The sequence below is a fragment of the Cinclus cinclus genome, chromosome 1, assembly GCF_963662255.1.
Source record: "Cinclus cinclus chromosome 1, bCinCin1.1, whole genome shotgun sequence".
Taxonomy (NCBI): Eukaryota; Metazoa; Chordata; class Aves; order Passeriformes; family Cinclidae; genus Cinclus; species Cinclus cinclus.
Window position 1 is genome coordinate 123,810,881 of NC_085046.1, and position 60,948 is coordinate 123,871,828.

At 40.3% G+C, this 60,948-nt stretch overlaps 2 protein-coding genes across 2 annotated transcripts; both read right to left on the reverse strand.

Annotated features, from left to right (window-relative positions):
• Positions 1-28,834: 28,834 nt before the first annotated feature.
• On the reverse strand, positions 28,835-32,761 carry LOC134049913 (myelin P2 protein-like). Its single transcript, XM_062502671.1, has 4 exons — positions 32,568-32,761; positions 30,855-31,027; positions 30,490-30,591; positions 28,835-28,885 (listed from the first exon to the last, which is right to left on the reverse strand). The coding sequence occupies exons 1-4, from the start codon at positions 32,638-32,640 to the stop codon at positions 28,835-28,837; spliced, it is 399 nt and encodes a 132-aa protein (XP_062358655.1). The 5' UTR covers positions 32,641-32,761.
• Positions 32,762-38,906: 6,145 nt separating this feature from the next.
• LOC134049922 (fatty acid-binding protein, adipocyte) lies at positions 38,907-42,041 on the reverse strand. Its single transcript, XM_062502684.1, has 4 exons — positions 41,969-42,041; positions 40,581-40,753; positions 40,268-40,369; positions 38,907-39,006 (listed from the first exon to the last, which is right to left on the reverse strand). Exons 1-4 carry the CDS (start codon positions 42,039-42,041, stop codon positions 38,956-38,958), a joined length of 399 nt encoding a protein of 132 aa, XP_062358668.1. The 3' UTR covers positions 38,907-38,955.
• Between the last annotated feature and the right edge of the window lie 18,907 nt (positions 42,042-60,948).

The following is a 60,948-nucleotide window of genomic DNA, read 5'->3' on the forward strand; positions in this document are numbered from 1 at the left end:
CGCCCATTGTTAAGTGAAAGCCGGGGAGAAAAATGAACAAATACATTGCATGTTTTTCTAAATATTGCTGAACTGCTCAGAATAAATGTTCTAAAAATGCTCCCATGAAAGAATAGTGAATATAATAGACACATTTTTCTTGGGACACATTCATTAGCTTGAGGAACTATCCATTTCCTGATGACTTCCTCTCTTATTAGTACATATTAGATCTTTCCAAGCATGTCTGCCTTGTTGCCATCTAATCTGTTCATTGAGGAGATGTGATTTAAATTTCGCATTTGTAGGGCATGTGAGAAGGCTTACACCAATGAATCTCTGAGAAGGAAATATCCCAGTTTGCTGGTAGAAGTATCTGCTAAATGGGATAATTTTGGGGCCTTTGACAACTTTGCTGAAGGCGTTGCTACTGTTGGACACAAGACAGGTGAAACTTTGTTCAGAGGGAAATGATATAATGCACCATGGTGTCCAGAATGTATATTCTTTGTCTTCACAATAAATTAAAACATAGTATCGGCAGACATTATTTTTTAGGTTTGCTCTTGATCTTGTACAATACCTCAAAAGAAATAATTTGTCTTCTATATTTAACATCCAGATTTTTCTTCTTGTACAGAAGTTCAAAGAAGATTTCAATAAGATCTGAAGACCTTGACATTTTCACCAGTAGACGATTTTTTTCAGGTGCTTTTGTTCTCTGCTAGAAGAATCTACCCCCTGCTTCCCACTGGGCAGAGCACATCAAGCTGGATCTTTCTTGCTGACCATCACCCTTACATTTCAAAGGTGACACCTGTGAATCAGTGCTTCAGGCGTGTCACAGTCAGCTTTCCCATCATTACCAAGATAAAAAAGTCCCACAGGCAACTCTCCTTTGAGCTCACCTCAGCTACTCAGTGGTTCTTCCACTCCCTGCCTCACATCATGGTTTGCTTCTTAACCTCCACCCATGAGTTTTCTCTTTCTTTTATGCCTTTTTGGAAAATGTGGCTATTGGTTCCACTATTCTCTTGAAACCCATGTAAATATATTTCCTAAACTGACCAATTGTTTTCTTTAGTGAACAAGCATTCAATAAAGTGCAGCATCCAGTCTGCAGAAATACTCTTACAATAATATTTTATCTACCTCCAGGAGTCATTCAGTGTCCAAGTGCAACTGTCTTATACTGCATCTGTGAGTTGTTCATCTGTAGATAATGAGCGTTGCCAATGAATAACTCAACAATTTTATTAACAAATGAGTTTGAAAGGCAGTATTGTGAAAAGAAAGTTTTATTTTTGAGGATTGCATTGGCTTTCAGGTAAAATTGCTTCATCTTTTTGCTTCATTGCTTTTCTTTTTAAAGTTTTTTTTCCCAAGGCCTATCATCCATCCAGTATAACTGAGCTGTTTCCAACAACTGCCAACAATCTCTTGTTCCACATTTCAGGATGAGGTTATAGCTCTAAAATGTTTGTGCCAAATAATTTCTCATGAAAAATATTTTCTCTTCTATCTATAAAATAATGTGATCCTCTTATTCTCACTGAGATGGGAACTTGGAAGTGTGGACACCTTCTTCTCAGAGATTTTAAAGAACATAACATGGAAGATTTCACAGGAAGATATGGGCTAAGTGCTCATTACTACTCCTACTTGTCTAAAATATTCCTACTTGTCTACAATATGACTGTTAGCCAAGAGTGAAAGTGGTTTCATTCTGCCTTGAAGAAACAGAGCAGGACATTACCATAATAACTGGTGACTGTCACTCTTGCTTGAGATTATCTAGTGCATTTAGTGTGCATCATCAGGCACTTGCCCAGTTCTTTCCTTTAGACTGCTGTGAAGCCACTCCAAAAACCTCCAGGAGTGTCTGTGGTGGAAATCCTTGTGCATAAATTGACCCCTCCCCACATTCCAGTGTTCCTGCTTTGATATCCTTTTCTCCTTACCTGCAGGTATTCTGCACCACTGCTGTCCAATTCAAGTATACTAATCTCACTGTGCATCACTGTTACTCAGAACTTCCTCCTGCCTGAGAAAACTTCCCAGCCACCTTCAGAGTGCTGTAACTTTGAAGTTACACTAGCCTAGATAAAGCTGCCAGTAGGGAAGTCTCACTCTTTATTTCCTTTTCCTCTGTATGAAGTGTTTGATTTGCACCTTTTGCAAATCAAAACCAGGCTGCTGAGGGCAGAGAAATGGTCTGTTCAAATCCAGGTAAGTTCTTGCTCCTGAGGGCAGCTGGTCACAGGAAAAGACATCTGAGCTTGTTTTTTATCTGTATACATCTGTATTTCCACAATCCTGCCTTAGTATAAAAAAAGAAAATTAGCTTATTAAAATAATACCTGGTCATCTTCTGTTTGCCAGCTTTCTGCCCTTCCAGACAGCTTTGAAAATTTAAAATCAAATCAGGCAGCTTCACTTACCATAATGAATAAGAAATATTTGTGCTGCCTACTGGCCCGCTGTCCAAAATCATTATTTCACAAGAACCAGTCCACTGAATGGTGAGAATGTTCCCATAGCTATGTGGAAATAAGTGTGTTTCCATAAGACAGCACAACTTGCAGGGAAAGCTTTGTTTTTTATTAAACTAGCTGATAAAGGTGAAAAAATTTGGTGACACTTCAGGCTCAGAATTCCTTCTTCAGTTCCACCAAAATCATTGTGTTCCACCTATAAATGTGATTTTCTGTTGTTTGTTTCAGCCCTCTTATCGATGGATGAGGCTGTATGAGCCGGAGCTCTGGAGGGAAACAGAACATCACTCCTGCTGATCAGTCAAGCTTGTCAGCTTTGATCACTAATTTGGGAAGGACTATGAGTGCATAAAAGGTGTCTACCTCTCCATTTGTGCCTCACTCAGGGATCTCAGTTTTACCTAAAAAAGTTGTTTGAGAGAAACGCATTTCCAAAGCTGAGCACTGGGATGCATGTGACACAGTCAAATCTCCCGAGACTGTTTTCTGAAGGAATCCATACGCTGGCTACTGTCAACACTTTGCTTAATAGCTACAAATTTGCATTGATTTTCTCAGTACTGTAATGTCCCAATGACATTAGGCAAGAATTCCTGTACTAGTCTATTACCACATACTCAGCAAGTATTACCAGACAAGAAAGAAGCACAACTCTTCAAGTACTGGGAGAAAGGTTGTCCTAGTTCTTTGGAAATCTTGTTTCTTCTTTGACCTAGCAAAGACTTGAAACTGCCCAGTGGTTTCTTCAAGGTTTTGCAATCGTGAGGCAGAGCCCGGCAGCTTTCTGAATTCACTTGACAGAAGTGTTTGGAAATGAGATATCAAAAGAAGTGAAGCAGGACTAGCTATATTCACTCCTGGTAAAAAAACCCCAAGGGTCAGAGCTGTGGCTCTCAGTGAGAAACTGAGCTCACTGTTCTGTGAGGCAGGGGCAAGGTTGTGATGGGGCAAACCAAGGCACATCTGGAGTGTCAAGCAGAGAAGAAAAAGTACAACAAAGAGTAGAGCATTATTGGGATATTACTGGCTCCATTTTGCAGCTCATGATGCAGAATGGCACAAGGAAGATGCATCAGCTCTGGTTTTCTGTGTGTTCTCTTGTATATGGAAACTGGCAAGGGATCTCTCAGTTATCCTTGCACAAAGACATCCCTGCCATCAATCTGCAGTGGGCCCAGTCCTGTCAAGTGAACAGACTGAAATCTCAGACTGAGGGATTTCTTACAATGGCTTGTGAGGGGGATATCCTGTAGTCAATTTTTTTTTTTACAGCTCCTCTGGCCCCCTCCTCCCACTTCCACACCCTGAGCTCAAGTTTGTAAGCCTTTTGAACTATTTTAAAAAATGTACAGCTTGTCCTCTAAGACATAGGAAATTACATTTGATGGTCTATTGTATAAGAATTTCCATATTTAGACAAAAATCAACAGATACAATCTCTGATTTCCTTTCCCCTATACTCCTCATATTTGCCTCTTCTTGCACTGCTTGGTTTGACTGCTGCCATGGTGTAGCACAGGCAGATGTCATCAATTAGAAGATGGATTCTTAACTAGTAAGAGATATATTCAAAGAGCCTGCTCATCCAGATATTGTGTACTCACCCTGGTCTGGGTCGTCTGCCCCACAGCTCATATCTGCTTTTTGATGCTTTTAAGGGTACTTCAAAGATAAGCTTCTACTCAGTCTGTGCAAAATACATGTCCCATATAAGAAAATTTTGGCTCCCTCGTCTACAAATTCTGAAGAAGTTTTTCTAAGGCCTTATAAAACAGAGATCAGTGACATTAGACTGGATTAATTATGTAGCTAAACTTCAAAAAGGATTTCTAAACATAAATTTTGGGTTTCTTGTAGATAAATATTTGGTATAATCATGGTGTAAATTTTCCCAGTGACAGTCAACTCAGCAAATAATACTGATTGAGGAAAGAACTCAGTAACAAGAGCTCAGTAACTCTGTAGTAGTCAAACCCATTTGTAGAAATGCTGGAGAGGAACACTATCAAGCATAAAAAAGTCAAAATAATATGTTAAAATATCAATGCCATAAAAAAATTAACTTTCTGTTTTGAAATTGAATTCCTCAAGACCTTTAAAAGTATGATTCTGACTAATTTTAAAGCCAAGAAGATGACTGATGAATTCAGCAAACGTGTTAAAAAAACTCCAACAACCCCCCCACCAAAAAAAAAAAACCAAACCCAACAACAACAAAAAAATAGCCCTATGAAATTAAGGGAAGAGCTACAATTTATCATTCACACTTAAGACAGGACTTTGGCCTTTGTCAATTTAGACAAGAAGAGTCATTATTATGCTCAGTTTCCAAACAGTGGGATGGACTTCCTTTGAAACAAAAGACGCTTGCTAAGATCCAGTTTCTACTCTGACAACAGCACAGACATTAACCTTTCCTTTCCCAAAGCAAGCACACATTTCTCTGCTGCATACATAAATTTGTTCCTTGGGTGGTGTTTATGAGAAAATGCATCACATACAGCAGAAGCTGGTCACCTCTTACAGTACAAATTAAAATCTGAGCTTGTGCACTTTGATTCCCAAAGTGATCCAGGTACGCATCCCTGACTGGCAAGGATTCCAGTGTAGTTAAAACTGGTCTTTCATGAAATGTTGTTTAAAAAATTTGAGGGCTCAAGTCCGAAGCAAAAAAAGTTATTTTGTTTTGATGCATAAGATTTTTATTGCAAAATGAGGCAGATCATTATAAATGAAAAGTTAATGCTTTTTACTTTTAACTCTCCCACATCTCCAAGTATTTAGGATAGCCTTCACTGTTCAGAAAGCTCATGTAAGGTTTGCAAACTGGCTAATTTTTGTGCAATAGATCAGTTTATAATATTTAGGTTAATCTAACTTACCCGTATTTTCCATTGTCAGCCTTCTGTCTTATTTATTAGTCTACAAAGAGTGGTTTGCACTGTGAAATACCCATGTAACTACAATGTTTGTATTCACATGGAGAAAATTATAAGCACATGAAAGTAAAGCACATTCCTCATGATCTTTATGCTGCTTGAAGATTAAGAATACAATAGATTAAAAGAATCCAGGAATAAGTTGGTCTCCGGGGAGTGGTCACAGTATTTGTGTAAGTCTATACTGCTTTAATATATGAATTATAAATAAAGACCAAATAGAAATGTTTGAGATTGTTTTTGAAACAGAGTAACTATATGGCCTCACCCCCACTTTGGGTTTTGTGTTTCAGAAGTGAAGTTGATCAAAAAGGATTGTGCCAGGCACAAAAAAAAATCAGAGTCCAGTCTGTATACAATAAGGCTGTTCAAGATATGTAGTTATACAACACCTAAGAAAGCATTACCAGAAAGACAGTGTTTCCAAATAAATGGATGCCCCAACAAATATTTAGTTCTTATTTGCATTTGTATTTATGAATTTTGACTTGTAGATGATCTCACGACCTATAAATACTTGGGGCTAGAGTAAGTTCAGTGCAGTTACATTGATTGGCAGGATATGAAAAATGACTTTGAACTGCTTCCGTAAAGAAATCAAAACCATCTTATGACATGGAACAAAAGTTGTTATTAAAAGATTAACAAAGTTAAAATAAAATATTAAATTAACATTTTGGATCTTGTTAAAATACAGTGGAGAATAATAGATATTAAAAACTCATCTAGTAGGTGCCATGTGGAAAGCAATAGAAATGGCACTAACACAAATCACGGGTGACACACTTCAGAAAGGGTTCTTAATTTTACTCTTTTCCTATTGTATCAGCTTGAAAACTGTCTTTATTCTTTTGTCATCAAATAATATTTCAGAAATAAATAAGTGAAAATAGGCATCAGTTTTTTTCTGATGGGTCATGAAACTTTATCTTGCTCTAACTTACTCTAAGTCTGTATTCTTACTCAATTTGAATAGCAACCACTTAAGTTCAAGTTGTATTTGGCAAATACTACCAGTATTCTTCCAGTTATCAGTAGGAAGCCAGAAGCCCCTCAGACTGAATGTCAGTCTATATACAGGAGGACCTGACTGTCAAGCATGCACTACCATATCTGCTGCTCTTTGCAGAGTTAAATTACTTGGAATGACACAAATAAGCCTTTAAGAATATTTTTCTTTGTGTGACTGAAACCTGTAAATTAATTTTCATGATATTGAGAAAATAAAACTTATCTGAGGTGGGCAACTGTGCAGGAAATATTTGCCCTGAAAGAAAATTCCCAGTTTGTACATGCCTACTTGGCCCTTGAGAGTGTTGTAAGATTAGGTGTTCTCCTGTCTCTCTTTTAAATCTTTTGAATGATCTTAAGTCATCTTCTCTCAGAACCCAGGCAATGCCAAGTGACCTAAGGTCCAAATGTTGTTATTCCCTATGAAAGTTCAGAAACTAAAAGGTTCATCTGACCATGAGTTTGGGAAGATTACTGTCCTTGGCCATAGTACTGGTGCCTTCAGCCTGACCCGAAAAGCTTCTTTGTTATTAGACGTCATGGCCTGTTAACATCAGGGGGCATAACTGAATCACAGCTCTCTGGTTTTTGAATGCTTCTGCATAAATTCAGTTTTTGGTCAGTGCTACTTTGATGATTTCTGCATCAGGCTCTATTTTGTGGTGCAGGCATCCCTGTGTTAGTTAACCCAGAGAGAGCTTGCAAAACCCAGAGAGAGCTTGCCATTGTGAAATGCAGACAGTGTTATAAGCAGATGTTGTTAGCAATAAAGGCTTAATTAGACTCTAGTCCCATGCACAGTGCCAAACCCAAATTGTGTCTCATGCATGCACTTTTATTGTGCGGCACATTTAACTGAATCCTTGGAAGCAATCTAGGATTCTCATCCCGATGACTATAACCCCAAACTCCGTAAGGATTAAATCCTCAAATGCTGTGTCCAGGAGGAAACTTCAAAGCAGAACTGCTGTCAGCTTTCCATCCAGAGCGTGCTCCAGCAGCAGCAGGCCTGCAGTGTCCCGTGGGATGTGGCTGGGGAGCAACCTCAGCGTGTCAGGGAGCATGGTATGTACACCTTGGCAATGCTTCCCTCCATCCAGCCACAGGCAGCCACAGTCCTGCAGGATCCTCCCATTCCTGGTAGATACTACCCCTGGGAGTGCAGTAATGCTGCTGTGAGCAAACAGAAAAAGTGTGAATGGCAGTGTTACACTTCTTGCAGCCTTCCACACACACCTTCTTTCTTCTTCTTGCATTCATGAATAAAGACCCAGGTCTTGGACTGCTGTTTTTCTTCAATTTTCTGAACGAGACTTCTACAAAACAATTGGTCACAAGAATTTTTATTTGCAGAGCAAGGACATGCAGACCCGTATTTCATACCTAAACAAAACATTTAGAATGGTATGCCTAGATATCAAACTGAGGAGTAAATAAATTAGGTAGAAACAATCCCAGATTTTTCAAGGGAATTTGAAATGAGGCAGAGGTCCTGAAATGGCTGCTTTCAGACATGAGGAAGTCCAAGGCTGCTGTGACCTGAACTGTTTTTTGGGCATCCTGACCTCAGCAGAGGGAAAAATAAGGTTTGATGATCCTGTCTTCTGGCACAGGTCAGGTACATTCCTCCTGATTTGGGCAGGGATTTCCTTTGTTGCTGGACATGCTTCAGCCTTGAATAGGTAATCATGTAATTTTCTAATAATTGCAGCCAGCTAAAATTTCACTGAAATACAGGGGCAGGGCCATTTGGTGTATTTTTATGAGTTTAAAGAAATGTAGCAAACAACTCATATTAGAAAGAAGTTCATTGAAAGGTGAAAGCAAGATACCTTTTAATTTTATTTTTTTTCAGGGACTTGTGCCTGTTATATTAAAAAACAAGTTATTTTGTTTCACATCTGGTTCTGGACAGGCAGAAGTTTTAGTCAGCCTGGCTAGGCAGTCAGGTAACATATTGGAGAAGGTTCTTGTCTGGAAATGGAATTTCAGAAATCAAAATAGCTTTGCTAAAGTCTACAGGGAATTTGAAAGATGACGTTCAAAAATCTACAACCACACCCCTATTTTAAAGATGTTTTACCCATTAAGATTCAGAAATTGTCGTGGGAATTTAACTAGGAATTTTTCATCTGATTCAAGAAGACAGGATCACATTCCCAGTGATTAGTTCACTAATCTTATCAGAGGCCATTTTCATTCCTTTGTTGCACATGGGGTATGTTCATGTCTAACACAGGTGATTCTGACCATTTGTGCTTTCTGTTTTGCAGATACACAAGCTGGAAAAAGTAAATGACTGATCTCTGTGTAGCTTTTCCCACTATTTTAGTGAAGAGCAAAACATGACCTCTTTTTAGTCAGGTTTTCATTTCTCCCTAACATATCTATCAAGTTTCTTTCATGAAGACTGAATTAGCAGTAGCATTTTCTGTACAACACTCTGTTCAGTGTTCAGTTCAGTTGAGGATCCTGTAGTCTCCATTAGCTTTGCAATATCAGGAAGTTTACTAAAATATCAGGAAGAGCTCAAGCCATTCTGATAGTTGAGTTTTCCTGGACATTGGGGTGGAGGGGGCAATAAAGTTTTATAAATGTGCCTGACATCAGAAACCCCTTTCTGTAACTGGAGAAAATGAGGTATAGAAAGACTGACCAATCATTTGATCTTTCAAGCTAAAGTCTGTCTTTAACTTGCGAAAAAATAATCAAGGTCAGATGTGATATGGACTTACAAAGTTGTCTGGGGAAGATAAAGTGTGAATGGTTGTTTTCCTCCCTTCAACCTTTGCAGAATTCAAGGACTTCAGGCAGTTAACAGGCAAGCATCGAAAAAGAAGCAAATGACTATGATTTTCATGTAGTGGCTCAAATTTTTTGTATGGTGGAAACTGATACCCCAGAGTGATGGGGAGGTAAAATGTATAAATTAATATGTGGATAGCAGCAACCAGATTCTTCAACGTAAGAGTGTTCAAATGAGCTCCAGCAGTGCCTCATTTGAGGGTATCTGAAGTTTGGGGTGATGTATAAGGGGGAAGAATAATTTGGTACTTGCCCTGCTTAGTCTTGTGTGCTCATCACCCATAGATAGCCACTGCTAGAGATCAGGTCTTAAAAGCACTTTCAGTCTGATCCAGTGCAGCAATTCCCTTGTTATCTCTAGGTAAGCAATGCTTAGACACAGATTTATTTTAATGCATCTTTATCTCAAAAGTGCTGTCAGGCAATTTCTAAGTAATTTGAATAATTCCTTTTCACATCTCTTGTAAGCAATGCCAGGGAGCATTTGCTGTTCAGCATTTGCAAATATGCTGATCTGTAATAAGATAGTAATCTGTTCCTTTGCTGCCTGGGAAGAAAAAAATTGCCATAAATTCATAGCTGTCTCATGAGGGCTGCAAGGATCAAATGCTTTTTGTTTCTTTCTTTCATCCACAATAGCTTCCTTCACAAACTAGCTGCAGTAAGCAGTGGCACAGCAAGTGAATTTCAAATCACTCCAGGCTTTGTTTGACCTAGAAGTCAATATAAGACAGGGACACAACTGCATTATAGCTTCCTTCCCACAACACAGCATTGTTTGGAAGCTGCCCAAAGACTATTACAGCACAGACTACATTCTTAGCCTAGTGGGTATCAGTAGCTCAGAAAATTGGTTCCCTCATTTGTTGCTTCGAGAGCTTCCCATTTTCACCCAGACCCTGAAGCTCTGTTCTCTATGTAGTAGCATCAGAGTAAGTAACCACAGAGATACCCTTATAAAGGGACAAATTTTACATCAGAGAATAAAAATGTTCTCAACAGTAACTTTATAACATTTTAATGACCGTTGATGAAACAGCAGACACTGCTTTAAATGTTTGCTTTTTTAATGTTCTCTTCCTCCTTCCTTCCCCTGCACTCATGTCCTCAAATTCAATATATTTAATCTTGTTATCTTTGAAGCAGTAAGAGCAAAAGGAGTACATGGTCACTAGAAATAGGCATCTACTATGAGTGTGCATGTTAGTGACAGCTTATATGTTGTGATTAATACTGTATCAGCGAAAACCATTGTTCATAGTGGGAAGAACATTACAAACTCTTCCTGTTCTCAAAGAAAAGGAACAAGGGCACAAATTCCAGGGTACTAATTGCATTTTAAATGTTAGGCACATGCTTCACTGTTTCAGAGCTTAAGACTGTAAGACATAATATTTAAACATAGCTATCAGGGAAGACAATTTGAGATGATTAATGAAAATTTAATTGTGCAATTAATCTGGCTGATACACAGATTAAGTATTATAGTCCTGACATAAACCTCTCTTTATGTAATGCTGAACAGCCTTTGGCCCTGTTCCAAAGCCCACTGAGGAGAGCAGAAGTCTTCCCAGTGTCTTCAATAGGCTTCCAACAGAGCTGTTTGGTGTTATCTATTTATAAATTACTATTATTGAATTTTCTTGCATTTTTACAATTTCTGAACAGCTGCTAGTTAACCACATAGGGGTATAATGGAGAACATTTACTTAAAGAGTAGAACACCACTGGTGGCTTGGGGCAGAAAGCCCATGCTTGGCTCTGACAGCAACTTTCCTGGGGCAGGGTGCCAGGCTCACTTCAGCAGGTCCAAATCCTTGTGAAAGGAGGGAGCCCCTGCCCTGCTAGAACAGGCTGTCAAACTGCTCAGGAAATGGCTTTTGGTCTGGCCCAGCTTACTGAGGGTTTCTATGAAGATGTTCAGCTTTACTGTCCAGCCCAGAGAATGGTCCTAAGAGAGTGGGTGGTGGGACCATTGGCTTCCTTTGCTTTCCAAAGCTGCTGCTTGCACCCCACCCTGTGCAAAATATAGCCTGCAAAAGGAAAGTGGGCTCATAATATCCCAATGGCCTTGCTTCAGGCTTCCTTACCTTTCCCCAGCACCCCTGTGAGGCATCATAACAATCAGCTGTGCCCTGGGTTTGTGCTGGGCACAGGGACTTGCAATACCATGTGGAAGAGGTGTGGGCTGGTTGTGGTTGGAATATTTGGGCTGGGCACAGGGAGCATGGGCTGGTGCTGCTCCCAGGGACACTCTGGCAGCTCAGGCAAGGACTGTCACAGGGCCTGTGTCTGGGCTGGGTAAAGGTGCAGTGTGGGGTGTCCCTGTGTGAAGTGCTTCCAGGTGACTTATGGAGAAGATGCAGGGATTTAGAGGGGCTCCCTATGCTCTGAAATGTGAAATTCCACAACGCTCCAGATGGGAGAGGATCCTTCTAAAAACTGATGGGAATTTCTTAATAAATCCAGAAATGATGGGAATTTCTTAACAAAGATATGGCATCTTTGGTGATTGCAGTAATTCTTGCTTTCCTACTCAAAAGTGACATGAGCCTGTACAAGTACACTGCCCTCAGTATCAGATTTGGAGGGTTGTTTTTGCTTCCTCTGACTAGTCTTTATGGAAGACCATAAAAGTGTATTACAAATAGAGATTAGTTTCTATCCATGAACATTTATTAACCCAGTTTGAAAAAAAAAAAAAAGAGGGCATTTAATAGCCATCATTGTAGATATTATATATTACTGGGTATCTCCTACCTACATGCACAGTGGCTTTACTTCCTCACTTGAGGATGGAGGAGCAGATTTACAGGTCTCTCAGGAAGACAAATTTAGATGCTGGCGTTTACCCAACATGCACTGTCTGGTAACTTTAATGATGTTTCATTGTCCCCGGGAAATCACAGCTTCCATGTCTGACATTTTTAGGATCATATGAGCACGCAGCAGCATAGTTTCCTGGGGACTAGACAAAAGGTGACTCTGACCTGTGAATGAAGCACAAAGTGATGATTCAGGGCTCTCTAATCTTAAAAGGAGATGTCCTGCCTACCAGTGAGTTGGCAACTGTGGTAAAGAAAGCAGGTATTCCACGTTCCACATGTTGTCACTCTTTGGCTGTTTTGTTCGGAGACTTCAACTCTAAAGAGAAATTCTACTGAAAGAATGATTGTATGCATGAATGTCAGACTCCTTAGTACTGCATAAGTCAAATATGTTACATTTTGGAAGAGGTGATGTCTGAGAGAGAATGAAAATGTTCCTCTTGAAAATTTCTGCTTGGCCTCAGGCCAGTGTCTCCTGCAGGAAAGGAGGTGCTCTAACCACCTTTCTTCCATTGCCATTTTGATGTCACAATTTTGGGGATATTTCTTACAATTTGGCTGAGCAAAGTCTCATGTCTTGACACACAGACCAAGAAATCATCTTACCAGTGTCTGCCTGGTGAAACCTGGCTCTAGATCACCTATCCCAGCTTCAGACACAGAGGCTGTGCTGTGCCTGTAGCTCCCTACCTGTGGTGGTACTTTCAATAGCAGATCACAGTGTGTGTTTTCTTACAGCTCAAAAATCTCACTGCCCCGGACCACTTCCTTCTTACCATTCTGTTTAATGTTTAAAAGCACTCTCTGGATAACCAATACATTTCTCTCTTAATACAACCTAGATGACTCAAGGCACAAAGCTGTAGGCTTTGCACTTCTGGTCTGCCAGCTGGAATCCAGCACAGGTGACTTGTTCTCATCATCAGCTCTCAGAAGGAGGGTGAACTGAGGGCCATTTTCTATTTCCCATATGTCTTACTAGAGTGCCAGCTTTTGCATGATCTGCTATGTCTTTTCAGGGGTTTTAACAGGGATTAGGTGTCCCATTAGGCATATGCATCCTAATAATAAACCAGGGATGACTTATGCTTAGAGCAAACATATATGGGGAAATTTGTCCCATTCTGCACTGATTAGGTCAGGCTGTCACAAAGATAACTAAGAATAGCAGTACCATGCAGTCAGTGCAAGTGATGACTCAGGGGGTGGTTTTTTAGCTGAAAAACATTCCTTAGAGTTGTCACTGAGGATGATAGACGCATGAGGAACATAGCACTAAAATATGGCCTTTTCATCTTTCTTTTAATTGTCAACTTACACATTTCTTCATGGTCATCTATTACACATTCAATTTTAGAAGCAAGTTCAGTGCCCTCTTGCCTTTGAAAAATCATTAAACATAAAAAGATATGGAGGAAGAAAATAAAGCTATGCATTAGCATTGCTTTATAGGCTACTTAAGTACTTCGAAACTTTCAAGAATGTATAAGCAAACTACTACTCCTTCCTTTTCCATCAAACTATCTGTTTCTCATAACAGGTTGTTCGTTCACCCCTGTTGCAACTGGCAGGGTGGAAATGAGCAGTATATCTCAAGACAGCAAATATTGTTGCAAGGTCCCAGGTATCTTCAGAGTGGAGGCTGAAAAACAAATATTTTTAATGCCATGGGTCATGTAGGGTCTTGAAGTTCCTGCCTGTCTGACTGCAGGTAGTAACTGTGGGATGCTGAACTATAAACTTGCTCTGAATGTAGAAATTTTCCCCATTTCTTAGTACTATGCTAAGTTCTTTGTGTGGTAATAAGTCATACCATTAATGTTGGAAAGCACAAATCCTTAATGAATATAAGTTTCTCTAATCAGCCACCAACACAAATTCAATAGCAATATGCTGTAATCCAGTTTATTGGCTTCAAAAACTTTGTGAGTCATGTTTGGTTAACTGCATCCTCCCCAAAACAGCTTTAAAATAAAAGAATAAGTACAATCAAGAGAGTCCCTGGTTTAGGGCGCATGTGACTTTTTAACCTAGACCTTAATCCTGGGCACTGAAGCACTCACATGATTATTTAATACATATTTAAAATACCAAGAAAAGTACATGACTCTGTAATCACTGATTTACTATTTTCCTCTCTTGTACAAATAAAAAAGCCAGCACTTCATACGTGCAGCTGTTTTGTCTGATCTTTTGGGACATTGTTCGCTGCTGGATAGGAAATGAATTTTATAATCTGGGATTTATTTTCTGCCAATTTTTTTTCTTCTTTTCTTTTTTTTTCCTAATTTCCTCCCCTTTACCTATTCTTCCGGTATACTTTAAACTGGACAGTGCAAACCAGTTGGAAGCTTTCCTAGACAACCAGCTATAAAATAATGACTATATGAAGACAGCACATTGAACATGCTGGTTTGCATTAGCACATGAATCGTGTTGAGATTTTTAACATGCTTTGTGACACTGCTTCTGGATTCACAGACCCAAGTACTTGAAGGGGTCGTAGTAGTGGAGATGGAGGGAGGTGTGAGTGGCTTCCATACAGTGAAAGGGCATGAAAAGGGCACAGCCAGGAGGCCCTGCAGACCTGCAGACAACCTTGCTAGCTGCAAGTGCCATCTTCCTGGGCACCTGGGGAAATGGAATTGCACACAAAATGTCTGAAAATGCAGGAGTTTCCTTGCAATACAGACCAAAGTCCTGTGCTGACAGATAAGGTTAATGTAACCTCCAAAGACTGTTTTTAGGGTCAGTGTGTCTGTGTAACTTCTCACTCAGGTCTGACCTGAGGAGGTCTTAAAAGGAACAGTGATTTAGGGATGTCTACTGGACATCCAACTTGGCAAATTCTCATCCTTTCATGGCAAACTACCTCAGAGGTGTTCGGTCTCATCACCCCAGGAGAGTTTGGCAACAAGCAATGTGTGTTATGTTCATAAAACATGTGAGCTGACCTTGTTCATGGCTTTTTAAATGTTCTTCTACATCCAAGAGCTACTGTTGATGATTTTTATGATTTAATCTAATTCTTTCACTTCCTTTCCCAAACTGCAGTGTTTCAGGAAGACTTTATGAATCTCTGTCACATATTGGCAGACCTTTCAAACACATTCTCAATGAATACTGTTTAAAAATGCACAAGCACATGCAGTAAACAGAAAGAGAGAAACAAAGAAAGGAGAATTCATACACTTGTCATACTGGTAGGCATAGCTGATCTTTCAATACGCACTGTGGATTCAGAAGCTTGGGAAAGACTTGGCTAGAAATAATGGACAAAATATTAAATGTCAGGGTTCTTTTTATTATAGAGCTTTCAGTACAATGAGATTCATACAGTCCATCAATACTGTCATGTAACACTCTATTTATATGTATGTAAAAGTAGAGTTGGTCTAGCTTTTGTGTTTATGGAGTCAATCAACTTTCTTCTCACATCTTTTTTTAACTTTATTTAAACATGTTTATTACTTTGCTCCTCTGTTCTTAAAACTGCCTCCCTCAGAGTAGTATTAATATCTCAGAGCCTCAGTTTCATAAAAATACTCCAAAACCACCAGTGAAAAACAACAGTGAAATAACCAGCAATCTATTTGCAGAGAAAGCTTGAAAATGTGGTTGCTGACAAAGTAGGGACCGGATCTAATGAAAAGGCTGTGAAGTACTGTGGGTCTGGACAGTTTTTTAGGGTTCCATATGTTTGGGGCTGATGACAATGAAATAATGAGGGCTAGTTAAGCATTTCTGAGAGTTGGTATTTCTGTGCAATGGCATGCAACATATACTAGATTTGCTCTTCTAGAAATCTTCCTTCCCCTAAGGTGGCATCAGGTCTGTTGTTAACCTCCTCTGCCTCTGTACTACATAAAAGACAGCTAGCTGTGTTAAAACATCCGTCTGGAGAACAATATTCCAGTTTCCTCCAACAACATGTTGTCTCAGATGTCTTTTAAAATAGTTTATAAAATTTCCAATAGACAAAGTAAAACAGTAAGATGATAACTTCAGAAAATCATCAAAAGCAAACTAGGAAATGAAGCTTTTTTTAAAAAATGAGGGGTATGAATGAAAACTGTCTTTTTTTTGCACTTTTTTTTTGCGTAGAGAATGAAAACATTTTGTAGTTGGATAAGGTGGAGCTGTGCTGGGACTGTGTCAAGTTACCACTAGTGTTGCCTGCTTTTAGCAATAGCAACTGGACATGTCATATACATTGTCTTCATTTTTTTCTACAAAGGATAGCAAATACTTGTCACAGATTTTTACCTCCATGTCCTCCTAAGTACATTTTGATGGTGTCTGTCTATTGATAATATTGTATATAGTAATTTAACAAGGTCAAATGCAAGGTGCTGCACCTGGGTCAGGGCAAGCCCCAGTATGAACACAGGCTGAGAAGGACTCAGCTGGACTCAGAAGGACTGTGGGGTGCTGGTGTGTGAGGCTGGACATGACCCAGCAAATGGACTTCTACCACTGTTGCTTTTATTTTCATCAAAGCATTTGTACCTTTTCAGTTACAAGCAGTGCAGGTTTCTTTCATTCTTTCACTGAACTTAACCTTCAAGGTGCCCTAATCTGTAGTTTGTTGACTCTTCATTTGAATTCAAAGCTATTTTCTTCCAGGAAAATTTGGTAATAGGGAATCATCTTATTCACTCTATTCTCTCTGAAGTTCAGAAGGCTTTATTATATATTTATGTGTATAGGCTACCACATAAGAAATTCCACACTCTCAAAAAGGCCTGCACAAAAAACGCAGGCAGATCTATATACACAGGAAGCCATCCCAGCTATTGGATCATATTTCTAACTAATACCTGAGAGATGTGCGGGAAAATTCATGAAAAGATACAACATAAACCACCAAGTCCTATCCAAGTGAAATCCCTGAATCCTTTGCACAAGGTTCCCAAACTTGTCTTCTTCAGAGTCTGTGAGAGGGAAACCTGCAGCCAATAAGGCAGTGCCCAAGTGGGGAAAACAGCTTGGGTACATTACCTGGACAGAGGAGAGATTGGCATGAAAATCTAAAGTGAACTATGTTGGAAAATGTAAAACCAGTGCTGAACATAAATGGGATGTTTGGAAGAATCCTTTTCTACCTTTTCCTGTTCACTAAGAGTATTTTTAAATGACTGATTAATGTTTTTTTTTTTTCCTCTGAGCGTTTTCAATCTAAACAGTACTACTTTCTAACAAACATGGCCATAATTTTTGTTATTATTTTTCTTTTTCTGATTGTAGGACATACACAGGACAAAAACAGTATGGTGTATTTCACCAGTTTCCATACAGAAACTTTATTGTTGAACAAAAAAATTGTTCTTATTAAGCATTTTTAAATAGCTTTTATTTCCTGCCTACAAACATTGCATGGAGTTACTCTTCAACCATTCATCCATCTTGGGTTTCATGCCTAATGTAGAAATAAATAATACACATGTTGGATTTTATATGTTGGAGCCTTCCGTTGCCTGAGGGCTGGATTTCCTGCTATTGTTTGCCACAGGTGACTGTGTACTCTCAATTACCACACTGAAGACCACTGTTGTCAGAGGTCTTTTTTGGCCCAGTACCTACAGAGCCAGACCCCAGAGCACATCCCTTTGTTTGGATTAATAGTGGAAAAAAAAGAAAATACTTTTTTCTTTTCATTAAAAGGATTTTCTTCCTTCACTTTGAAATCAATGTCAGCTTTTTTTATGTGATTAAGAGCTAATTCCTTGAGTGTGTTGGGAGACAGATTGTTATGCTGACTGAAGTAGAAAAGAAAAGCAGTGAGCTTTCTGTGTGTTCAAACAAGAAGCAAGTCAGTGTGAGGTGCTGTGCTTATGGGTTCTCTACAAAATGATATACAAAACAATTTTCCCCTCTGTATCTTAACACTCCATCCTTTTCACCTGTCTGCCACAGCTACAGTTCACTTGTGGTGATCAAATGGTCATGTTCTAGTTTCCACCTCTATGAATGTGACTCAATTGTCCTCAATGATTATGGTTGTGAAGATGGCACAATAAAAGTGGTTTGCCTTCCTGTGGATATAAAAAGTCAGATCAGGTCCGCTCAAGAAGATGATGGAACAGCAAATGTTGTTCTGATGGTGGGGGAGAGGACATGTCGTCTGCCAAATCTAGTCTGCTTTTTTTCAAAATGAGCATCGCTTCCCAGATGCTGTGATTAGCAGCTACCAGTGGTTGCTTGTTACATTTTTGGATTTTCACCCACTTAGATGTTGTTTGGCTGTGCCAGAAAGGGAGTGAACCCCACTGTTGGACAAACCCCAACAGAAATAAGTTCTGAAAAGATGAAAGGAGTCAGTTTTGCAAGGAGAGGTGTGCAGCCTCACTTTTGTGAATATTCTCCAGTCCATGGAAATTGCTTGTACTTACTTAAGAATCTCTCTCAGTTACAACCAGTGATTCCAAATAGAGCAACTTTTTCTCCATTACTACTTAGCTGCCACACAGCAATAAATCTGCCTTCTTAGAGATATGTATGATACTCTGGTTCCTTGTACCATCAGTTCTTTTGGACAAGAACTCAGAGAAACCATCCTCTCTGTCAGTAAAGTTTAGTGTAAAGGGTGCTAATCCTGGTTTCATTGTATTGTTGCACTTGGATTACAACTGTCCTTCACATTTAGCCAGAAGATCTGATAACAAATCATTCTGCTTTCATATTGCTAGCAATGAGATAACTCCATCAGAAAATGCATCCTTTTCAGGAGTGTTTGCTTAAATTGTCATCCTGTACTTTTTTGTCTTATTAGTGTAGCAGCTAGCCACATCCAAGAGAGAAAATAAGAATATTTTTAGAGAAAAAAATCACACATTTTGATGGAAAAAGGCATCTTTTCTATAGAAATTGCGGATGAAGTTCCCAAAAGGATGAAGAACTGTTTTATAACCTATGGATGGATATCAAATACACAAGAAAAAGAAAACCCAAAAAGTGTTATTTTCAATTAATACTGTGGGCTGTAAGAATTACCAATATATTGTTGAGTCTTTTTACTTTACCACAAATGCTTACTGAGCTCACTTCCTTGAGAGTTCCTGGGGTTTTTGTAAGACCAAAGACCTGGCAGATGTCATAGAAAAGCCTCAGAAAGAAAGAATAAAGATGTGTAGTGATATAGTCTTGCTAAGTCTCCAGGGTTACCTATTCCCCATCAATCATTGCACAGGAGCCAATCACACTAATTACTGCATTTTAAGCTAATGGATTTCTTAGGCTAAGTAAGTAAAACCAATGGATTGCTTAGGTCCACTAAGGAAAGCAGGTTTATGCTCTCTTTCTACCACACATATAGACTCTAAAAAAGATACTTCTGTCTTTTTGGTTTTCTGTCTTTTGGCCATGTCCTCTCTTTGTCACAGTTTGAGAGACTGGATTTGTAAACAGTAGGAGTACATCAACCCTGTGTGTGTGTTTGTTTGTGTGTTATGAGAAGGATGTGTGTGGAAAGCCATGTGAATTGCAAAGGGTAGTGTCATCGTTTACAAGTTATTTCCTTTAACAAGTACTTCTATTCAAATCCAGATGGTGCTTGGAGAATTTTCTGCTATTGAAAAAAGACTTCCCTTCCTCTTGGCTGTGGTACATCCTTGCACCACACCTGGGAGTGACGCTGGTCACATTTCTATTGCCTGGCTTTGGATCTGAATGTTCCACCATGTGATCACAATGTGGATGCTCAACTCAAGTCCCTGGGGTGATGTTCCCCTTCTCTCTGGGACATAAACATCATGCTGTTGTTGAACTCTAACATCATTTCCATGTTTCACCCTTTCCCCGTCTGCTGAAAGTTCTCTCCACAGACTTAAGAGAAGAGAAACTCATTGCAAAGCCTGCTCTGGAGAGTCCTGAGTAATTTCCTGATGAAAGGTCTGAAATGAAACTTGAGAATCTTGTTTCTATTTTTTGTTGTTACTTTGTGAGTAGAAAAACTGCAGTATTTTTAGAAACAAATGAGGAACAAAGATTTAATGTTAGTTTTGCTTCCAGTATTTTGAGTGTTTGTCAGATTCATGAGAGTCTCCTGGGAGCCCAAACTAGGTTATGACAATACAACAGCATATTTCATTTAGTCAAGAAGGACTTTCTAGTCCCCCAGATTCCCACACATTTTCCCAACAGTACAATTGAAAACAAAATTAAGATGCTTTTGAGTTAGGATAGGAAATCAGCTGGAAAGCAGCCCTCAGTACTGCCCAGCCACTTAGCCCAAGAGGCAGGACAGGCTGTCAAATCCATTGAAAGAGCAGGAAGTGAGGCAGCAGCAAGACAGCACAGGCATGCAGAGGCAAAAAACCAGCATCATGTTTAACCATGTAGGCCTGTATATGATCAGGATCACGCTTTCACAGCTGAGTGGAAGGAAACAGGTCATCTTCTTTGCTCATCTCAGTAGGTATCTTCGGTCATGCTAACAAAATTGATCCTGTTTAGAGAACATGGATTGAATTACCCAGATGGATATTGTGATGTGTCACTGGCACACAGTCAGAGATGTGTCAGGGTTTTCACTGCATCACCAGCACACCACCACTCTCCAGCTGTATGATCCTTGGGGTTCTGACACCAAAGAGGGCTCAGACCTGTCAGCCAAAATAGTGGTGAGAGCTACCAATCCTTCAGCTCAGTGAGCTGCTACATCAAATATCAGACAAGAACATAAATCCTTTATCAGGTAGTAAAAGAAAAGCAGGTTTCTAAGCTGTTATTCATCTCCGAAAGAAGATATTTAAAATAGCTCAGTCAAGTATTACCTGAAGGTTTTTGTCATTCTCCAAGAACTGTAGGCAGGATGTTTTTCAAATGTTGATGTCCATGGTGGATTAGGGGAAAATGTCTGTGCTGCATTAAGGAGATCAGAGGCCGAGATTCAAGAGGAGAAGAGTGTTAAATTCAACAATTCACTTAGATTCAGATCAAGTAGTATACATGTTAAAACTCACTGTAAAACCAGGGCTTGACTGGGGGATTGCAATGTACAGGAAGACACGGCTGAGTCACAGGAGGCAGGGCAGGGATATCTGTCAGGGTTTACTGAATTCATTGGGCCCACAAAGGTGAGGGCCTCCAGAAGGTGCCTAGTGGATACCCAGCAGTAGCTGACGACAGGAGAGGTAACTGAATTTTTCTGAACTGTAAGAAAGAACCTTGGCCATTTCCTTTATAACTTTAACTACTTTTTAAGATGTTCATTCTGAGAGCACAGCCATACATCAAAAATATGAATCATATTGATGCCCCTGTGTTGACAACCAGGAACTGTCATGGGGGTTTCCAAGTTGGTTTCAGATGGAAGAACTGTTGTTGATGTGGAGTTTGAGAATATCTTTAGTGCAACGACGTCTTCTACCCCGAAGTGCTCATAGGTACCATACAGGCAGATTCTGAGAATTCAGGGCTTATGGATTTCAGGGAAGAACTCTACTTGGAGTACAGTTAAAATGAAGTCCAAAAAGTGCATTCTTCAATTGTTTTCACAGGCCCCTATGAATAATCTGAAACTTGAATCAAAGAACAATATAGCAATTTTTTCCTGATCCTAGAAAAACATTCGAAAGATAGCACTTCACAGATCACAGAATATTCTGAACTGGAAGGGACTCAAAATGATCACCAACTTCAGCTCTTGAGTGAATGGCTAATACAGGGAATCCACAACCTTGGTCTTATTAGCACCACACTGACCAACTGAGTTAATCACCACCTGATCTGTAGCAGTGTCAGGGTCACAAGCATGGTTCTTTAGGAGATGCAGTGTCTTCTGCTTTGCAAGCACTTTGTCAACTCTGAAACAATGAGAGACTTAAGTTTCTTTAGGTAATTTCAGATTGTTTCTCTGTCTCTTTTTACTTTTTTTTTTCCCTCTCAAACCATCTAACATCCAGCTGCTTGTATACCCTGGACAAAGGAGTAACTTGGTCTCAATATATTTCGGGTACAAGCAACTTCAATCTCTTATTTTTTATGCCAAATCAGTTAGAAAATGTAAGTATCAGAAGAAAGAGTGTTGTTTTGCTTTGAGTATTCTACTCTTTTGCTGTAGCTCTTGTTCAAATTACCTCTTCTTCATGTGCTGATCAGTTGCCCTGTGAGAATATGTACTTGTGAAGCCGAGTAGAGGTGCACTGAATGATGAGTGTCACAGCAGGTGCTGCAAAGGTGAATTAGCCTCTGCTGCCTTGACTCCATGACAGCTTCAGAGGTGGAGAACAGGAGTTTGGTCCTGTATCCCTGGATGTGACTAAACCATGTGTATGAATAGCTAGCTGTGTGTGTGTGTGCGTGTGTAGATCTACATTTATCTCACATCTTAGCTATCCAAGGAATTTGGTGTGTCAATACAAGCCTTCTGTCCCCTTGACCAGCTTCACTTCCCTGAATCTCTTCTTCCTAGTAATTTCACATTTCCATTTAAAGAATGTTTTCTGGGCCTCATTGCTTTTCTCTGAATTGCCTCCATTGATCCATTCATTTTGCATGGCATTGTCCAGAACTGAGAACGCATCCCAGGAGCTTTAGTAGTGACAAGCAGAGCATGTGGATGACTGCAACTTGCTGGTTATCCTCTGGACTGTGCATCCTGATAGGATGTTTGCTTTTTTTGGTAAGGCCACATTCACCACTCACTTTCAGTCTGTGATCTGCTCACTGTGATCTATAAAGACACAGTGTTTGCTCTAGTTCTTGCTTGTTCTCCACCTGGTATTTGTGGTTTTGCACAAAAAAAAAATACACAAAAAGTGTATGTTTTCCTCTTAAATGTCCCTCTGGAATTTCAAACTATTATCTGGGTTTGTTGAGATCATTTGAATTTGAACCCTGCCTTCTGGTATGTTTGCATTTTCTCTCAGCTCTAACACTCCACAAATAGTTACATTGTTATTACTGAGAAGATTGAACAGGACTGGACAAGTACAATCCATGAGACAGTCCTTCCACTTTGAGCCATTGGCTGGTGAAGAATGGTTATTGCATCAGTTTGTACCCTCTCTGTAGCAGCAGCAGCTTTATCTGGTCTAATTTATAGCTTATTTATAGACACAGAATCGTAGAATGGTTTGGTTTTGAAGATCATTCAGTTCCAAATCCCATGCCATGGGCATGGACACCTTTCACTAGACCAGGTTACCCAAAACCGCATCCAACATGGCTTTGAACATTTCCAGGGATGAGGCATCCACAGCTTCTCTGGGCAACCTGTTCCAGTGCCTCACCATCCTCACAGTAAAGAATTTCTTCCTTATGTTCAACCTCAACCTGCCCTCTTTTATTTTAAGGCCACGTCCTCTTGTCCTGTCACCACATGCCCTTATAAAAAGTCCCTCTCCAATTTTCTTGCAGGCCTTCTTGTAAGCTGATGTCTTCAGTCATATTTTTAAAACCCTTCAGAAGTCAGCACTGCTGACTACTACTGTCCTTCTTCCATCCATGACACTTGTCACCCTCTGAGAGAAAAATGAGATGTGTTTCAAATGCCTTATCCAAATAGGCCCCCATGCTTTAAAACATCTTCTTCCTTGATGCTACTTTTCTGAAGTCATTAACTTAGAGCATAGTGATTGACTCTGTATTTCACAACGTGCTCTCTGTCCAACTGGAGACAGAGCCAGGACAAACTGTTATGATGCTTTTTGATTGCACCAAAATCCCCAGAAAAAGGAAGCACCAGGGAGAGTCTTAATCTTGGTTCCTGTGCTCCTGGCCAGAGGGGTCTGCTCCTATCTGGAAAGCACAGATGTTTATACACCTAACCTTTCATAGTCTGACTGCTCTAGCTCTTGTTAAATTAAATTAAAACGTTTGTGTTGACTGAGTAATTAGGGGCCTTGAATGTTGTCTTAGTCTCAAATTGCTTTGTAGTCTTTTCTTTTCCTACTATTCCTGTGGAGAGGAGATTTGTGAAGGAATTACAATGCATTTACCTATACAGATCTGCAGGAGTCAGTAGGCTATAAAACCTGTGACTGCAACATTTTACAAGATACAAGAAGGCATGCCTTAGAAAGCTGCAAACCTTTGCTAGGAGATTATGCAAGAAGACTGAGGGACCCACCTTCACAATCTTGCAGATTTTTTCATATCAAATGTGCAGAGCTTTCAAGCAAAACTTACATATATATGTTAGATTGTTTAGCTTTGGAAATTCATACTAGGATCTGAGAAAAATGAGACTGGTGTTGGCATGTATAAGTATTGTACAGTAGTTAGACACATTACATATCTCCCCTTTCCCATAATTATGCCTACAGGTTTCCAAAGCAACCCTAAGTTCTGTCAAACTTGAACCAGGCATGTCCCACAGTTCAACTGTAAGTGTCTCCTGATGCAGCTTTAGCTGTGACACCACATCTATGAGATTGAAAGATAAGATGAACCCCTGCAGTGTTTTTGACCCCATTGCTGACACAGGTGCCTCTTGTAGGAAGTCTTATCCACAAGGGAGTGTGACAAGGAGTGCGCTTGGTTTGAGTTAAATAGCAAACCCTTTCTTCCTCCCTCATCTTCTCACAAATAGTATGATTGATACTGGTGATCATTTGTATTATAGCAAATATAAAAAAGATTTTAAAATATTTTTATTAATTATTCACTGAGAAACTGGAAAAATTCCAGTTGTAATGTATTCACCCCACCTTTCCTAATCCCTGAATGATTTCACTTCTAATTTTAGCTTTAAAATTTTTCATTACAATGAGAAAAGTATATTTAAATATTTCTTTGCTTCTCAAAAGGTAAAAAAAGCACACTTTCCTTTGAAAATACTGTATGAATGCTGTCTAACACAGTTTTCCCTCCTCTGTAGGGTTTCAGGCACAGTATTACTCCCAATGTTGTTGTGCCCTTTAGTCCAAATAACATTTTCTTGTGTTTCTCATCTGCAGCAGATGGCCAATAGCCAACCACAACATTTTTCATTGAAATAGCGAGGATATGCTCTAATTGCCTCTCTAACAAAGACCTTGATTACATCTAAATTCCAGGATTTCTGAAGACAATTTTTTCATGGTATCAGCCTATTTGTTTCTTACTGATTATCCCTTCAGTGCTAACCTTTCACTCCTTTGTATCCCAGAAAACAGCAGAACGTCTTTAATCCAAAATGAAAATTAGGCAAGGTAGCAATGTCTTACAAGGCACAGTCGAGCAATTTATAAACAGCATAATGTTTATCAGCATAACAAGTTACTTCTTGGAAAAATTGTGCTAAGTGGTGAGGACTTCTTATGGAGTACAATTGCTTTAATAACACAGCCCAATCCCCCTCTCCAAATCTTTGCTAAATCTAGAACTGCCCAGCCACACTCTCACTCTCCAGTCAAACTGTCCCAGCAGGTGACAAGGTTTCTGTGTAAAACAACAACAAATCTATATGTTGGGCGCTTGGACGTGTGTGAATTCACTTTACAGGAATACAGTTGCTCCCAAATTGAACTTCAAGGAGATGGACAAAGGAAGTTCAAAGCTGTAGGAGACCCTATATTCTCTGCTCCACTCTGTGTGGAAAAGACTTAGATGCAGGGTCCAGTATTCCAGCTTTAGCTATACATCACCAGGAGATGTTTTCTATCACAAAGTGCCAAATTTTGCTCAGTCCAAGGACACAGCTTTGATACATGAAGTCCAGATGCAGCTTTCATTTCATTTCAGTGCTCCCCAGGGAGCACAGGGGCTGAGAGGGGCACTTACCTTGGCAGCTTGCCTTCTCCTTCCCCAGCAATTGTCAGAGAGGACAGAGGCAGGGAATGCTGCCCGACCTGCAGCTATTGGAGGATGAATACCCCATGCAGGCAATTTCCACCATCTCAGGAGATGCAGTCGAAACAGAGGTGTCACAGAGCCTTAAAAACTTACAGAAAGAGTGACCAATGGGAGAGGAATCTGAGTGTTGTGTCCTAAACTCAGCCAGGACTTCATTGTCTGGGTGGGTGCTAGATCAAGCTGATTGCTTTAAATAATGCTATTTATACACCAGCATCAGACTGCCAATATTTCTGGGCTAAGTCCATACACAGGCTAGGAAAATAGCAAATGGACTTGTTTGTCAATGTGAAAATACAGTTCAAGACACAGACATTGTACCTCACCCTAGATGTTCATTCCTGAAGTATATGGCCTGTATAAAAAGTTTAAGAAAGCAGAAAAACTAATTTGCGGTAAGACATCAAGAAGATCTTGAGACTAAAAAATTCATATTCCCCCTAAATTCTCCTGGAGAACCCAAGGACTGCTTTACAGACAGCAGTAGCCCAAAATGCTCCATTTCTATGCTGATTTGTACCACCTGCCCTATTGTTTTTGCCTTCAACACTATCAGTGCTGCTGCACTTATCCTGTTTTGGAAAGTCTCCAGCTCTCATGACATTTTCAAGTGACCTCTGTATAGAGTGAAAGTGCCAAATACTAGCTTAATTTAGTTAGGAACTTAAAACCCCAAAGCTATCATAATTTTAATTCCAAATCTCTGGAAAAATAAATGCAACTAAAATTTTCTTTAGAAGAGGAAGAGAGAGTTATATCACAGAAGTGGATATAACAGTAAATTAATAAAGGAAGAGTAGGTGAGCAGTCCTTTGTTTTTTATTCTGTTACTGTTTCCAGACCCGGAAAAACTATAGTTTGTAGTGAAGTAAATGTTTACTTCCTTTGCTAAGGAAATAAAAAGCTGAAAACGAATACTGTATTGGAGAGGAGATTTTACATTTAACTTAAGAAGAATTTACAGGTTGCATCAGGAAAAGCCAAGGCAATACAGAGCTTGTTTGCAGCAGTATCTTCTCCCTTGCCTGTGACTCAGGGGTGGGAGGTGAGCTGAGCTTAAAAGGCTCTGGATAAGTTCTAGATTCCAAGTGCCAGGCTGGGGTGAGCGGCTCCAGCAGCCACACTTGGGAGTGTGTTGTACTGCAGGGGAAGGGAATAAAGAAACTGCAGAGGAAAAATCCTGATTCACAAGTCCATTTCAGGCAGATTCTGAGCGCTGAGAAACGTCTCTTTGGCTCTCTGTTAAGAGACTAGGAGAATAATCTGGAGGGCCATGTATAATGAGAGTTCACACTGCATGACTGTTCTTATGGAAGCCTGGTAGGACATCGTCACTCAAAATACCTGATTACATTCTGTTTGCAAAAGATGATACAAGAGGCATCATTCTGCCTCCATTCCTTGATACAGTCACTGAGGACTTGGGGTCACAAAAACTCTGACACTCACAGAGGTGAGTTTCAATGGTAAGGGTAAAGGTGGGACATTAGTCCCTTCATCTAAGTTAGAGACCAGGATAAATTTTACTTTAAAACTGCTACCCAGATATCTCACATCTTTCTCTCACTGTTTGCATTTTCTAGGATTCATCCTGTGTGCCTTCTGGCAGCAGCCTGCAGTTGGACTGCATCTGCATAAAAATGTATCCAAAGCCGGGCCCAGAGTCTGGCTTTACCAGTGGTGGGTAGAGAAGAAATGTGACCTTTATACCTTCCATTTGCATATGATATTCACCTCTTCACTCTACTCTTGTCTACACCAGTTTAGATTCTGACGTTCAGGATCTGTCTGAACCTTGAGGATTTGTGTTCTTGTCTGTAAAACCAGTAGGCAAAGGTTCGAATTAGCTCTGCTGTTCCTAGTGAGCCAAAACAAACACGTGAGCTCTCACAGTTGCCTTAACCCCACAGAGGAGGCAGGAGCTCTGTGTGATGGCACGGAGGCAACAACACAGGATGAAATAACATGATTAGTGTGAATCTGGCAGTGATACTGAGCACTGGCCAGTAGAGGCACATATTAATAACCTGCCACGATGTTTTTTGGTTAAACAGATTTCTGGCAGTTTAGGATTGCTTTTTTCTGTTTCTTTCCTTAGATAAAAGCAGAGTAAGTGCAGTGGAAGGAATGAACACTTTAGCTACTCAGTTAGACTTGACAGCAAACTCTACCCAATGCAACTCCTCTGTGTGCTAAATATTAAGTGTATTACACTTAAATACTGTTCTAGAAGTAGGCTTGATTGCTGAGTACTTTTAAAATGAATCCTTAAGACTCTCTAGCCTTGAGACTTCTGGAGTTCATTCACACCTGCGCCACACTGTGTTTCACAGGTTTATCTGCTCTTTTTTCAGACAAATATGGAATATATTCCAAATTTTTTCCCATCCAGTATCTTTTTTCTTCCAAATAAATGCCAATATATAAATCCTGGTACTAAAAGAAGTATAAGCTTTTTGGGATGAGTGTAAATCAATTATGTTCTAATATATAAAACTATAAGACTACAATGATATATCATACTGAATGTACAAAATTATGGTGGTGAAGATAATTTTCCCTATAGGAGCGATTCAGCAATAAAATCTTTTGCAGGAAAAGAATGTTGAGTCCAGGAGATTATATTTTTTTCACATACCAAAGATGAAGTGTTAGCCCTCTCTCAGATATGGATTACTCATGTTTCGCCATTTTACTCAGAAATAGTCTGACCTTTTGTACAGATACTATCAACAGAAAAGATAGTGCCAGTCAAAAAAGTAAACAGAAATCATTCATGTGGAACCAAACACTGTATTTTCTGTGTTGAGAAGCTTTTATTGGATCACAACAATATTTTGGATTAGTTGCATTATGGCTCTGAAATATCAAATTATAGTGTAGTCATTTTCCCAATAAAAGGAAATAAAATAAAGAAGCATGGTGCATGAGGCTTTGGTCACAGAACTAAGCCGAGGTTTTAGACCCAGTTCCAGTCCAGTGCAGAGAGGGAACTTCTTCACACTCTTTCATAAACTCTAGTGCAGACAACCCCTTTCATGGCACATTCCTAAGGCATAAAGGAAAATATTAATATAAACCTTTTGCTGACAGCAGTTGTGTCTGCTGCAGTAACATCTGAAATCAGTGGAAATCCAGATGTCATGTTTTACATGGCTATAAATTTGCAGAACTTTTAGAGCAAACAGCAAAGCTATTTTTATATTGCAAATAGAGTTGTTTCTATTTTAACAGCTTTAAACTTCATTAAGTGGCATTTAAAGGCAAAAAGATTGCAAAATTAAGCTCATCTTCCACAGACAAATTTACTTTCCTTGGTATTATTTCTGGCTTGTCAGAAATATTAGCTCCACATAGTTTTTATATCATGGCCCACAAACACTTTCAAATTTTCAAAGTAGTAAGGGGTTTTTTTTGTGTAGAAGCAGAAGTAGCCTGGCTATTTCAAAGGTCAGACTTCTGGCCTAAAAAACTTTGCTCTTCTGAGTCGTAAAATATTTCTCTTGACCCTCTCACCCCAGTGGCCTTCAGTGGTTGCAGATGACTCACAGCTACAGGATGCACGCGACAAAGGCGACAGGATGTTAAAAAAATATTTCCTTGGTCTGCAAAAGATGGAGTCCTCCACAACCCTGTATGAGGCAAGGGGCAGACAGCAGGATGCCAACAGAAGAGGCACCTTACCTCTCTGCTTTATGAAAAGGGTTTAATAGTTAGAAAATCTTATTCAGAAATGCAGCCATGAGGAGATGCAAAAACAAAGCAACCTTCCTACACAGAGGGAAGTTTCAAGAGAGCTGGAGATGGACTTTTTACAGGAGTGTGTAGTGGCAGGACAAGGGGAAATGACTTTAAACTGAGAAAAGGGAGGTTTGGATTAGATATTAGGAAGAAATTCTTTCCTGTGAAGGTGGTGAGGCACTGGAACAGGTTGTCCAGAGAAGTTGTGGATGCCCCATCCCTGGAAATGTTCAAGGCCAGACTGGGTGGGACTTTGGGTAACCTGGTCTAGTGGAAGGTGTCCTTGTTCAAGACAGTGGGTTGGAACTAGATGATCTCTAAGGTTCCTTTCAACCCAAACCATTCTATGATTCTATGTATGAGAACTTGAAACAAAAGACAGTCAGAATAAGCTAACATGTAAAAGTGTAATGCTGCTGACTTCAAACAAGTTGTCAAAATTAGTTTGACTCAAATACTTAGTACTTTAGTGAACAAAATGAAATCTTAATTTTAATAGTGACCCTTACAACTGGGGCCCTTAAAGTTTTATCTCCCTGGCTTGGCCAAGATAAGGAAAAGGAAAGACCTCTTTCAGGGACAGCAGCACCCTGCTTGTATGCTTTCATTTCCATTTCACAGGTTTCTGTTATTTCAAAACCTTTTTCCTTTTAAGAACCATAATGTTGAGACAAATAAGTATGCTGTCAATTTATGGCAGCTCTGCCAACATAGTCACTTTAAAAGTAAGTTGCTGTATGCAACAACATTTATTTTCTTTCAGCTGTTTTCTAAGCTTGGTTCCCTTTTTCTCTCCTTTAATTTGTCTCATTGTTCGAAGAGTAAGCCAAAATTGATAGCCTGTTTAGACAGAACGGTACTGAAAGCTGTATCCTTCTGACCTTTAGCAGCGTACAAGGAACGTGAACTTACCACCACCATCTTCCCATCAACAAGTCTTCTCTTTATCGTGGTCTCTTTGCCGTTCCACTTCTGCACTTGCACCAATGACCCTTTCTCCAAGGTTACAACACTCTGCAAATTCCAAGAGAAGAGTTTCAAACTGCAGGCTGAGCTTTGCAGTTTAGAGTAGCAATTCCCTTTACATTCAGCAAGAATGTGTTCTGGGATAATGACATGCTCAATAACATTATATTCAGCACTATACTGTTTCTTCTTTCAGTACATTATTTCAATAGTATGGAAGACTCAAGATGCACTAAGGGAGTAAGGCAGAATTTCCCCTGGTGTTCTTCTAGGAGATGTTCAGACCACTCAGAGATCATGACTCCCCTTACCTTGACTTTCCGGTCATCTGCTGTTGTTTCATCAAACTGCTGGCCCAGTTTGAAAGAGATGGTGGTATTTTTGAAGGTGCTTTCAGTTCTGATGGTCACTATGTCCCCTTTCATACTGATGATCACATCAGGCCTTGACAGGCCACCTAGTTTCCGGGTAGCTAAGCCCACTCCTAGAAACAAAACAATCATTACACTCTAGAAACAAGAAACTCACTGTCCTCTCATGATTCTTCAGTTGAAGAATAAGGAAGAGCTTTTTCTTGAATACTTCAAAGCCTGATTTAGATGAAACAATAATTCCTTAGATGAGACTCTACTGAGACAGAGGTAGAAATGGGAACCTCAGCATTCAGGGGCTGAGGCAGCCCTAGCTGATAAAAGTGCACCTTCAGCCAGAAGTAAAGATATACACAATTATAGAGCTGTGCACATTTAGCTAAGAGGAAACATGGCTGGTTACAAATCAGCATTAATTTCATATAGATGGAATAAGTAGAAAATTTCAGAGGAAGAGTCTGGTTCTCATAAAGATTTGCAAAAATCCTTTTAAAAAATCCTTGACAAATCTGAGAATTTGTACCTTTGTTAATAGCTGCAATGAAGAAGCTGGGCACTGAATTGCCAATATGCTGGTGCTTGTTCATTAATACATACTAAAGACTGGATAATTCCTAAGTTGTTATTAATATCCCTTAAGGATCCCTGCATCTAAACCTCTGTGAAAAGTACAAGTATGAAATACAAAAAATGTTGAGGTAAAAGGGCTGGGATCTGCAAAGAGCTTCTAGCAAAATCCCATCCCAAATGTCTTTTGTATTGCCTAGTCCTTTCCAGTCCAGTTCATTGTCTACAGGCTGTGAGGCTTGGGGCAAGTAGGAATTAAGCCACTGGTGATGTATTGCTGCTTCATAAAAGCACAAAAAGGGATAGCTGCAGTTATTGCCTTTGTTAATGCTATGCCATGCTCAGATGAAAAGATCTGTAAAGAAGGGTATAAAGTTATCTGCAAAGTATAAAACTATTTGCAGTAATTATTCCATATTAAGCAATTCCGTTTAGATGTTCAGAAAAATATCTGCAGCTGGACTTTCCTCCCAAATTCAACCTGGCTAATTAATTAACTGCATTTTTTTTGTTATTCTGTCTAACATTTCAAGTAAAGGGAATCAGTGAATCATTTATATAGCAAAAACAATGCAGTAGCTGACTGCTTATGCACTTGGCATATAGGAATGAAGCCAGCATTAAAATGAAAAACAATGCTTAATTTGTTACATTCCTGGCATTCTTCAGTAACAGATAGGTTCATTCATAGCATTTAGATATCTGAAACTACAGTGTCATGAGACATCAGCTCCATTATATATTGTAAATTACCATAAGTCACAAGTTTAATAGTGCAATCAAGAGGAAACATAAAAAAATCTGTATCTCCATAGATTACTCTTGTGACAGAAAAACATATTAGATCAGTTTATACCGGTTACACGGAAGTAAATTTATAATAGTAATTCATCACCTATGTTTTTCAATTTAGATGCTAAAGAGAAGAAATTAAATTATGCTAGAAGAGTAATTAAGTGCCTTTTTTGTCCAGAAAGAAGGTACCATCCATGAGCAGAACCTTCCCAAATGAAACTTGCTAACAAAAAAAAAAAAAAAAAAGAAAACCAAAAAACCACCAAAAAACAAACCCAGAACATATCTCACCCAATTCTTTCATATAATCATCAAAATTTTCACTGGAGACGAGTTTCCAGGTTCCCACAAATCGGTTACACATCGTACAGGCTTTGTGAGGCGCTGGTCCTGCAGAGAGAGGCAGTGGCCCCAACAGCTCCTGGTGGCAGTCAGAGAGATCGTGTGCCCAACTGGGATGTAGTGGTCTCCCTTTAAAAAGGTTCGGTCCCCGTGGCAGTGGGGGTTGGCCAATAAGGGAGGCAGCACCAGGGCGAGACAATGTGCACCTTGTCCAAGGCAGCCGTGCCAGTACCAAGGCTCTGGGTGACGCTGCCTTGGCTCCCTTCACTGAATGCAGCAGGGCATGAGGGGCACGTGGGGATGGGGATGGGGATGGAGATGGGGACAGGGATGGGGATGGGGACGGGGATGGGGATGGGGATGGGGATGGGGATGGGGATGGGGACGGGGATGGGGATGGGGATGAGGATGGGGACGGGGATGGGGATGGGGATGGGGTTGGGAATGGGGATGGGGATGGGGACAGGGACGGGGATGGGGATGGGGTCAGGGATGGAGTCAGGGATGGGACGTTGCCACTGCACCCACAGAGCGATCAGGGCACACTGCAATGGAGTGTCAGCAGCACACAGACAAGTGCAGGAGCACTGCCTCCCTGCAAAACCCAGCTCCAGCTGTCCTCCCAATGTCATTCTCTTGTTGTCGACATATAGAACAGAAATCTATAACAACTATTGTTGGAGCCCTTGATGCCTGACCAATCCAGGGCTATCCAAAAGTTACAGCATGTTGTTAAGCCATTGTCCCAACACCTCTTAAACACTGACAGGCCTGGGGCTTTGACCACCTCTCTAGGGAGCCTGTTTCAGTGTATGACCACTCTCTCACTAAAGAATTGCTTCCTAATGACAAATCTGAACCTCCCTTGACACAGATTTCTATCATTCACTCTCATCTTATCCCTGGATACCAGGGAGAAGAGATCATCACCTTCCCCTCTACTTCCCCTCGTCAGGAAGCTGTAGGGTGTTACCACTATTGTCACCTCTGTGCTAGTGAGAAAAATCAAAGCCATGTGGATTGTGTGAAGGAACTGTCAAGAAGATGATGTACAAAGTAGTTTGTTGTTTTTTTTTTACTTTCATGATCCATCCTGGAAAAGGTCTGTATTTTTTATCATTTAAAGGCAGAACTGAGTTATACGGCTCTCTCACTTTGCATGAGAGAAATGATCCCAAGCAGAGGGTTCTTCCCTGCACATATCCCAGACAGGATCACAAAAAGAAGAAGCAGACAATATTTGCCAACTCCCTTTTACAGCTGGGCATATTCAGAAGACCAGTGCGTCAGTGGAGATCAGCTCTTGTGCTTGACAGCTGGATGGCAAGAAAAGAGGCTGAGTCATTAAAGTGGTTATTCTTAGTTCAAAGTCACTTGGTGAGAGTCAAGAAGTTTTGCTGACTTGAGAGGGGGACATATTCTGTCCTCTTTTTGTCTTTCTGCACATGGATAGTTGGTCTGCCATAGGGTAAAGGGGAGATTTAAGCCAGCACAATCATAAAAGGCTTTGCATTCAAATCTGTCCTACTATTGCCAGTTTTCCTCAGGTTTCTCTGTTTCCATGAAGAGGTGCTACAACCTCCTTGGGTCCATGTATTGCTTATACTAGGGAGCCCTGAACTGGAGCCAGCATTCCACCTGTGGCCTGCTCAGTGATGAATAGAAGGGAAGGCTAATCTCCTTCAACATCCAACATTCTTAATGCAGCCCAGGACATCACTCACCCTTTGCTGCCAATGCATGTTTCCTGGTACATATTCAGCTTGGTGTGTACCAGGACCCCCAGAACATTTTCTACCAAGCCAAAATTGAAAGATTAGAGTTTCCAGCATTTTAAATGGTTTGGTTTTGTTTTTTGTTTTTTTGGTTTGTTTTTTTTTTTATGTCCACATTTAGAACTATAGTCTAATGGTTAGTAAAAAGCAGACACAAAGAACAAATCAATAAACCACATGTGTATGTGACAGGCAGGAATTCTAAGTGTTATAAGACACCTCAAACTACCTGAATCTAGGGTAAGACCACATCAGATGTAATTCTGTCCTTTCCCTTCCTAAACCATATTCCTGGAGAAAATTTTTGCTTGGTACATGAAAAGATTAGAGGCTTCTTTCCAACTTGGGTGAAAAATAGTTACCTGTTTGCATTTTTTTTTTGTAGACTCTAATTTCTGGGTTATGACAGCCTTTAAAGACTCTTCAGATCTACATTTTCAGGGCAGAAACACTGGGGTTATAGGTTGTGGGACCAAATTTCTTGTGTTTAGAGTTGAAAGAATGAGATGGAAATGGTGGTTTGCCAAGGAGGGGGAGGTCTGGGTCCTGACTTGAAAGCTGTCATAAGGAGGAAGGGGAACACATTGGAACAGGTAAATAATAGAGTCTGATTAGTGAAATCATTGGTTTATATGGTGGTTGTGGGAAATAAGGAGGTCTTCAGTCATATATTTTGGTGGCATATACAAAATGTTTTTAAACCCCTCAAAGAAAACATCAGCAGGGGAAGCTGAACAGAGTTTCCCTTGCTGCACAGGGCTAATGACAGTTCATGCAGGGAGCAAAAGTCTGGAGTGATTAAAAATATAAACAAGGCAAAGAACTCTCTCCCCCACAGCAGGAAGCAGATGCTGTATCTGTAATAAGTAAGTAAATGTCAGTCTTTGAAGGTGTTGTCCACAAAAAACTCTTCTAAATCAGAGATACATGAGATCACATTTTCTATAAAGAACAGCTAGTTCTTTAATCCCATCTCTGGAAATGAGAAAACGACTTCTAAATGAAACTACCCATTATTGCTCAAGAAATAACATTAAAATATTCTACCGTTGCTCCTCAAGCGTTCTTTGTTCTTTTATTTAATTTTCTTATCCACATAAAGACACTTTAAGAAGACAAGGCTGGTGCCTTTGGGAAATAAAAGATGATTTGGATGTTCTAAAATCAGGCCCAAAGAAATTCAAGAAGAGAAAATTAGTCAGAATAGAACAGCTACAGTGCAGTACCAGTAACCTTAAGAACAAAAGTAACAGAGAATTATTTATTCAGACAAAACCCATCTTAAACGGTCTCAAACAATGTTGACATTGCTACCATCTATCTCTTTGTCACTAAGAAAAATCAGTACTTTCATTTAAAGGACTTACAATTTAGAAAGAACAACAGCAGGGAATTATATATCAGTAGAAATAATTGTGGAAACCAATCTTTTCTTGGAGTTTAAAGGGGAAAAAGGTCTAGGACTGTGAGTACATATGATAAGGGAGAGCCTTGACTCCCTTATTTTGCTTATGGTTGATGTAAAATAGGATTTAAAACTTTGAGCTTGGAGACTGTGAAGAAGCACAAGAGATAAAGGTAAAACTTGATAGAAATAGAGAACTGAAAATTCAGAGAGTATTTAGAAATAAAGATACCATTTAAAGAAATACAGAAAGTAAATTTATGTGGATTTCTTTAAAGGAAACAAATTCAAGGTCAAAAAAAGTCTAAATAGATTCTCAGGGGAGCAGTGAAGAAAAGAGAAATAGAATGGGAGAACAGAGGTCAAAGAGGGACCTCTGTGAGGTCACCAAGGATGTTTAAGCATTGACTCTATGAAGCTGAATGATCAACCCTGAACGTGAGGCCAGAAGCCTTCCTTTTCCCAATAGCTACATTGGAGGGTGTAAATAGCTTCTTTTTATCTTAGCTGGGACATCCTACAGGACCAGACCAGGACAGCTGGGCTGGGAGAACAAGTCCAGACTGCACTGCACACACAGGGCATGACTGGCCAGGACACAAAAGTCCTTCAAGTTCTTTCTAGTGGAAATAAATAGTTAAAAGAAAAAAACAACTGATACGTCAATGCTCAGAATAAGCCTTTCTTCATCTTTCTGCTGAACTGCCAAAAATCACCGGGTGTGAGTTGCCTTTCCCTTTTGTCCTCCAAGGAACCTGTAAAGGAGTAATGAGTGAATATGGTGAGGGGCAGAGGTCTCCTCCTCTCAGCACTCAAGGTGCCTGCTGCAATAAGTGTGCTGCCCATGGGTTTGTAGGGGTTTAGTAAGACCCTTCTTTGCCAGAAAGGAATGCTGTTGGGGGCTTACTGACTTTTGGACAATAGTTCATCATGACAGAAGAGACAGGGAGACCTGTGCTGCTCTGCAGGTAAGGACAAGACACTGTTCTGACTTTTGGCCTTTGAAATGTGTGCTCCTACCTCTAGCTGGGTCTGAGAGCACACACCTCTTCTTGACAGAGAGGAATCACCTCCGTTTAGTGAAGCAGTCACTAGACTGCTGCCGTTTTTGGACAATAAATTCTGTCCTTCAGAGAATAAATTCCAAACATCTTCATATTCTAAGAAAAGTATGACTACTACTTCCTCATGGTGCTGTCACTGTTCAGGTTTATAGACAGAATGTCGCTTTATTGAATTTTCCAAAAATTTAAGTTTTAAGTGTCTTGATTCATTCACAAAGTCATCCACCAGGTACCAAAATAAATGGTGATGCTTTTAGAAGACATTACCCTTTGCTGAGATATTAGGCTCTGAATGTTACAATTGTAACTGCTGGCTGCATTCAGAATGTAAGATTTCTGGAAAATAAAATCTGCTATATGAATATCAAAATACTGTAAATTTTACCTCTGACAGAGTATTTCCAAATCTGTGGATGATAGAATACTATGGGCTGATATTTAATGTCTATATGTAGTTTATTTAAGTCAGTGTCTCTTCTTACAACCATCACTCTCATGTAGATTTTTTATCACTAAACTGTAGTTGCATCCTAAGTTTCATAAATAACTTTGGTTTTGTTAAGTGCTAAGCAGATTTAGTTCTGTACGTACGGAGAACCCCGAAGCATTCTTCCATCCCATATGCAACTGCTGTTCACTAAATTGGTGAGATTTCACAAGCAATGAAGCCAAGGTTGAAACACAGAAGTTGTTTGTTCATGGTTATTTCAACATTTTCAGCAGAATTTACTGAGTCTTTGGCAGCGCTTTTAAATAACTCCTCAGCTCATGTACAATGTAAAAGTACTTCCATTTCCCTATCCGGTTGTATAAATAGTGCAAAAACTTGGGAACAACCTGAGTTATACAGAGGAAAGTTCAAATGTATGAGAGGTGTTTGCTGCTAGCAGTAGGGGCTCAGCAGCTTCACCTCTGACAGCTGACTTAGGGACTGTCAGGAATATGTGGAATTGGGTTCAGACATCTTAAATACTCAAGATACAGTAATTTCCCCATTTAATGGTTGAGGCACACATTGTTATACTTATTGTCCAGGTTTTCCCTAGAAATCTCAATTTATTTTTTTTTTGTTCTCAATTTAAGCTGTCCCAGGTATAGAAATCATGGCTTCTGTAGATGCAAAGTTTTGAAGCAGGAGACCAGGCCTATGGGCAGTAGAAGATGGCAGCCCTTGTTAAAATAAGCAGAGTTGAAAAACATGTGGTTCCAAAAGGCTTTGGATCTGGAAAGACTCATGTTCCCAAGACTGATAAAGCCTAATAAGCTAATAGAAAATGCATGTAGGTAATAAAGGAGGTTGTACCATCAGCAAACTTGTACAAGCTTTCAGTAAACCTGAGTATTTTTAAGCTATGATTTTTAATTCAAGGCTTTTAGCCTATCTAGGACAAAATGAGATGTTCAAGATGGGCAGACTGGCAAAATAACCACAGGCGAAGACTCTAACTGATATAATTTCACTCTTGAGGTGGAAAAGGACAAGATCAAGCTGCTTCAAATGGTCTCCAGGTTTAAAACTGTCTGCATTTGTGCACAGAGGAGGTGCCTGGTACCCTGCTCATATATGGAAGCTAAAACTGGGCATCCACAGGTCATCCTCCTCCCTGCCCCAGGAACACGCACCTCTGCTTGCAGCTGAGAAAAGCATTATTCCCTATGATTCCCCTGGCTGTGCACAGTCCATGCAGGGGGTGGCCCATTCGCAGCACTCACCAGATGATGTTTTTGTGGTCAGGTGTCCATCTGCCCCTGGGACACAAGTGCCACCGACTGGACTGGCTCCGATGCTCTTTCCGCAGGGAAGATGGGTGAATGGTACTGGCTCTCACATGGTGCTTTCCTGCACAGCACCCCTTCCCACACTGCATTGCCCCCAGTCCCCTTTCTGACAAACTCCAGCATAAGCACACATTGTAGAAAGCAGAACATTTTATTGAATAGGCACAACAAATTAGACTAAATGCGCGTAACTGCTTTGGGATATATCTGAAAAAAGTACAGTTCTCTTTAAAACAGATTTGTGGGGCTTTTCTCCTTTGGTTAAGTTGTTTTACTCCAGCTTTAAGCATTAGTCCTGTGTGAAGGTGGCTTCTTCATGCTTTTTCATAAGTTCTTTTGCAGGAAACATTATTCATGGTGCATTCCTGGAAAGAAAAGGTAATTCAATAAGCTCTTTTAACTCATAATAAATGTTTGTTAGTCAGAAGGTAGAGAATTACCTATCTATTGAGAACCAGTTTAAAAAAAAATATTTCTCCTCCTCTAAAGGCAATTGCTAAAAGAGTGGAACTCAGTTTTGAGAGCTTCAGCAACCAAAGACTGAAAAGTAAAGGAGTGAAATAATTTTCAAGAACTGCTCTACTGACCCCCTGGAGATTTCTAATCTTTCCTTTAAAATCTCTAAAGAAGGCTCCTAGGACTTCTGTGGAAGTCGACTGGACCCTGGAGCTGGGCATTAACCTTTTTTTCCTTCACCTTTTGCAGCTGTGGGTTGTCTTCACACACCACACAGAGAGCTTTCAGACTTGCAGCTGCTAGTGTCAGCCTCTGCATGTTGGGCTCTGTCCTCATCTATTTTTCAATTAGATCAAACTCTGTTTTGTTCAATCTTTCTTAATGAATCTGTTATTAAAAACTATTTCTATTTTTTTCCTCTGGTCTCTATCCAAATACATTTAAATATTGAATTTATGGATACATTATTTTTCCCTAAGGGAGGGTAGAACTCCTCAGGAATTTTGTGTATGTGTATTGTTTTGCAGCATGTAGGAATCTCAGCAGCTTTTTATGAACATAGATTTAGTCATGTCCCAGATTCTTCAAAGTGTGTTTTCTAAAACTAAAGAGCAGATCTGGGAAGCCCCAGACTGTAGGTGGGCCTTACTGGCACCAAGTCAAGTACAATAATCTCTGACCAGATAAAACCAACCAACAGAGCTTGGACACATGTTTCCTTGCCCTAACATCCTATTATTAACACAGTTGTTGGTGATGCATAGCAGGATTCCCACAGATGGCTCTAAGCCTCTGCTGAAGATGAGCAGGAGTATTCTGTATCAGCCTAGAGTGGATGTATTTAATATGGGCTTTGCTAATGCTTCCTCTATACTGTCCAGGGCTTAGGGATTCTGATACATATAAGTTTCCCTGATAGGAGTGTTGGGTTTTTCTTCCCACACTTTCCCAACAATGTCTTGCTGTGGAGAACAGGCACCTCCATACCATTCTGTAAGTTTAACAGCTTTTCAGTTTTAACCTGCACTCTAGACCCAATCAGAGACTTCTCACCAAGTGCACAAAGCCCTTTCAGATGCTTTCCCTCCCTTGGTTTGAATCCCAAGTCTTACATCAGCTAAACATGGATTCTGCACACTGAATTCAGCTATTAAGTAAAAATTGACTTACCACCACCAGGTTCCCATCCACCACTTTTCTTTTTATGATAGTCTCCTTTCCATCCCACTTCTGCACCTGGTTCAGCACACCGTTGTCTAGAGTTATGACATTCTACCAAAGTAAAAAAACAAAGTGTGGCTGTTTCATCAGGGTGCTCTGGTCTCAGGAGAAGACTCTCCAGGTCCAAACAGCACTAAGTACAAAGCACCCATTACCTGTGGAGGCAGCATTTCTGCACTGGATGTCAAAATCACAGCTCTGGCCTGCTGCTCCCACACCCCTTTTGAGAGAAGTATTTGGAAAATGCCATTTCAGGACTCACCTTTGTTTTTCTGTCATCTGCTGTGGTCTCATCAAACTCTTCACCCAGCTTGAAAGAAACCTCTGTATTTTTGAAGGTACTTTCTGTTTTGATGGTTATCACATCACCATTGACGCTGATAGTTACATTAGGCTTAGCCACACCAGCCATCTTCCTGGTAGCAAACCCCACACCTGTAAATAAGATAGGGCACTATGAAATTTTTATCTTTCCCCAATCTTTTTATCTTATACGTTGGAAAAAAACCCTCAGTCCTTTTTCCCCTCTTGCTTTCTGAGTGTTAATAATTCTATGTTACAGAGATTCTTTTGTAAAATCTCACTTGGTACTGCTAAAGACCAAGCTGGGTGGGTTGATGTAAGTAAATTCTCTCTCCTGTCATTGTCAAAATAGTAAAAGCAATATTTTGAAGACTGAGATTATATGAATGCCAGATATTTGCACACAGATTTGTACAGAATAAACTTTGTAACTTGTATGCTAATTGAATCCAAATGCAAAGCAGGAACATATGACAGTTTCTGAGCCGCAAAAAACAAACATGGAAAAAAAACAAGCTTTCTATATTTACAAGGGGGCAAGTTGAATATAAGGAAATGATTAAAAAATAGCTGGCAATGGTTATGTCCTGAGTAAAATCTGGAGTAAAGATTAAGAGTGTAAGAGTCTCACTCGTTGAAAGCTGTCAGGATAAGTCACATAACTTGTTCTAAACTGCGAATAACCTCCCCCCCAGCTTTTTAGCACGTACTAATTGAATCAATACAAGTTACCCCCGCTTCCTACACACTAACAGAATACTGGAACCTTTTAAATGCCAATTTCAATTCTAAGCGAGAAGTCTACACCTTTAGAGAAAAGTGTTAGACCTCAAATCTTGCAAGTATCTGCATGGATCCGTGCAATTGTCTTTGTTAATAGTCACTGGAGGCAGCTACAGAGTTTCATTCAATATAATAGCCATGGCAATTAACTAATTGTCCCGATCCAGTAGCATTTTAAAGTTGTTTAGGTGTGTTGCTCACAGACATAAGGAAACTTGCTGCTTTCTAGCATCACACCAATTTGCATGTCCAAGGATAAAAGATAATTAACACAAAATAATCCAGTGATGTGTTTTATTTCCATTTATAACACTACTAATAAGGCATGCATAGACTTGGCTTACCTGAAATTATTCCCATCAATCAAACTTTTTCTGCTTTATAGGAAATTAACACCACGTATTGAAACAGATGAATTCTCCAGTTTAACAGTATCTGATCAAAATAGTGGATTAAGCCCCCCTTAATAAAAAACATAGCCAGAAAAAACAAGTAAAGAGTAAAGTTCAAAATTTGCATTCCTTCCCTGCTCCAGATACAAGAAGTTGAAATAACAATTCTCACCCAGTTCTTTCATATAGTCCTCAAAGTTTTCGCTAGAAAGGAGCTTCCAGGTGCCCACAAATTGGTCGCACATTTTGTCAGGCTAGAAAGACGTCTTCCACAGGTTCAAAGAGAAATGCAGGACAGGAGAATATTATGAGCTCCAGGAGGAGAGTACTTATCTTTAAAAAGGAGCTGTGGCCACATGATGCTCTGGGATGACCAATGAAGAGGGAGTCCCAGTGCCCAGTGTTTTTCTTCCTCCCCTACCCCTCCTCTGCCAGTGGGTCATAGTGCTATTATTCATATGCCCTTACTAGCACAAAGATCACTGTCCTGTTTCTATTTAATTTATTTTTTCATTCAAGAACACTCTACCTTAAAGGCAAATAATTAAATCAAACTGCCTTTCAGAATAAAAAGGGAGGCTCAAGCTCAACCCACACAAATTAATGTTCTCTCCCCTACTCTTTCAGTCCACTGTGTCAAATGGACACAGCTCAGTTCCTAGACTTTCATATCCAAAAGGCTCATTGGGAACATTTAGCTCGCTTTCAGCACCCCTGCAATCAGAAATTTCCTCTGGAGACATACAGAACTACAGGAAGAAGTGGCTTTGGAGCACAAAGAGAGAATGCTGGGGTTATAGAAGGCTAAGACAATAAAATTGCTTCCTTGATTGGGATCTGCTTGTCCTTGGACCACCTGAATCAATTTAACAATAGGACTGTAATATGTTTTTATGTATATGGGGTTCTGTGAGAAGACAAGTAACAAAACAGAGGATTTCTCTCCCTTTTACTCCCATGCTTTCAGAAGATCTGTGTCGCAATGACTAGCATTTTGAGTAGTTATGGCATAAAGCTAGGCTCTAGTATTGACCTACCAAAGGTCCCTGGACACTTAATTTCTTTTCTGTTTGTGCTTTTCAGGCATTAATTTGTTTAAGGCAAGTTTGAGGCACGGGGCTGACATAATGAATCCATTTTGACTGATCCTCTAAGCCCTGTCATTCTTCAGTTCACCAAAAAGTAACTGTCAGAAAGCAGTCAAGCAAGATCTTAGACCTTCCTTTGTCTGTAATGTGCTACTCTAATGGCAAAAAGTGGCTAATAAGTGCATAATCCTGCCCTTGCAATTCTCTTCAAGTGGATTTCCAGGAATTACTCTGATGGTTGCTAGGCATCGATATTGTGGACCACATATTTTTCTACTTGCTGTCTTAGTAAGTAACAATGCTATAGAAGAGCTACTTGTATTGGATTGCAAGATCATAGGGGTGTTTGTAAGGGAAGGGAAGTGTGGAGGTCTCCAGTGCATCCTTCCACTCAGGCAGGGTCACCTCTGAGCCCACATCAGGCTGCTTAGAGCTGTGCTCTGTTGTGGATCAGAAAACTCCTGGGGTGGAGCCAGCACATTTCCCCAGGCAACGCACACCCCTGCCCAGGTGTCCCAAGGGGGAAAGGGTCTCCTTATCTTCTCTCTGAACCTCTCTACTTTCAGCTTTTATTCACAATTTCCATCCACCCCCTTCACTGCCTGGTTCCAACTCCTTCCAACTCCTTGGTCACTTTCCCACAGGTGTTGAGGGCTGTTTGTAAGCACTCCCAAAGCTTAGCTGGGATGAACCACTTCAGTCTCACACCCTCTTCTCACCGGGCAAGTGCTCCACACCTCTGAGGATCCCATGGGTCCTCTGCTGAACTCACCTCAAAACTGGATGCAGTACTCTGGAAACGCCCTAATGACTGCTGAGATAAGGGGCATCACATCATCACTTCCACCAGCCTACTGGCTATAGTTCTGACCAGTCAGTGCAGGATTTTTTTACCTTTCTGCTGCTAGGTCTCGGCTCACTGTCCACCAGGACCCTGAGGACCTTTTCTGCAGGACTTCTCCCTAGGCAGTGTGTCCTCAGCCTGGATTGCTCTGAGAGCTGAGCATGTTTGTTTATGTATAATAAGTGACCCCCTCGTGCCTTTAACATGTCAGTCGATGGGGACTAGAATAGCTAATATTAGGTTTGGCCTATTCTTTTAAAACATTTTTTGCATATTCACTGACTTTGGCCTGATCTCAAAATAAATAAAACTATATTCTAGTTATGAAGCAGCTGGTGCCTTTCCTGGTTGGTCTTTGCAGAGTGTCACATGCTCAAGTGTTCTTTAAATGGAAATTCTGAGGTCCTTCAAGTTTGTGTCATTATCTTGAGGTATTTTTACTTCAGATTACTGGCTTGAGAAACTCTGTATTGTGTGTGAGCAGATGGTAGGAACATGAAAACTCAAATCCACCATTTAAATAATGGGAACTGAAAGTACCGGCTGAGGATTGTTGCAGTAGCCCAGATAGAAAGGCTGTGATGTGGATGAAATCAGTTCCTGTTTTCACTTTTCTTGCCTTTTGGGAACTAGTCTGTGTGCAGCTTACTACAACCAGCACTTGTTTGTTTGGAGGGGAAATAGGGCTTTTATATTCAAAACTACAGTCTGGGAGAGGCAATCAGCCTTAGTGTTAACAGCTGTCTGCAATGCTTGTGGTATTGGAAGAATTTTTGGGGAGAGTATAAACACCTTTCCATGCAAATCAATTTGAAGCAGAGAAGTGCAGCCTCCCCAGGCAGTCAATTACTTGCACTTATTTAAAGTGAATCTGAGCTATTTCTAGATACCTTGTGAATGTGATGACTCAAAAATGTGAGAAGAAAGCCAGCTTGTGAGTTGACTTGCATGTTTACTTCAACAAGCAGCTATCTGGGAGCACACTTATGGCTCTCTCTTGGAAAGTATCCTACCAATGGTATGCTTTCCCTCAGGAGAGACTTCCAGTAACAAGAGATAAACTTATGGTGGCACTGATGTCATCTGATAGAAATCATGCCTGCTCTCTGGGGCAAATGTATGCAGTCTGCTGATAAAGACCAGAGTTTTTAATGGTCGTGAAGAAATCAGTGAGGCTTCTGAGCCTGGAAGTTTAAGCAAGTGATTCATGTCATTTGCAGAAGTGTCTTGACAGCAAGAGCTGGGAAATCTGGCTACACAGCCCCAGTGGTTATTGACACTGATGTGATCTCATACCATGAAAAACAAGGGCATCCTCAGAAGTGTAGAAACCTTCTTCAAAATAAGCAGAAATTTTGAAGAAGCCACAGCAGGTAAGAGGTAAACCAAGAAAAGGAAGATGGTGGGGGTCCAGTACAGGAAATGGTGACAAAGAAAATTAATCTCTTAATCCTGATATGAACTGATGCAGCTCAAGCCTGTAAATATCAGTGATACACTGTCTGCAATGTGGTTTTGGGGTGCTGTGACGTTTGAGGATAGCTCCTGACACAGGATATGCAGAAGTGATCACAGATCACAGAATTCTGTGGCTCTATGAAGTGGAACAGCGAAACAGCAGCTGAGCAAAGAAAATCAGTAGATGGGAAGGTAGCAATGATGGGTTAAATCTTACTCTGTGATTCAGAGCAAAGGTGGAGATATAGTTGAGATAAACTGCTTTTTACAAAAATAAGCACAATAGTAATCTCCATTTGGCTCTTTTGGGCTTGCAGGAGCAGTGACGCTCTTCTACCAGAGTATGTGAAAAAGAGGGTGTTTATTCCTGTAGTGAAGATTTGCCACTTAGGAAACCTTTGGATTGAGCACTGTTCTAAACCTTCTCTCGTACTTTATGTCAATATAGAATTGTCAAAGTAAAAACACATCTTACTCTCAAATGTGAAAACATAAGTTAACAGTTATGGCTGCTTAAAAGGAGGCTTCTTTCTTGAGCTCCTTCTTGCCCCAGAAGGGCAACAGACTAAAACTCCTTTGAGTGCTCTGGCTGTCAAACTGGTGACTACCAATGAGCAGCAGTGTATTGTGCACCTGTCTCCATAGTTCTGTTACTCTTTGGATAAAAACCAGCATGAAAAGACATCCATGCTCAATTCCATGGCCAATGACATTGACAATGACCTCTGATGAATACTTCCTTAAAAGGAACCTGGCCTCTCTATGGGGTCATTACTGGCACAGGTGGCAATATTCATAGTAAGAAGAAATACATATTCTTGGCAAAACTATAAAAATGGAGATTTTTCCCTTATGCAGGGAGGGAACTGTGGTTTTGATGCAAGCCTCTTGTTCAGGCACAAGAACACCTGTTTAGAAGATGGACTATAATGGGCCTCATGTTAGGAAGGAGGGACAATATCATACTTTCTGGTACTGCTGCAACTTAGAAAAAGCAAAAACCTTTCTTAATGCTTGTCTGGCTAGGTACCAGACTGAGAATTTGCTCTAAGGCCCCAGGGTAGCCACAAGAAAGGTGATCTAATTCTGGAGCAGATGAGAATAGGTAAAGGAATGCCATCTCTGCTCACAAGGTTGCTATTTTCATTTCTGGTTAACATTTGAAACAAGTGAATTGTCTTGCATTTCTGCTTAGTCAGGAAAAAGTATAACTAAAGCTTCAGTTCTCATAATATGGCACACTGCCTTTACACAATACTGGTTTCATTTGGCTTGAAGGTTCAAGAGGCCAATTAGTTTTCAGTGTTTTTTAATCTCTCTTGGGGAAGGAGGTGAGCAGGACTAAAACCAGGTTCTTTTCCCTGTGCTCCGTCACCCAATAGTTTGTGACTGTGGCTTCAGACCTCACTCAGAACTGAGGGTACTATTGCAAATAGTCACTTTGTTGAGGGAGTCAGATTTGCCAGCAACAACAGATCTGCTGTTTCCTTGAGTGGGTATTGGCATTACTCTACACAGTCACACTGCTGGGCTGTGACATTTGGAGACCTCAGGCTGGTGTGCCCCAGCACCTGCACCTTTGCTTTTCATGATTCTGTGTTCTTTTATTTCCTCCTGAGCTTTATGGCAACCAGTGAGTCCCCACACCCTTAAGTAGATTTCCAGTATCTGAAAGCAGGACCATGAAAATTAAAACATTTAAAAGCTGTTTCCAAAACACTAAGCTAACTTTGTGGTAAAGTTTTTTAAGAACAGAAATGAAATCACATGACTCTGAGGCACAGTAATATCAAGCCTCAAACAAAACCCGGTGGTTGACTCCATTAACTTGCAATTAAAATATGCATAGCTACGTTTTCTGAACTTGCTTTAAAGATGAAGAAAAAATGCAGATATATCTGTAGGGTAGAGCAAACATCTGGGCCCTTGCCTTCTCCTGAGAGACAGCTGAGATTCTGGCTTTTCTCAGCAGATGGCATGGCAATAATGCATGCTGTCAAACATCTGTGGCTCATACAGCTGATTGTTATTCCTGAAGAAAGCCTGGACTTCTCATACTTTCCTCTAACACGTATGTCCCTCATTCCAGGAGCAAGGCAGTTGGCAGTGTGGACTTTATGAATTGCAGATTGTGAGTTAAAAGGAATATAAGAATATCAGAAAAGCAAAAACAGGAAGAGTACTTGCATATTGGGTTTGTTGTTTTATTTCATTGCAATGAGAAGAAATGCAGATACTTTAAATCCTACAGGCAAGTGATGCAGGTGATGGGCTTCTAGAAGATAATGTGGACATTTCTGTACAATAATATTTGAAATGTCAGAGGTCCACCCCATATATCCTGTATTCAGCAAATGCCATGCTGGGATTAGTGATAAATTGAACTTCATGACTTATGAATGTTTGTATGAGAGATCTTAATTTGCTGGCTATCAGGTAGGCATTGCAGGTGATTCATGTTTCTAGCTACCTACAGATTTCTCTGATCTAAAGAACAAGTTTAAGGTTGTCCAAGGTTGTTCTAATATTCAAATCTGTCCTAATTTTTTTGTACATATGGCACAAGTCTTGCATCCAACATCAGGGCTTCTCCTCTTAAGGGTGTATAGTGAAAGTCAGCCTTTCTCTGAATCCTGCTTTGTCTTGTCCATGGACTTACCTCAGAGCACATAAATCCTTGCTGTTCTCCCCTTCTACCTTCCCCACACCTCACAAATAAAAAGGTGATTTTCTTTTCTTACTTAATTATTCCTAAACTTCACTTTAAATTTAGGTATTGCAGCGGAGTTGCAAAGAAAGTAGTATGTTTCTCAAAGCACTTTCGGGTTTCTTCTAACAATTTGAAGACTTGATAGAAGACTAGACTTGTCAATACTATGCTGAAAATCCCTTTGAAGTCCTTCCCCATATGGTCTTCTGAATTATCCCACATTATCCAGCTGAAACCCTCTCTTGTAGCCTCCATCTGAAAAAAGGAATAACACTGTTGATTACATCTACTTTAGGACTGCCCAAGAGGACTCCATCCCAGCTCTGTCTTGTTACTGCAGCTCATGCAATACCACCTGGTTTATTTCCACACAGATTTGCACTTAGAAACCTTCCACCATTTTGTTTGTTTGTTCCTCGTTAAACATTTTTTATCAGCTGAAGAAAAACAATCTTCTAATAGGGATGAGAGAGTAGTGCATATTGGTAACATGTAAAATCTAGTAAATTTAAGCTATTCCTATCAGTGGTTGTCCTTCTCTTAACAGCTGCCTTCATGTGAAGCAAGAGCACTTCCACAATTTCACTTGTTTCTAAACCAGCAAAGAAAGAACAAAGTGTAAGAGCAGTATTTCAACAAGATTAAAAAGACCCTGTACAAAACATTCAAGCTCTGCTGAACCTGCACTCTGAGTGCAATATATATGGATTTGGCAGCCTTGTTTATGCATGTCCTCTTTTTGCATGCTGCAGTTTCTGGCTTCCTATGCTTTCAATCTGACAGCTTGCTCTGAAACTTTCAATGAACTCCTCCTTGCATTTGCCAGAAAGCTATCTATTATTACAGATGTATTTGGATCACATCCAAAGAACCTAGTGCTCCATGTAAAGAAAAGTAAAAAACCCAAACACGAAACACCACTCAGCGTTGAAGCCTTCTGGAGAGCAGCCCTCTCCCTGCAGCGTGGTGAGGAGCTGGTGGGTGTGAAGGCTGGCAGCTCTCTGGCTGCCTACAGCAGATTTCTAATCCTCTGCAGCTGACTGCTGCCCCCGGGCACTGTCAGCTGAGGGAGGGAAAAGGAGCCAGCAGCTCCTGCCCAGCCACTGACCTTGCCTTTTGCCAAGGGCCAGTGGCCTCTTGCAGCTGCCTTCACTGCACCCTCGCTGCTGGATTTCATTGTCACTGCCAACCTCGTTTCATCTCACATTGTACCAGACATGATAGATTGGGGATCAAAAGGATCTCTGAGGAGAGAAGTGCCAAGGTTTTCTAAAGCAATCCGTCATACCTGCCCTTCCTGCTCTGGACAGTTCTCTTGCCAGGAACTAGTCAATGCTGTTTATGTTTGACATGTGAAAGCTCACATCACCTCTCCAATGAGGGAGTGTCTGTATGATGCCTTGCTTAATATAAGGTAGTAATGCAGGTCCTTGTTTAAGATGCTGTGAAGGGACTGGAAGTACAGGGTGGCTTGCACAGGGATGATGGAGTTTGCTACCACATGTCCTGCATCCCTCCCAACACTATCTTCAGCAGATGTGGGCAAGGACTGTCCCTGCAGCTCTTTTGCCCAAATACTTAACTATATCCAAGCCTTATTTTTAGTACACAGAGTCTCTAAATCTGCTACCGTGAAGCCCAAAAATTACTTTAAAATGCTCTCTGCCTTCTACTTTTCCTGTCTGGAGGATTCCATCACAGCTGGCAGGCATGACAAATTGTATTTCTCTGTTGGCGGTGCATGCCATGAGGCTAAATGTATGATTTTTTAAACAGATACTGTTCCTTCCTCACCCCCTGCAAGGTTCTTCATTCTCTGATATCATTTTAGTCATGCTGACAAATTATTTAAGCTGAACATAACTTAATTGCTTTTGTGGTCTGATATGGCTTTAGGTATCATACCTCTATATAGATATAGAACATATCTCTGTTCTAACAGTATTTACTGCATTAGCTTTGTTAATGTAGCTTCTGGTAATCCAATACTAACTTGCTGAAATTGTACTGAAGTATCTGAAAATCTCTTCTGTCATTTTTAATTTAGTGCCTGGCTTATTGATCCTTCAAACTGCTCACCCCAGTTAAGCATGACTGTGCCTAGTCATTGGCACTGTCCCCAGGTCTTCCATGAAGAAGACCCATGCCCAAGAAAGCTGATACACTGAGTGTGTTAGTGGGAGATGGGGTATGCAGGCTTGAATTCCCTTGGCCTGAAATGGCTACTGAATCTACATCTCCTGATACTCAGAGGGTGGGAGGCAGGGAAGTGTTTTCAGCTGGTTTGGTTACTCACAGTTGTTATATAGTTCTTCCTGTGCCTATATAACAGCTCAGAGAATCACAGATCACAGATTCATTTAGGTTGGAAAAGACCTCCAAGATCATTGAGTCCAAACTTTGCCTGTTTTCCACTTAGAGCACAGCACTAAGTGCCACGTCCAGTTTTCTCTTGAAGATTTTTCCAGGGACGTTGACTCCACCACCTCCCTGGGCAGTCCATTCTAAAGTTTATCAACCCGTTCTGTGAAGAAAATTTTCCTGATGTCCAAGCTGAACCTTCCCTGGTGCAGACTGAAACTATGTCCACTTGTCCTGTCACTGGTTGCCTGGGAGAAGAGACTGACTCCTACCTTGCTACGACCTTCTTTCAGGTACTTGTAGACAGTGATAAGATCTCCTCTGAGCCTCCTTTTCTCCAGGCTAAATACCCCCAGCTCCCTCAGCTTCTCCTCATCCGATTTGTGGTCCAGCCCCTTCCCCAGCTCTATTGCCCTTCTCTGGACATGCTCCAGCATCTTGATGTCCTTGCTGTGAGTGGCCCAAAACTGAACACAGTACGTGAGGTGTGGCCACTCCAGTGTCCAGTACATGGGAACAGTCACTGTCCTGATCTTGCTGGCCACGCTATTGCTGATACAGGCCATTGGGCTTCTTGGCCTCGGCACAGCTGGCTCATGTTCAGCTGCTGTTGACCAGCACCCCAAGGTCCTTTTCCACTGGACAGCTTTCCTGCCATTTTTTCCCCAGCCTGCAACACTGCATGGGGTGGTTGTAACTAATGTGTGGCACCTGGAACTTTTCCTTGTTGAACTTCATACCACTGGCATCAGCTCGTCAATCCAAGTTCAGTCTAAGACTGAAGTGAAAGGATGAGAGATAAATTTTACTATCTCACCCCCTACAGAAACATACATTGTCTGAAGTGGAAGCAGCATTATGTCCTTCTTGTCTTGCCTTACAACTACTTCTCGAACAACATGGTATTAAGCATTTGGTTCCATTAGCAATAAAAGAACTTGGCCTCAAAACACAGTGTTGGAAAGTCAAGCCAGAGAGGTTTATTTGCAGGTTCTGGCAAGTGCCTAGTAGGATAACAATTAGGCTTTACACTACCTGCTGCTAGTCAGGAGTGCAATTTGGGAAAGTACTGATGCTACTGTGTCTTGCAGACCATACTGACACAACAAAGAAAAACTCCTACCACCTCTCTGATTCCATATGTAAGTGTTGGTACACATCTGTCATGTGCTTGGAAGTGCTTAGCTACAACTAAATCCAAACTAGTCCAGGTCAACATACTGGCTCATTCTTGACTGAGCACAGCTGTCTATAACCAAACACCTCAAGGCGGTTGGCACCACAAAAATACTGTGTGCCTAATATTATCTAATCTAGCTGCATAACATCTTCTGCACTGTGAAGCAGAAAATATTGGAGACTGCTTTCTCAACTGCTACAACAAATTACCCATATGTTTCCTGAATATTTGCTGGTACAGAACCTAACTATGTTAACTGTTAAAAAAAAAAAAATAATCTGTTTGGTAACCAGTTCTAGGATCAAAGCAGAAGACACTGAACCCAGTATCCAGCATCTGAAAGTGCTGTTCACAGAACCACAGAATCATAGAATATCCTGAGTTGGAAGGTATCCATAAGGATAACTGAGTCCAGCTCCTGGCCCTGCACAGCACCATCACCAAGAGTCATGTGCCTGAGAGCATTGTCCCAATGCTTATTAAACTCTGTCAGGCTTGGTGCTGTGACCACTTCTCTGGGGAGCTTTTTCCAGTTCCAAACAACCCATGGTGAAGACCCTTTTTCTAATATCCAGCCTAAAACTTCCCTGACACAACTTCAGGCCATTCCTTTGGGTCCTGTCACTGAACACCACAGAGAAGAGATCAGTGCCTGTTTCTCCTCTTCCCCTCACAAGGAACTTGTAGACTGCAATGAGATCTCCTGTCAGCCTGAAGAGACCAAATGGCCTCAGTCACTCCTCATTTGGCTTCCCTTCCAGACCCTTCACTGTCTTTTTTTGTCCTCCTTTGGATGCTCTCTATTACCATAATGGGTTTTTTTATACTGCAGTGCCCAAAACTGCCCACAGCACTCGAGGTGAGGCTGCCTCAGGGCAGAGCAGAGTGGGACAATCCCCTCCTTGAGCAGTTGGCCATGCTGTTCCAAATGACCCCCAGGACACAGTTGACCCTCCTGTTTCAAAGTTTTCGGGATGAGGCTGTAAGTAAAGTGTCATCCAGAGGTGACCTATATCTTTCATACACAGTTGGACAAATGTAGAATCAGAGTAAAATTCCTACATTCATAACCAACCTTACTAAGTCAGAAGAGGTGGCCTTTGTATTCACATTTACTTAAGTTGAAATTTGTAAGACTCCCTCTCTTTCTGGTGTATATGACAAAAACTAGTGTGTTAAAAATATCAGTAATTTAAGTTAGCAGAACATTATTTGAAAGTTATACAATTTACACTTCCCTGATTAGTTTCTACTTAAGTGTTCAAGAAAACATGAGGATGTAGCACTTGGGGATATGGTTTAGTTGTGAACATGGTGGTACTGAATTAATACTTGGTCTTGAGGACCTTACATGTGTTTTCCAGACTTAAAGATTCAGTAATGTTATGATTCTACTTATATCATATTTCTATTATGAAGATAAATGCAAGATTATTTACATTGCATAATAAAAGAGCAGTTTAATTCTAAAAGGGTCATTTTATGTCAAATTAGAGCTAAAAGGAGTCAGGTCTGCAAGCACACACACCAGGGTAATTCCAGATTGAAAGTTTGCTTAATATGTAAGAAGAGACAATGACTTTTAGTTACTTGAGTCTGCAGTGATGTCAGCCTGCTGATGTCTCAAAATTGAATATTGCTTGAATGACTGAAATAATCTGTAGAAACACCTTACTGAGTGCTCTTGTGCAACAACCACCAAGAGCTGTTACCAACTATGTAATTTAGTCTTCATGCTGTAACATCAACTTTCCTATTCATTCTGGGAGAGTGTCAAGTACAACCAGAATACTTCAGTCTCAAACTTCTCTCTAGTGCATTTCAGAAGCAAGATGATCTGCCTCCTGCCTCACCTTTCCTTTTACCTTCAAATTTGATTGTATTCTTCAAAGAAACATATTTGAACAAGAAAAGTTATGATGCACATTGATAGAAAACATTAATTCTGAAGACTGAAATAAATCTCTTTGGATTGTTTGGATTACTGCTATTTAAAGTCACAATGACTCAAATCTCTGTTACTGGATGGGCAAATTTACAGTCTGTTTTTAGGCAAGAGGGTGGTCTGTGTTTGGGCAACCTGAGCTGAATTAACACCTAACACAACTTCTGCATAAAGCATGGCACTCACACTTCAAAACCTAGCTTCTGCTCCGTCACACCAGACTACAAATGACCCTCTTCGGAGAGCAGAAAGTACACTGGATTCTTTATCTTCTCCTTTTCTTTCCTCCATTACGAAAAACTGGAAGATAAAACCTTCCTCTTTTGAAAAAAAAAAGAGCGGTTGGGGGTGAGATGTGTCTGTCTGTGTTCACGTGTGACCTACTTTACAGAGTGACCGAGAGGGCCAGAGTGCTGCCAGGAGCCAGAGTGCTCAGAGAGGAGAGTGCCTCTCTCTCTCCTAAATTAGGGCTTCCTAATGCCAGCAAGATGAATGGAAAGGCAGGCACTGACTCAAAGAGCTACATCAATGAGATTGATGAAAACTGACTTAATTGTTTCTCAGTCGAGTTTGTGAAAAGGCACTGGCAAAACAGAAGTGAATTGTTGTATTATTTACTCCTCTCTGTGTATATAGTAACTTTTCATGCTATAAAGTTACATTTTTTTTTAAGTTGCTTACATTTGGAGCCCTTGCATTTTGCAGTCTTTGTCTTTGCTGCCTCTCCTGAGGCCCAGATATTCACATCTCTATTTCAAGTATTGTTGACTTTTTTTTTTCTCCCTTCACATGCCTATCAAATGAGGAACCTAATTGAGTGAATATATGAAGGTGGATAAAGGCAAGGCAAAGCTCCTGAATATTTGGACTTTTTTATCCTTAACAGAATGGTAAAATTAGGCCTTTTGAAAAAAAAATTGAGAAAACATTTCCTTTGAAATCAAATAACTTTATTCATTTTCCTGATTCTGTAGAATTAATTCTTTTAGTATAGGTAAGGAAGCAGCAACTTCCTTTCTCAGAATAAACCTGAAAATCAGGTTAATTTTCTGGGGCATGGGAGTAAAAGAATTGTGACATATTTGTTCACCTCACCAAGGAATGAAACAAGTAGGTGGTGGAAGGTAAGTGTTTCCAGCTATAGGGACCAAGCAAATCACCCACACCTTTTTCCCTTCCCTGAAAAACTATTTCTACAGCACAAGGAAGAAGTTTCTTACTCCTTACATTTTATAATGAAATTATTTTTGGGTATTATCCAGGGATTTATTTCAAAGCAATGTTTAGCTTCTGGCATCTGGAAAAGATGATCTACTTGCTTGTATCTGACATTCTTACTGGAAGCTCTGTGCCGTGATATTGCTGCAATAAACCATCATGTATAAAATTTCATGATCAGATTAAACTCCAAGATCAATCTCCAAGAATATTTGGACTTTTTAAGTAATCCATTTCTCAAAACACTGAAATAAATATCACTGTAAGCCTGCAGGTCCCAGTATCAAAGTAGTAGCGTGTACCTGCAAACCAGGAGGAGTTGTTGGTTTGGATCTTCAGCTTCAATTGTGATAATTAAAGGCAGATAACATTAATTCAGTCCTAAGGTTGTCATTTGCTGAGCTGAACTACAGGCAATTCACCAGCTGTTCTGTGGCCACCAAGAGAACAATCTGTACTTGGACTATGTCCTTGTTGTCCCAGCCTATGTCAAATAGAAGATTTAACCTAATTGTTGCTAAAAGAAAGCTTAATAATTTCATATTTTATGACTGCTGTGATTTGGTTGATATCCTGGCTGGGAGTGTCCTAGATAAATGGATGTCTAATGAAAATGGGTATCTATAGCAAAGCAAGTCACCTTGGATCCTTCTTTATACACGACAAAGGTCCAATGGTGCCTTACCTCTCATTTTTAGGTCATTGCCTGTGCTAGAAGAATACTGTAGAGGAGATTAATCCCTCTGCAGACAGTCCTTCGACAGCCCCCTGAACTTCCTTTGAGATAAGAAAAACTACTTGCTTAGAATGACTCATGTTAGAAAAATGCAAGTTCTTCTTCTTATTTTTAGAATATTATTGGTTAGGTTTGATTCTTTATAATTGGTTGTCCCAAACAAAGAAAGATAATGTAGTTGGCCAAAATGTGTTAACCCTGTTTTCCATTGGTTTACTTGTGATCCCTCCAAACCCTATAAAATTACATGTGTGATCCCCCATCTTTGGATTTGTAGCCTGACCCCTTCACAGATGATAATAAAGCCTGTGGAAAAAGTCTGAGCTGCTCTCCCAGTCTTTTTATGCCAGCTGGAAACTCCAGGTTTCTGTGAGAAACCATGAAGCCAAGTGCCTGAAAGGCCACTCACAAACCTTGGAACTGTCCCCTGCCCAACAACAACTGGGCAGGGGACACAACAAAAAGTTACAGAACACTTTGTCAATTGTGTTAATGTATTGTAATAATAAGCAAGAGCACTCCTATGTGAAGCTCTGTAACTTAATTTCAAAACCTTAGATGAGGTATATTCTACGTGATGACAACAATGATGAGAGTTGGATGCACTCCAGGTATTGATCCATTTGCATTAATGGAACTTTGTGTTGTCCTGTTTCTGGACCTGTTTGGGTGGCCTGCTCTCCACGGACACATTGCTGTGAGGAAATGCAAAGGTAATCACAAGCCTCCTGCTCATGCTACAGTGATGCTTGAGATTACAGTAGTATTTACAGTTTCTTTCTTAAGATGGTGTTTCTGTTCTACTGAATTACAAAGGTTTGGGTTCATATCCCTTAATTTCAGCCATTTCACAGTTAATTAGTCAATTTAGCCAAGTTAGCCAGCTAAGCTTCAGCTACAGACACAGTACAGTGAGACAGTCAGGTCCAGCCCACCTACTAATGAGGTATATTTTACAGCAGGATGCGTGTGGAAGTAATTTTTTCTTTCCATTGGCTGCAGAGGGCACATGAATAAGTATCTTAAAATTAAACCTCCTTCCTGCAAAGATTTTGGTCTTGGAGAATCAAGGAGTGATTATCCAACACTTAAATCTGCCCCGTATGCCGCAGATCAACCACTTAACTGGTTTAGTGTAAAACTGCTGGGCAGCAGTCAGTACTGGCTCAATCTAATGACCTTATTAAAAACGAAAATAGAAATAAAATTCTTGCCAATTAATCATGCGGATAACACAAATACTGGCAGAATGATAAATTATGACAGATGAAGTGTTGGTGGTGCAGTATGAGCTGGACTCGGTAACAAACAAATAGCTCTGCAGTATGCATGAAAAAAGGAATACTGGAAAATGGTACATTTGTAAAGGATTTTGACCAGCCCACCAAGCATTAACACCAAACAGGGCTAAAATGATTATTGAGGGTGTTAAGGAGAGTATGATAGTTTTTTTGGTATAAAGAGTGTGGGATGCAAAATGAACTATACATATTTTCTGAGGGATAGAAAGGGCATACATGGCTTGAGTTGCTTAGGGAAACAAAGACTGAGAAGGAAGCTGAATGCAGTACAGTCATCCTGCCTTCACTCAAACATGCAGCAAAAGGTTACTGTTGTACTGATATAGCTCCTCAAGGCATAACAACAGCCTGTGCCTCTGAGAAGAAACTGGACAAATTAAAAATAGAATTTAGGTACACCCCCTAAGCAACTGAGATTATTAAAGCCTGGCAGATTTTCTCTGTATCTTGTTTACAAGTCAGTACCTGTTATTTTCATCATCATCATCATAATCATCATCATCTCTCCAGAAGATATTTTAAAATCACCTTCAAATTATCTATTCCACTTGCAGTCACTATTGTGTGAGGTTGAATGATTTCAGAAATACAGAAGTCTGGACCAGAGGAATACCTTAACTTCTATGAATCTAATGAAGAAAACATACCCCTTATGGCTTTATTAAAATCCTTGGTCATGTCTGTTCCTCGGAATGGAATACCTATTTCCATTTCAGTATTTTTTCCAAAAGCACTTGGGTTTTACAAATGTTCTTGCTGATAAGCTGCATGTCTTTTCTCATATTTTCTGGAAATATGGACAATTCAGTGGAAATGTTTCATTTTTACTTCAGTTTTACAGTCACGTGGTGTGGTTTGTTTGAACTTCTTACCTAGTGTTAAGAAGATTGTGTTGCTTTAAAAGGCATTTTTTGTTTTGATGGTGATCATATGCCTTTCAGCATTGATTATCATGCTGTGTTTGGCTAGTCTGACTGGTTTCCTTGAGGATAAAAGTGCTCAAAAATAAAATAAATGTAAGAAAAAAAAATAAAATTGTGTAATCTCTGCCAGAAGAAACAGAAAAATCCCGTGGAATTGAATGTTTTGTAAACAGAAAGGTGGCACTGATGAGAAATGCAAATATTACACAGCATGCAATCTTGAAGAGCTCTTAGCATCTGAAATGTTTGATTTCCTGCTGAGGATAGGATGTGACTTATCATTTATTAAAGCCAGTGACTCCTATTTGCTAAGTACGAAAGACATTTTCCAGCACTGCACTTGCACTGCTGTCTTTTACAGCTGTCATAGAAGTGCTTTGCAGAATATTCTCTACGTGTGTTGAATGTGACACTGACCCTGCAGTTGTGATCAGAATGCACTTCAGGAGGGTAAAGGCATACCTTAAATCATTTTCATAATGTGAAACATTTTTAAGGACAGCAGTGCATTCTTCTTTTCAGCTTTCCTAGTGAAATAAAATAGTGCTAAAAACCAATCACTAAATGGGGAACTGAACACAAATAAGAATGCATGCTTTTGGCACATGCACTGACTCCATAAAGAAAAGCACGTGCATAATAACAACTAGAACTGTAAGCATTCTGCCATCAACTCCATTTACTGCCAAAGTTGCTCATGACCAGACAAGTGAAATAGAATTAGGATTCAGGATTAGGCCTGAAAACAAACTAGGGAGACAGTCAGATTGACTAATTTCTCTAGCAGTAGTCCTCCAGAGTCCAGAGAGAGCTGAAGAATGAAGATCACATGATATTCCAACTGGTTGAATCTTGTTATCTCAGATGCTGCTTACAGGAAAAATGAACCTGCCAACATTTTGTTGCTGTACAGCATTCACCCGCAGCTTATAAGCAATCAATCCCATTTAATACTGAAATGAGAAAGGATCACAAAATCCAGGTGGGCCAACCCTCTCCTGGGGTGCATCAGGCACAGCACCTCCAGCCAGGCAAGGGAGGGGACTGTCCTGCTCTGCTCTGCACTGAGTCAGCCTCACCTCGAGTGCTGGGGGCAGTATTGGGTGCCACAATCTACGAAAGTTATTAAACTATTAGAGAGTATCCAAGGGAACGCCATGAAGATGGTGAATGGCCTTGAGGGGAAGCTGAATGAGGAGGGGCTTGGCTGAACTTGATCTGTTCAGCCTGGAGAAGACTGAGGGGAGACCTCAATGCAGTCTGCAACTTCCTTGAGAGAGGAAGAGGAGGGGCAGGCACTCATGTCTTCTCTGTGGTGACCAGGGACAAGACACAACAGCCTGAAGGCATGTCAGGGCTTTGGGTTGCACACAAGGATAAGGTTTTTCACCCAGATGGTGGTTGGGCACTGGAATAGGGAAGTGGTCACAGCACCAAGACTGACAGAGTTCATGACACATTTGTACAATGCTCTTGGGCACATGGTGTGACTCATGAGGTCTCCTGTGCAGGGCCAGGAGTTGGACTCAATGATCCTTGTGGGTCCCTTCTTACTCAGCTTATTCTGTGATCTTGATTTAGAGAAGCCAGAGTCTCACAGAGATTTGGTGCTTAGAAAAAAAGGACAGCAGCTGTAGAACCCATAAAGTGTTGAGAAAGAGCAAAATGCAGCATCCTGCTAATTCTGGGGGTTGATACCAACAAAGTTACTGCCAGGCTGGCTGATGTTAAAAGAAACAGGAGACTTTATCCTAAACATGCATCTGAGGTGCCTGGTGGTCCAAGGCTGAAAACAGCCGAAGTCATCACACACACCACATGCTGTAGACACAGACATGTGAATGTTCCCTGACAAGGAGGCTGTGACAGCTCTGCTTCAGACTGGAGGCTGTTCACACCTGCAGAGATGTCCCTGCCAGTCAGCACCACATTGTGCAAACAGCTGCATCTACCTGACCATGCACCTACACAATCAAAATCTCTCCCAAGCCTATTGAAGATGAACCACAAGCCTGAAGGAAAAAATCCAGGATTTCCCAGAGATGCTAATTAGACTGGGCAAGCTGAAACAACTCCAACTGATCAATCTTATGAAAATACTTGCAACATTTATAGCTCTGTGTGCTCTGTGGAAAGCTCTTAGGAACCGACCCCAGAGTCTGCTCTATCACATCTGCCTTTTATTTATTTCCAGCATGAGTTTCTTGAAAGTGGGAGATGGGCAAAAATAAAATATATAATGTATAATTCCTGCTATGGCAAGTGCCATTATGTCTGTTTTTTGATAAGGTTTCCCCTGAACACTGCTAACATGTTTTGAACCCTATCTCTCTGGCTTGTTCAGTGCTGGATAAAAATGTTTTACAGAGAATAGTTTTGTAAATATTTTTCTCCTGCAAATATCACTGATTTTTCATTTCATAAAAATCGAGACAAAATAATCTCTTTAAACTTCATGCCTTACAAAGATGAGTCTGAATGAAGGACCATCACAGGAAAATCTTGCTTGCAATCCCCTAGAGATATTCTGTTACACCTCTAGGAATGCAAAGCTAGCTTACCTTTTAAGACTATTTCTGTGATAAACATACTTTTTTTACCAAAATTGCTTGTGTCAAAGGACTGACATATGGGTTATTAGTAAGTGGATGTAATAGCAGAGTTGACATTCTCTTCCAGGTGAAGCAGACTACACAGCCCGTGTAAACCTCACAAAACAGTTTACTCCCTGCTGTTTCATTTCCAGCCTTTGCTGAGTCTATTATTCTTTCTTTGCCTACAAGATATTATATAGATATTCTCTGTCTTCATGGTTATTGCCATCTTATTCTTGCAAATAAGGTAATGAACTATTTCATCCTTTTTCTTCTATCCCTATTTGTCTTATTTCTATTTTTAAATGTTGGCAATAAGAGTTTTTTTAAAAAATAATATAATACCTTGTCTCACATTCACTCACATATATTCTATACTTATACATGTATACATATATGTGTGTATGTACATTTAAAAATATACATAAAAACCATGTCTTATTTTTTCATATATTAAAATAATTTTTTGCAGGAGCTTGATCACAAGCTCCCAAAAGATGATCAATGACCTTTCTGGATATGGTGAAGGATAAAAAGAGCTGTTTTAGTATCATGATCCAAAGAAGACTCATTTTCATTCGGTCCCTAAGTAACCCTATCCTTGTGACACATAAACCCCAGAATTTTCTGGTGAATGATGACAGACGCTACTTAGGCAGAACTGATATGAAAACATGTCTCTGAGCCAATCCACAAGCCCTTCACTTTCATATCTCAGTCTTCAACCCACTCCACTTTTCCCACTAGCAATTCAGCTGAGTCTGAATTCCCATTAACAATCTTCATCTGTTTCC

Excerpts from the sequence above, each read along its gene's own strand:
- LOC134049922 (XM_062502684.1), bottom strand. The coding sequence starts at position 42,041 with ATGTGCGACCAATTTGTGGGCACCTGGAAGCTCCTTTCTAGCGAAAAC. Across the intron at positions 40,754-41,968 it reads GGACTATATGAAAGAACTGG|GTGTGGGGTTTGCTACCAGG; the intron begins GTGAGAATTGTT and ends TCTTATTTACAG. Across the intron at positions 39,007-40,267 it reads TGGATGGGAACCTGGTGGTG|GAATGCACCATGAATAATGT; the intron begins GTAAGTCAATTT and ends TTTTCTTTCCAG.
- LOC134049913 (XM_062502671.1), bottom strand. The coding sequence starts at position 32,640 with ATGTGTAACCGATTTGTGGGAACCTGGAAACTCGTCTCCAGTGAAAAT. Across the intron at positions 31,028-32,567 it reads TGATTATATGAAAGAATTGG|GAGTGGGCTTAGCTACCCGG; the intron begins GTGAGATATGTT and ends TTTTGTTTCTAG. Across the intron at positions 28,886-30,489 it reads TTGATGGGAAGATGGTGGTG|GAATGTGCCATGAAAGGGGT; the intron begins GTAAGTTCACGT and ends TTTATGCCTTAG.